The sequence below is a fragment of the Puma concolor genome, chromosome B2 (assembly GCF_028749965.1).
Source record: "Puma concolor isolate L17-30 chromosome B2, mPumCon1.1.hap2, whole genome shotgun sequence".
Taxonomy (NCBI): Eukaryota; Metazoa; Chordata; class Mammalia; order Carnivora; family Felidae; genus Puma; species Puma concolor.
This window is the reverse complement of record NC_141671.1, coordinates 2,676,391-2,742,487: the sequence shown is the minus strand read 5'-3', so window position 1 is coordinate 2,742,487 and position 66,097 is coordinate 2,676,391. Positions and strand designations below refer to the sequence as shown.

Here is a 66,097-nt window from a genome sequence, read left to right as displayed (position 1 = left end):
GACACATGGATAACAACTGACAAATGTGTGCGGGAGAGTGAATGTATTCTAAAAATATGTCGGAGAGAATGAACAAGGCTTAGGTTCAGTGTTAGGATGAAAATGGAGGGAAGAATCAAGAATACTTAAGGGGAGGGGTGCTGGAGTGGCTCAGTTGGTTAAGTGTCCGACTCTTTGTTTTGGCTCAGCTCATGATCCCATGGTTCATGAGATCAAGCCCTGCATTGGGTTCTGTGCTGATGGCATGGAGCCTACTTGGAATTCTCCTGCTCTCCCCCTCTTCCCCTTCCTAGCTAATGCTTTATCTCTTTCAATCAAAATAAATAATTTAATTAAAAAAATAATAGTTCAGGGGGTTCTCACTGAGGTTACTGAGAGTTTGGTATTGAGATTCTGAAATCCTAACCTGTAGAAAAGCGTTGTTTTCAGTACATGAAACATCAGAAATTTTAGAGTTCACAAATAATCCACAAGTATATAGCCAAGATTCCATTTGCTTTAGGATGGAACTCAAGAGGGGGTGTAAACTGTGGATGTGGATTGCAGATTTATTGACAAAGATTTCTAGATAGACGGTAGTTCAAGCCATGGAAATGGCAATGTATCTCAGGAACAGTGTAGAGACAGAAGAGAAGAAAGGATAGAATGTTAGGAAATCAAAACATTGAAGTTTGTGCCCAGGTAGAAAGAAATGAGAATCAAGGGACCACGAAATACAGGAAAAGATAGAAGCCAATGGACAGCAGTTTCATGAAGGAGGGGACGTGCTTAACGCCATACTACACCAAGTAAGACAACGGTGAGCTCATCTGCTTTGTGCAATGGAAGAACAGTAAAGGTTTTACAGAAAACCGCTTCAACAGAATGGTAGGGGGAGAAGGAACAAAGAACATTTGGAAGTGATGATAGAAGGAGAAAAAGCATCAATACTCTGTGTCCGGTCACAAAAAGATGAAATTAATGGAAGAGGACAGCTAGAAGTAAATGGGGCAAAGAGACGGTCTTAAGTCCAATTTTATTTTTCTCATAGGATAGAGGAGCATATGTTTAGATGATGAACAAACAGATAGTGGGATATAAAAGTTGAAGAACGAAAAGAGATCACAGGGTAAAATGGTCTCATAAAGTTGGAAGGTAATAGAGTTGATTACACCATTGGAAAATAATTTTCTTCAGTGACTCAGTAACAAAGAAAGGAAATGACTAACATGAGGGGGAAAGGCTCAGGAATTTCCTCTTCTAAGTAGGAAAAGATGACAGTTCTGAAAACAAGGGGGGGACTCTAAAGACTGGCCCTGGGGATATAATGTACAGTATGGGAGCTACAGGAAATAACACTATCGTGTATACTTGGAAATTGCTAAGAGAAGAGATCTTAGGAGTTCTCCTCACAAGAAAAAAAGGCCACTATGTGCAGGAACAGATGTTACCCAGACTTCTTGTGGTGATCATTCCACAATATATACCAGGATCGAATCATTACATTGTATGCCTCAAACTAAAAGTACGTTGTATGAAAATTGTACCTCAACTTGAAAAAGGAATTTAAAGACTAACAAAAAGTAGTGTAACCAATGGTATTAAATAGTATTGGTAAATAGAAGTTAGGAAAAGACAGTTGTTTCACTCCTAGTCAATTTGGTGGGAAAAGATTGACTACCTGCTCATCTCCAGAGCCTCCCTTCCTCTTTGGCTGCCTCTGGGGAGCCAAACTCTATATACTTCGACTGAGGCTAATGAGTTACATTGGGCAGGACCCTCCTGAGGCCACTAAAAATACACACATCCTCAGTCCCTAGAGCACGTACTTTGACTTTGGTGGCTTACAAAAAAACATCCCTCAGATATAATATTAGCCCTTTCATTCATGGGCAGATTCCAAAGTGTGTTTAGCTGCAGGCCCCACCGTCCACGCTCAACTACACCTCCTCGCATGTGCCAAAACACTCTACAATGAGTGGACAATCTTCCAGGTAAACCCTGGGGATGACAGAACCTGTGCTAACAGTAATGATGGAGAGAAGTGTTACTACCTTGAACAGAGCCTGAGCAGTGAGTAATTGTGTCTGCCCTTGCCTCTCAGATTCACCATTTTCAAGGTTTGTCCTGTTGAAAGTTGCCATATTGTAAATTCACGAATCTGTTTTTATTCTAAGGGTTCTGTTCTACCTATTGTATCCCCTAACACTTCCTACAGATCCACAACCACACACCACTGGGAAGTGTCTAAGTGTCCTAGCTTTCACGGGGACAGTGGTCATATACTTTCATCTGCAGGACCTTCACTTTCCCATCCATATGCCAATCTCTTCACTTCATACAACTGTAGTGGTTCTTCAAAGACCAGTGGCTGCTTCCAAAAGTTAGGTGGATGTCTGTAATCTTTGTTATTCTTCCTTGGAAAGAGAGGCCATGCTCTTACTCTAACACTCATTCAAATGTTACTAAGAAGATGTGAGATTCTTTCCTTTGCTGCTGATTCCTTACACCCGGGAAGTTGATGGTGCTGCCTGCAGAACTGGTGTCTGTGGGTGAGTTGCTCTTTCCTGACAGTAACTTCTAGATGGAGGAGCAATGTGACCTCCAGGTTAGCTGATTACCACTTCACTGGAGAGTGAAAGACTGTAAGTGTTTTCTCTTCCAGCTCAAACCAAATGCTCGGTGGCAGATCCCACAAGCATGGAATCTGTGTTTATGTTTCCGATCTGTGAGTGTAACAGACAGGTCTATAGGACAATTGCCTTCATTGGATATTCATGCCAGATACGGGGAGTCAGTGTTTCCTACCACTGTAGGCTTCTGCTGTAGGAATAAGAGAATACGAGAACTTGAAATCAGATAGAAGTCATACCTGCATCTTGTCTTAGCCTTGCATGCAGGTATTTATTTATAATAAGGAACTGTTATCATTTCACAGGCATATGTATATTATACTATTGCAATTCGGTTGAATTGTGACCATTGCAAACCTCCCCTACCAGAAAAGTGGTTGAAACCCTAAAGCTCAGTTCAGGTTAATGGGACTTTATGTGAAAACAATTTTCTGCAAACATATTCAAGTTCAGATGAGGTTACACTCAATCAGGGCGTGCTCTAACACAAAGTGACTGGTATTTCTATAAGAAGGACAGAGTAGACAGGTGAAGGAGAATGCCATCTGCCTACAGAGGCAGTAGTTGAAATCCTGCAGCCACAACTCAAGGAAATCCCAAAACTGCCAGCAAACAAGCCACCAGAGACTAGAAGGGTCCAAAGATGTATATTCTCCCCGACAGGTTTCAGATGTCCCGCCAATATCTTCGTGTTGGACTTGTGTCCTCCTGACATATGAGACAGTTCATTCCTGCTGTCCTGAGGACAGACCTGGTTAGTGGAGCTTGGTTATCAAGACTAGGAAAATAATACAGCATATGGAAATTCATGTGAAAATGTCTATGTCAACTTAATTCTTCCCTTCTAGGCACAATGCATTTTACACGCTTCTTAGCAGAATCTATGGTTTCTTGGTTCCGATCACTTTCTCTGCATCACTGAGAAGAACAAAATCATTGAGAATCAAGTTCTTGGCTGAGTGATGAGCTGTTTTGTTGATCTCCCAGAAATAACAGCCTATTGTAAACCCTGTGGGAGCCTTCTGGGCACCACGATGGCCTGCAGAAGTCCCTTCTCTCACCCTTACAGCACATGGATAGAGGGAAGAAGCAGAGGTAAGCCCCAAAAACATGTGACAAATTCTACTGACTAGTGCCCTTTGTATGATTCTGGATATTTGGGACCAAGGCCTGATCATGTGGAAGATATAGATGTTAAGAGCCATGCTGTTGCTACAGACAAGCAAGGACTGAGGAGGCTTCTTCAGTAGGAGACAATGGATCTATTGGAACATAAATCTCCCAGGGTTCGACAAAGAGCTACAATCATCATATCTCCTATTTCCTATTGAAAGCTAGAAACATCATGTCATTTATTTGAAGGGGACAGTTGGGGTGGGAGAGTAGTCTTGAGAATCTCAAAGCTTATTACTGGTAGACTTATACTTATGACCCTGGTATTCTGTTTCTTACTTGATTGCATTTTTAAACTTATTTTCTCAAATTCATTATACCCTTCAGCAACACAGCAACAAGAGCCAAAGAAGCAGTGAAAGGATTTAGGAATAAAAGGATAAATGGACCAAGAATCCTAAAGGAAGCATAATAGAGAGGTGACCAGAGCTCCTCTAGGCTCATCATTGATTTTGCTATTAGAAAAGTTACTTTTAAAAATATAGAGTTCTGCAAGTTTCCATACAACATAGCATTTGGGGAAAAATCCTAGAATTTGAATAATCAAGGCTATCTACTTGTTGTTCCGGATTTCCTTTGCTTTGCTAAGGTCTCTGAGTGTCTATAAACCCTAGACTCATTTTCAATAATGTGTTCAAGTTCATAATCTTCTTGACTATTCTGATTCATTCAACAAAGACTGTTTGTGACTCTAGTAAATGCCAGATTCTTTTCCATCACTTTATGAGTTATAACTCTTCTCCAGGTTGTATTTATTATTAAGCTTGCCTCACGGTGCGAAGGGTGAAGGGAGTTTATTTCTAAGAGCAAGCCCAATGATTTTGGTAAAAAACAGAATGATTCCTACGAGGTTGACCTTTATAGGAAGTACAGACTGAGATGCTGATAAAATATTTCTCCACTATACTAAAAAAGTTTGAAAGGGAGTTGTAATGTGAGACAAAAGAAAATGAAACATTGGATTGATGATTTCCTGACATTTTACTGAAATTGCTGTCAGTGATAATTAGTCAGGTTTAGTCATCCTGCAAAGTGAACGCTGGGCACGATGAATTCTTCAATCATTTCCAATAGATGCTTCCCAATCATAACCACGATTTCAGGCTCCATCCCCAGAGTTCATTAGTTTATGCATCAAAATGTATTGTTCCCCTTGTATAAAATTGCTAATGGTAAATTTCTCTATGCACTTTCAGAAAACACATTTTTTCTCCCCACAAATTAGAAGTAGGGGAGCGCGACGCACGTATTTCAATTCTTGATGGCAAACAAACATAGAGGGAAGGGACAGTGCAAATTTGCACCTTACTCAGAACGACTAGATTAATTTTTTTGAGAAACAACAGTTACCTTCAGTGTTCATGCATTCACAAAAAGACAGTGTCCCTGCTGGTCAAGAACCCAGGTTGTGGAGTCAGTCTGAAGCCTGGTGACTTCCCCTGGGAAACTTACTGAACCTCCTTCACACTCACTTCACTCATCTAGTCAACAGAGATCAGGAACGTGCCAACCTCAGAAGTCATTGGGAGAAAGTGCACCCACGTCTAGGCCAGTGTCCGAAACACAGAAGATGCTCCCGTTTAGTGGCTGTTTATCGCCCCGTCGCTCCCCAACAAGGAAGGGTGTGTGCAAACTCTCAGGCCTCTACCCAGACTCCACGCGCCCACTGTGGGAAAACAGGGCTGGACTGAAGCTGCAAGAGAAAACTCCTGCTAACTGTGCAGACTGAGTGCCATGGAAAGAGCGAATGGCAGCACCTCCTCAGGATTCCTCCTCCTGGGCTTCTCCGACAGGCCTCAGCTGGAGACGCCTCTCTTTGTGGTCATCCTGATGGGCTACGTCCTGAGCTGTCTAGGCAATGGCACCATTATACTCCTGTCGCTGCGGGACCCTCGCCTGCACACCCCCATGTATTGCTTCCTCTCCAACCTCTCTTTCATGGACCTGTGTCTGACCACCTGCACCGTCCCTCAGACTCTGGCCAACCTCAAGGGGCGGGACAAGACTATCACCTATGGCGGCTGCGTGACCCAGCTCCTCATTGCCCTGGGGCTCGGGGGCGTGGAGTGTGTGCTCTTGTCGGTCATGGCCTATGACCGCTACGCCGCCGTGTGCCGCCCACTGCACTACCTGACCATCATGCACCCGCAGCTCTGCCTGCACCTGGTGCTAACTGCTTGGCTCACAGGGTTCGGCAACTCGGTGCTACAGACGGCCCTGACCATGACCCTGCCCCTGTGCGGGAGAAACCAGGTGGACCATTTCTTCTGTGAAGTGCCCGTGATGCTCAAGCTGGCCTGTGCTGACACCTCTTTCAACGAGGCTGAACTCTTTGCAGTCAGTGTCTTCTTCCTCGTGGTGCCTCTGTCACTCATCTTAGTGTCCTATGGCCACATCACCAGGGCCGTCCTGAAGATCAAGTCGGCCCGGGGCAGGCGGAAGGCCTTCGGAACCTGCGGTTCCCACCTGATGGTGGTGGTCATCTTCTTTGGCACACTCATCTCCATGTACCTCCAGCCTCCCTCCAGCTACTCGCAGGATGTCAACAAAAGCATTGCGCTCTTCTACACTCTGGTGACTCCCCTACTGAATCCCCTCATTTACACTCTGAGGAACAAGGAGGTCAAGGGGGCGCTGAGGCGACTGGTGAGAGGAACCACAGACTCCAGAGGGAGCTAATACAGGGTTTGCAGATTCTGGGTGACTACAACCCAGTTGTCACTGAAGTCAACAAATCCTTATAAAGCACCTCCTCTGTCTAGGGCATTGTTCCACTGACTTCGACTGTGATCAGCAATCATAATACTCAGCCCTGTCTCCATGGAGCTCAATATTCTAGTGGGGAGAATATGGGTTCAATAAAAGAATCTAAAAATAACTATGATGTATCCTCTATTGGAATGTATACAATAATGAGAATCAACAAATAATAGCTACATACATCAGCATGAATGCCTCTTGCAAACACACTGCTGAGTGAAGGAAGCCAGCTGCAAAACAGTTCATACTGTTCGAATTGAATGGTATAAAATTTACTTTTAACTCATGTGAAATTCAGAAGCAGGCACAATGAATCCGTGGTATTGGAAGCCAGAATGGTGCTTGCCCAGAAGAGTCACGACTGGAAGGAGAAGTGGGGGAGGAGAATTCGGGGTTCTGCTTATATTCTGATGATGGATCTGAGCGCGGTTGATAGAAAGTGTACAACATGGGAAATGTCATCAGACTTTACCCTGAAGCTACTTCCACTCTCGTGTGCATGATGTACTTCGAATCACTTAATTTTAATCAGTTTGAAGCAAGCCTGATATGATCAGAATACTATGATACTAAACAATCACATAAAGATATGTGTTCCTTTCACATGTGATTGGCTTTGTATTGCAAATGAGCTATGTTACTTCTTTCCGGTGTACTGAACCAGTAGACTATATAGTGCTTATGATCTAAATAATATTTAGTCTAGTAGAATGAACCTTACCTAACTTTCCTTCGAAGACCTCAAAAGAAGATCATTTGTACAGTGAGTTCTGGTTCTCTTCTTCCTTCTAAGTTGATTTGCAATTGTTTTATGGTGCCCATTTCATTTATTTCTGCTCTGATCTTTGTGATTTCTTTCCTTCTGCCAACTTGGAGCTTATTTTGGTCTTTTCCTAGTTATTGGAGGAGTAAAGCTAGGTCGTTGATTTAAGAATATTTTGTCTTGGGGCGCCTGGGTGGCTCAGTCGGTTAAGCGGCCGACTTCGGCTCAGGTCATGATCTCGCGGTCCGTGAGTTCGAGCCCCGCGTCAGGCTCTGTGCTGACAGCTCAGAGCCTGGAGCCTGTTTCAGATTCTGTGTCTCCCTCTCTCTGACCCTCCCCCGTTCATGCTTTGTCTCTCTCTGTCTCAAAAATAAATAAACGTTAAAAAAAAAAAAATTAAAAAAAAAAAAAGAATATTTTGTCTTACTGTAGTGCTTTAAATGCTGTAAACTTTCCCTTTAGCATTGCTTTAGCAGCATCCTATAATTTAGTAAGTAGTGTTTTCGTTTTTTCAAGATGTTTCTTGATTTCCCTTTGACGTCTTGTTTGACCCATTAGTTTCGGGGAGGTATGTTATTTAATTTTTACATCTTTGCAAAATTGAGCTTTCTTTTTTTTTTTTTTTTTTTTTGGCTTTTCATTGTTGTCAATGTTCATTTTCATCGGAGTGTGATCAAAAAAGACACTTGCAAGAGGGCAATTTTCCCCAATTTGCACAGACTTGTTATATAAATTATCTTATGGTCTATCCTACAGAATGCTCCTGGTGTGCTTGGTAAGAATATGCATTGTGTTGCTGTTGGATGAAAGTTCCATATATGTGTATTGAATGTTTTTAATTATGGCTCAAGTCCAATATTTCCTTGTTGACTTTCAGTCAGAATGATTTGTCCATTTTTAATATTAGAATATTGAAGTCCCTACTGTTATTATATAGTTGTCTATTTCTCTCTTCATAACTGTTAGCATTTGCCTAATACATTTGGGTGCTCCCATGTTGGTTGCCATATATTTACCCTTGTTATAACTTCTTGATGAATTGACCCCCTTATAAACTGAAGTTTTTATCCCTTGTTTTCATTTTTAGCTTAAAGCCTATTTTGTCTGATACAAATATAGTTACCTCTTCCCTCATAAATATTTATAAAACAGCTAGCACCAACCCTTCTCAAACTCTTCAAAGAAATTGAAGAGACAAAACACTCCCAAACACATTTCACAAGATTAGCATTAACCTTATGTAAAACATAGATAAATCATAGAAAGAAAAAAAGAAGGAAACCTATAGACCAGTATCTCTGCAAAATATAGATGCAAAATTTTTCAACAAAATATTGATAAATCGAATTCAGCAGCACATTTAAAGTTTCAAACACCATGATCAGAGGGATGTAGTAGGGATACAGGACAAACCAACATACACAAATAAGTCAATGCAATACATCACATGAGTAGAGTGGAATAAAAAACTTATGTTTTTCTCAATAGATGCAGTAAGACATTTGAGAAAACATGATATATTTTCATGGTAAACACTCTCAACAAATTAGTTGTAGATGGAATGTGCTTCAACATAAGAAAGGCCATTTATGACAAACTCGTGGTAACATACTCAGTGGCAAAAGGTTGAAAGCTTTTCCTCTAAGATCAGAACAAGACAAGGATGCCCACCCTCATTACTCTTACAGAAGATAGTACGGGAAGTCCAGTCATTTGCTGAAGAGACTCTCTTTTGTCTACTGGATATCTTTCCTGGTAGGTTGAAGATTAATAGGCCATTGATTTGTGGGTCCATTTCTGGAATCTCGAGTCTGGCCCATTGATGTATACATCTGTGTTGGTGCCAGTACCATACTGTCTTAATGATAACAGCGTTGTAATACAGTTTGAAGTTTGGAATCGTGCTGCCTCCAGCTATAGATATCTCTTTCAACATTACGTTGGCTATTTGGCATCTTTTCTGGTTTCACACATTTTGGAATTGTTTGTTCTAGCTCTGTGAAGAATGCTGGTGTAATTTTGATAGGGATAGCATTGAATGTGTAGATTGCTTTGGGTAGTATCTACAGTTTAACAGTATTTGCTCTAGTAATCCACAAGAATGGAATGTTTTTCCATTTCTTTGTGTCTTCTGTAATTTCTTTCCTAAGCTTTCCATAGGTTTCAGTGGATTCAATAAAGCAGGAAAGAATATCCAGTGGAAAAAAAGACAGTCTCTTCAGCACATGGTGTTGGGAGAACTGGACAGTGACATGCAGAAGAATGAACCTGGACCACTTTCTTACACCATACACAAAAAATAAACTCAAAATGGATGAAAGACCTAAATGTGAGACAGGAAACCATCAAAATGTTAGAGGAGAAAACAGACAACAACCTCTTTAACCTAGGCTGCAGCAACTTCTTACCAGACATGTCTCCAGAAGCAAGGGAAACAAAAGTAAACATGAACTATTGGGACCTCATCAAATAAAAAGCCTTTGCACAGCGAAGGGAAAAAAAATCAACAAATCTAAAAGGCAACCATCGGAATGGGTGGAGGTATTTGCAAACAACATACGAGATAAAGGGTTAGTATCCAAAATCTTTAAAGAACTTGTCAAATTCAACACCTAAAAATCAAGTCATCCAGCTAAGAAATGGGCAAAAGACATGAACAGACACTTCTCAAAAAAAAGACACAGATGGCTAAAAGACACATGTGATATGCTCATTGTCTGGGAAATACAAATGAAAACCACAATGAGACACCACCTCACACCTGTCAGAGTGGCTAAAATGAACAAGTCAGGAAACAACAGATTTGGCAAGGATGTGGAGAAAAGGGAACCCTCTTGCACTGCTGGTGCAAATGAAAACTGTTGTACCGACTCTGGAAAACACTGTGGAGATTTCTCAAAAAATTAGGAATAGAATTACCCTATGACCCAGTAATAGCACTACTAGGAATTTATCCACAGGATGCAAGTGTGTTAATTTGTAGGGGCATATGTACCCCAACGTTTATACAATAGCCAATTTATGGAAACAGCCCAAATGGCCATAAACATTTGCATGAAGTAAGAAGATGAATGAATGGATAAAGAAATTGTGGTGTTTACACCTGTCAGAATGGCTAACATTAACAACTCAGGCAAAAACAGATGTTGGCCAGGAGGTGGAGAAAGAGGAACTCTTTTGCATTGTTGGTGGCAATGCAAGCTGGTGCAGCCACTCTGGAAAACAGTAAGGAGGTTCCAAAAAATACTAAAAATAGAACTACCCTATGACCCAGCAATTGCACTACTAGGCATTTATCCACAGGATACAGGTGTGCTGTTTCAAAGGGACACGTGCACCCCCAGGTTTAGAGCAGCACTATCAACAATAGCCAAAGTATGGAAAGGTCCCTAATGTCCATCGATGGATGAATGGGTAAAGAAAATGTGGTATATATTACCACATCCTCCATATACAATGGAGTATCACTTGGCAATCGAAAGGAATGAAATATTGCCGTTTGCAACTACATGGATTTAACTGGAGGGTATTATGCTAAGTGAAATAAATCAGTCAAGAAAGACAAAAATCATATGATTTCACTCATATGAGGACTTTAAGAGACAAAGCAGATGAACATAAGGGAAGGTAAACAAAAATAATATAAAAACGGGGGGGGGACAAAATAGATAAGACTCATAAATATGGAGAACAAACTGAGGGTTGCTGGAGGGGTTGTGGGAGGGGGGATGGGCTAAATGGGTAAGTGGCATTAAGGAATCTACTCCTGAAATCATTGTTTCACTATATGCTAACTAGTTTGGATGTAAAGTTAAAAAAAAATTAAATTAAAAAAAAAGCAACTGTGATACACACACCACACACACACACACACACACACACACACACACACACAATGGAATAGTACTCAGCAATAAAAAGAATTAAGTCTTGCCATTTCCAAAAACATGAAAAGATTTTTTTTATCCCACATTCACAATAGCATCAAAAACGATAAAATACGTAGGATTAAATTTAACCAAGGAGGCAAAATAGCTCTACATTTAGAACTGCATAAGTTGATGGAACAAATTGAAGAGAATTAAGGTATCCTGTGTTCGTGAATTGGGCATTGAGGAGGGCACTTGTTGGGATGAGCACTGGGTGTTGCAATGTAAGCGATGAATCATGGGAATCTACCCCTGAAACCAAGAGCACACTGTATGTTAGCCAACTTGACAATAAATTATATTTAAAAATATTAAGATTGAAAAATTTTCACAGTATTCAAAATCATCTCTAGATTCAATGCAATCCCTATCAAAATTTGAATGGCATATTTCACAGATAGAATAAGAAACAATCCTGAAATGTGTATGGAGCCACAAAAGTCCCAATTGCCAAAGCCATTCCAACAAAGAAGAACAAAGCTGGAGGCAGCCTACTTCCTGATTCAAACCACATTATAAATATCTAGGAATCAAAACAGCGTGTTACTAGATCAAGAAACGGACACATACACCAAAGGAACACAATTAAGAGCACAGAAATAAACCCATCCACATACAGACAACTAATATTTGAAAAAGAGTCAAGAATTTTCACAGTGACTTCTAAATTTCTTAGCTTATTGTGTCTATAGGGGTATAGTTTGTTCCATGGAGCTCTTTAGTGGTACCAGATTCTACCAACAGCCATTACTCCCACCACCTCTTGGAAAGAGTTTTTTTTTCTCCATTCAATGTGATCTGCAGGGATACTGTTACCACATACACTAGGATGTATTTGTATTTCAGAACATATTGGAAATACATCATGTATGAGCCTGGCACTTCTAAGTAGGATAAGCTCAAGGAAACATATTTTCTTGTAGTAATCATCTTCAAAAAAGGGTTCAGAGATTGGCCCACAGGTGATTGGATATGGAGCACATTTTGTGCACGAGCATGTCCGTGGGTGTATGTGTTTAATAATATATTAATATATATACTGCTTCTACCTAAATGAAAACCAAAATGTAACACGTTGTGGCAGACTATGAGGAGAATCATTCTGTGGGAATAGAGATGGTTTTTCTAAGAGGGAGGGTGAAACCTGGGAGAGGCTGATTTCAAGCTAGAAAGAACACATTCTTAGTCAACATGCTTCCTTTAAATACATTAAAACTGAGTTCTCATTAGAGATAAGTTACTAAAGAAGCTTTCCAAAGAGAGTCTGTCAAAACCATTTCATGTTTCCAAGTGCTTGAAATGACGACTTACAAATGTGAGAAAGCATTATGTGTGACCTGCTACCACAGATTCAGGGGGACGGGGCCCTGTCAAAGGCTTTGACGACTGATCAAGACAGGCCATTGATCATGGAGATCCCAAATAACCCAATCAGTAGAAACACCCACGATGCTTCTCTAAGACTCAACACACAAGTACACCTGAACAGCCTCATCCTGAAAAGGGGTTGAAACCATTCTCAGAAAAGGTTCACGAATCAGAAGAACTTACACTTCCTAGAGACCTCATAGATTTCATTCACTCCAGTGGTTAAAATAAATCCACCCAACAATGTAAATCAATAGAATTAAATTTTTTAAACGGAGCAAGTGTGGGAACCCAGGGAGGCCCCCCAACGTGGACCTCAACAGCATATTGATCACCGTGAATAGAAGGTACTGGGGAAAGAGCAGGTGTGAGGACATCACACCCTCCTCTGTCCCCCTGGAAGCAGGAAATATCTCCCGAATGAAAGTCTCCTCCCAGGTCTAAGAAGGAAAAACAACCAGTTATCACCACAGGTAGGGACCTTAGAACTGAGAAGGCTGTAGAAATAAACCTGCTACTTTTTACTAACCCACTACCTCAGCCCACATTCCACTTCGCATTCCCTGCTAACTGCAGCTCCAAACACTGGTTTTCTTTCTCCTGTCAATTCCACGCTCATCTATTGTCTCTCTGTAAACAGGGTAAAAACCACCTGGTTGTTCATTTCTTTGGGTCTTAATGTCCAGATTGGGCCTCCGTGTGGTGGTAATAAAACTTTGGGTGTTTTCTCCAGTTACTCTGTCTCATGTCAACTTAATTCCAAAACAGCAGGAAGGGCCATGGGGAAAGAAGGAAATTTCTCCTCCCAGAAGCCAGTGTCCTGTCTCTGAGGCCACCTAGGGGAGCCCTTCCCCTGACCCCACTGATCTCCAGGAGTTCACCCTCTCCTTTCTGCAAGGACAGCCAGCCCCCCTTGTCCCTGCAAACCACATGTCTACACACGGTGGTTCCCAGTCTGCACCATCACAGCTTAAACATGACACAACACCACAGCAGTGAAAGAGAGCTCTCACCCGTGTCACAAAACAAGCATCCAAAAAGCAGTCACCTGCAAAGGTAGGGTTGCCAGTGGTCCGTGACCTGTTCCTGCCTCCTCCATGAGCCTGGTCAGAGCGGGACTCTGGCAAACAGTAGTGGCAAAATATGCAGACTAGGAGGTACAGGAGGGACTTACAGGGGTGATTGCGCTCTGATGACTGATCCAGGAGTGAGTTTAGCAGGATGCGGAGGGTGTGTCCAGAGTGCAGTCACCTACACTGCACACCCTGCCGTTATGCTAACATGTGACAATTCTAAGGCCAGGACAGGGCTATGAAGGTAGGGATGCATGAACTGAGAATGTCCCTTCCCTTCTCTGGGCTCACTGGTGCCACAGTGGATGGCCTAGGGGAGGGGTTAAAAAGGTGATGGAGATTAAAGAGAGCACCTGTGATGATGGAAATGTTGAATCACTATATTGCACAGGAAAGTACTATAAAGTACTTTATAAAGTACCGTTAAAGTATAAAGTAATATAATATAATGCTGTAAGTTAACTCTAATGGAATGACAATAAAAATTAAATTATTTATATTATTTTTATTTTTATAATACATAAATTATATTTATTTTAATTATTAAATTATTAAAAATTAAATTATTTTTAATTAAAAAATAAAATAATAAATATTAATTTCAAACAAGAACACTTGAAAAACAAAGAATTGTGTTCAAAACGAAAACAGTGTCAGAATGGCAACATTACACCACAGAATGATATGTGACCAGCTTTATCAGGATGGATGTTTGCAAGCTTTCTCTCAGCTAAAGTTTGTTTTTCCTACAGTTGCCCTCCTACTTCTGGGAAAAAGCTGTGACCCAGTGAGGCTCCAAATGTTGTAATAGAGCCGTGATCAAATTGCAAGAATAAGCAATAGGCTCCAGCAATTGCTGGAGAATGCTACAATATTTATTATAGTGTACTGGTGGTTTCCATTCTTATTTTGCTATGTTTTTAGGGTGTGTGTGTCTTTGTCCTTTGCAATTAGAAATGTAATAGTGTTCCCAAATGAGGGTGAAATAGGAAAATCCTTTGAAACTTTTTAAAATATTAATAGGATGCAGATGGCCTTGGAATACTAAATCAGCATTTCTGGAGGCTGTAATGCATGCATGAACTTAGAGTTTGAGCACCCACTTGCATAAAAGAATGAATTAAGGAATTTCCCTTGAGAGTTATCAGGGGAAATATGGAGGACACAAAAACCTGAAAGACCCTGGCATTCAAAGTCTTCTGGCAAATGGTCTTCCCCTCAGTCATCTAGGGTCATATTCCTACAGAACACTTTCTTCATTGCTCCAATCATATCCCTATTCCGCAGAGTATATATGACAGGGTTGACCATGGGGGTGACAATGGTGTAGAAGAGAGAAATGAACTTGCCCTGATCCTGGGAGTAGTTGCTGCTGGGCTGAAGGTAAATGTAGATGCCTGTGCCATAGAACAGGGAGACCACTGTGAGGTGGGACCCACATGTCCCAAACGCTTTCCTCTGCCCTGAAGCTGACTTTATTCTTAACACTGTCTTGACAATCCGACCATAGGAGAATGTGATTAATGCCACAGGTATGAGGAGAATGATCACACTGACAGAGAAGAGCTCAGACTCATTCACAGTGGTGTCAACACAGGCAAGCTTGAGCAGTGGGGGATCTCACAAAAGAAGTGATCTATTTTATTTCTCCCACAAAGTGGTACAAGAAAGATGAGCACTGTCTGCAATGAGGAGTTGGCAAAACCAATGAACCACGATGCAGAAGCCATCAGGGCACAGAGACGGGGGTGCATGATCACTGTGTAGTGCAGGGGCATGCAGACGGCTGCATAGCGGTCAAATGCCATCACCCCCAACAGAATGCATTCTGTGCATCCCAATCCTAGAGAGACGAACAGCTGAACTACACAGCCAGTGAAGGAGACAGACTTGTCTGCTCCCCTGAGATGAACCAGCAGCTGAGGAACAGTGCTGGTCGTGTAACACAGGTCCAGAAAGCTTAGGTTGGACAGGAAAAAGTACATGGGAGTCTGCAGGTGTGGGTCCAGGCGGGACAATGCAATGATGCTTGTGTTTCCCAGCAGGGTGAGAAGATAGAAGATGAGAAGAACCACAAAGAGGACTCTCTCCAGCTGAGGCCGGTCAGAGAAACCCAGCAGGATAAAGCCAGTGAAAGAACTTCCATTTTTCAGGTCCATCCTTTCTTAACACATGTTTCCTGTCAACAGCAAGTATTTAGCCATTTTTAAGAGAAATCTTCAAAAAGGAGAAAAAGGTGGCAGGGGGTTGAATCGATCATATGAAAACACACGGTCATGGACTTTATCAGTAATAATTTGAATAATGATATACTCATGGAAATTGACATAGCTTATACCAATACAGTTCACATTACAATAAAAAGTAAATCATTACTATTTAATGTAAGAAAAATCAAAGTATGGACCTTGTGTTTGCATCAGTCATTGGAATATAAGGGTCTTTCAGTCCACACTTACTATAACTTAAAGTACTATAAAAATATATGTATGTTGCAGATTTAAGTTATGTAAAAATGTATAAGGGAGAAGGAGAGATGTTATTATAAACATGTGTCTCATGATTCTACACAACTGGATGTGCACACACAACACATGCATTAAAATATAATATGGTGACACCTGAGTGGCTCAGTGGGTAAGCACCTGACTCTTGGTTTCAGCTGGGGCCATGGCCTCATGCGTCGTGGGTTCAAGCCCTGTGTTGGACTCTTCACTGACAGCACTGAGCCTTCATGGGATTCCGTGTCTCTCCCTCTCACTCTGCACCTCCCCTGCTCCCTCATTGTCTCTCTCTCAAAATACATAAATACACATTTAAAAATACATGCATATATATGACCACTTACTGTGGAAAAAACATGCCGATATAGGAACTTATGACCTAGGATGTACTTATATGAAGAATTCAATTACATTCAAAATGTCACAACTATTTCTACATAACCATTTTGGCAGTATTGCCTCTCTAGCTAATGTATTATATTTGGGAAAGCCACATAGGTTTTTTTTGTACATAGTAAAACAAACACTCAACCTGAGAGAACCCAAGAACAGTACCGTTCAATTACATTGCTTAACTTTGGCCTGAAACGTGCTTCAAATTATCATACCAATTTAACAGGAACTCTGAAAATTCATTGGCCATGCAGAGCCAGCTGGAATCTGAACTCTAAAATCCATTGACCAACACTTACTCTTCCTTCTGCAGATTTCCATCTCACACATTACCCATTAAATTTCATAAAATTCCTGAAAGAGGTAGGATTATTCCTTATCGACATCCTAATCAGAATAAACATTTTAAAAATTTACCCAACCATGTAAGTATGTACAACCTGTAATGTTTTACATCACTCCCATGATAAAATAAATAAAGAGATAAACACACAGAGATAAAAACAGATACATTCTCAAAGCAATGATGGGTCAAAGAAGTATAATGCAAAACTTATAGCAGTATAAGGAAAGATATAAAGAAACCAATATTTTGGTATTATACAAAATCTCAGACATCTGTCCACATTACGACAATTATCAGCTTTCTGGGAGCTACCTTGCAGAGTTAGTGACACTGGACCAAACACATTGCCAGGTTCGAGGCTGGGTGATGACGATTTTCTACCCACGCTTACTACTGAAGAAGATGAATAGTTATACACTGACCAAAGAGGCACCAGAAAGTGAGTCCTTCAGTTGTATCATATTCAAATGGTTGGGCATACCGTGCATTTTTAATTCTTCTAAGACTTTACAATCTGAATCAGGTTTGGGGGAGGACCCATTGATGTGTGAAAGAAACAAGTACAAAATGGGCATGAAATATTCAAAATATTTGAAGAGACGATAATGTATTTCACACTTTTTTATACCTCCTTTGAGTTCATATAAACATATGATCAGTGGTCTCCACATAAAAAATCTGTGCAGAAAAATTTTCTTCATAGAAATAATTATACAGTTATTTGTGACAGGCTAAGTGTGCAACAACAGGATGTGTTCTCTGACTAACACCTGCTCAGAAGAACAAATAACAAACCATGCTTGAGTCTCACGCACAAACACACACATATCGATATATTTACCTGAAATAAATTGCCCACAAACTTTTTAATGTGCCTAATTAAGAAAGCACTACCAAGGTGAAGAAAGGCAAAACTAAAATGTAAATTCATCCCAAGAAAACACCGATATGCTACTGTACCTTGAGAATAAAATCACGATATATGTTAACAATATTATGTCAATCAGGACAAAGAAGACAGTTGAGAAAAGATAAAATCCTGGTGAGATGAACATGTACATATGATTTGCTGCTTTCCAGGGTCATGTGTGTGTGTGTGTGTGTGTGTGTGTGTGTGTGTGTGTGTATGTGTGTATAAAAAATTATGTAATGGCTACGTGACAGGTACAAAAATGATTATGATTTTCAGCTGAAAAATAAAATACCAGACAAATGAGATGTGCACTGAAGCAGACACAAGAATGTCATCGTCCCTATATGGAACAATTGCCCCCAGTGTGTTGCTGGAGAGCACGTGGGGAGGGAACTACAACACTCATATCATAGTCTACCATGTTACTGCTATTGTTTTTCTCATCACAATTCAGGAAAATTATTATCCTTTAGTGACACCAGACATAGGAAAGATCAGGCTGCAAAATGCGTTCTTCCATCGAGTCTCACGAGTATGTTCTGCTGATCTGGGTCACTCTGTTCCTTCCTCGTCCCCTTCTTCACATCCACACCTCTTAAACCTTGTGCACCACACAGAGGCAGTCTTCCAAGAGAAAGGATATGTGTCCACTGAGGTTAATGGGAAATTTCATTTCATTTCCTTCTCACCACGTTTAAAAAGATGTTGTAATTGGGGGCACCCAGGTGGCTAAGTCGGTTAAGCGCCCACGTCAACTCAAGTCACGATCTTTCAGTTCATGGGTTCAAACCCCATTGTGGGCTCCATGATGACAGCTTGGAGCCTGAAGCCTGCTTCAGATTCGGTGTCTCCTTCTCTCTCTGCCCCTCCCCTGCTCACACTCAGTCTTTCTATCTCTCAAAACCAAATAAACATTTTTAAAATTTGAAGAATGGTGTAATTAGACAAAGAACTATCATTTTGTTTGGTAGCATGAAACAAATAAATGCAGTAAGATGCATTGATTCATCTGAGACAAACTATATAAATAAAACTGGCTGGAAATAGTGAACATGTCCTTCCTGGGCACAGGAGCAAAGTACGTGTCCCTAGCAACTATCATGATATGACATGGTACAGGAAAGCCCAGTGATAGATTACACCTATATTATTAATTTCCATATGAAAGATAAATACTTGAAAAAACTACACATTACAGATGGAGAGAAAGAAATGTTATTAGTGAAAAGAAAAATTAACAGAAGCTACAAAGACACTGCCAATCTATGTAATAATTCACATCAGAAAAGTATATAATTCAAATGACATCTCAGAAGAACACAATGTTACAATAATAACTAAGAGAAATGCATCAAATGTGAGAGGTTAAATGCTTAGTACTGACACACATACGGTGATGGAGTAGGAATTGCCAATTACCATAATAGCTCAATGCTGACATACAATTCTAAGTTTTAGTGGAAGAATACATATGTCCACAAAACTAGATACTAGTCTATGCACACTACACATCTTAAAGGAAAAGATCTCAGGATAATGTCTCTATTTAAGACATTTCAAATATATAACATTCACTGATATATTTGGCATACACATGCTGCCCTATCTGGTTCCTGAATGAATCCTGAAAAATTGCAGGCAAGATTTCCGCAGCCTTAGTGCTACAAATGAATAGCTGTTGCTTTCTTGATGTTTCTGTCTCATGGGTCTGAGCTGACCTCAGACATATGAGAGCAGGCCCCCAATGATGATGGGGGATGAGAAAATGAGGGGAATGCAGCCATCACTACATAGGAAATGACAGATGTGATGAACACAGACAGGGCTGTAGGACAGGTTCTACAGAAGAAGACGATGAAGTACGATTTCCATTGCATGTTGTTTATTCAGGGAATGCTCTCGGGATAAATGGGGTGAGGGAAGGAAAACAGCAGAGAATGTTGCTAAGCAAGGATGTGGTCTCCAGTGGAACAGAGCAGGAGCCTGATCCCATGAGATGTTGGACAGAACTCTCCAGTAGAACAATCCATCTGTGATGGTAGAAATACTCTGTCTTCACTGTCCAATACTATGCCCACTCTTCACCAGTCATAGTTGAGCATTTAAATGTCCTAGCTGAGACATTGAATTTTATATTTTATTTAATTTAATGAATTTATATGTAAGCAGCTAACGTGGCTACTTACTAAAGTATTGGACAGCACAGCTCTGGAGCATGAATTGCAGTCCTGTCTTGGCATTGGCACCTTTTGTCCATCCCATAGTCTGTCACTGGCTGTGAGCTGCCCCCACCAGTTCCCCAGACCACCTGGCAATGTGGCTCCCTTTCAGCTGAGGGAAATTTTCTCATGAAAGGAATGGCCGTGAACTCTGGAGCCCAAACTCATACCAAGTAGGGTTTGGATTAGAGCCCCTGTATGTAAAGAGCGTCTGGGCAGGTCACCAACAGTGTTCATACAAGAGTCCACTCATGATCGTGTCCAAGGATAGAAGGACAGGACCTGGTCTACTTTACACATCACCTCAGTGCTTTCACACACACACAGGAACACACACACGCACTCACACACACACACATACACACAAACACACGGACACAAGTTGTCATTTGACAATGTGGTCTCAAGTGGCAATGATAAATGAGTGAACATTCAACTATCTTCATAACTTTGTCTCTTTCATATTGGTATTTGTATTCCCATGAGTGATCATCATACCTTGTTAACAATAAAGTCAACATAAAGATGCATTGAGATAATATTCACAATATGGAATTTCCCTGTTGTAATTTTCAACATACCTTTTAAAATCTCCATGCATATTTTAGATATTTTGGTAACCCATAAGGGAGTAAATGAGCATTTAGAAAATATAAATACTCATAATGAGTTTTTGCATAGGGGACAAATATTATCCCATTTCACACATAGTAAGGAACCAAAGAGAAAGCATGGGAGCATGTAATCTAATACTTGTACACTTATGCAGAAAGGGCACATTTTATTATCACTAAACGTGAATATTTAATAATTTTCCACACGTGCATCCGGAGGTATAATGAATGTACTGAAATAGAATGAAAAGTCTAGGAATGACTTGGTGGCATTTCTAATGAACAATTAAATTTAGTTATATTATTTGACAACTCTCATAGTCGGTTCCTTTAGACAACTGACCATACATGCAAACCATTTAGCATTTTGGTTCCAAGAACATTTGCATCTGAAGATAAACTATTTGCCAATTCCTAGAGCAACACAAAGACTTCGTTCCATTTTACTCACCTTCTCTCACCTCCTCTGTTGGATATAAGCTATTTCCCTACCTCATTCCAAGTTATTGTCTAAATTCTGTTCTAGGAATAGGAACGCAGACATGTAGAATCAGTGCCTGCAGGTAACGCAAAGGTTGACTCTACCAGCACTGGGGCATCCGTACATTTTTCTGAAGCAAAAGGACACTTTCGCAGGATGACTTCACAGACCCTCATGCGGTACCAAAGATCTGCACTTTGCCTCTCAGAGGTAGAAGGTGAAGGCAGTCCCAAACTCTCACTATGGTTTCCCGAATACAATGACCTGCCTGTGTGACTCTGAGACCCTTACGAGCAGGCAAGAGGGTGCCGTGACTCTGAGATATGGCTGGGCTGGCACACAGAACCAAGTCCCTTCTTCCGCTGATGTCTCCTGGGAAAGGATGCCCCACACTCTTAATGAGCCCTGTCACTGAGCTGCCCAGACATGGCAATCCTGAGGGACAATGACTGTGGGGGACAATGCCAGAGGAGACCAATCTGACTCTTTTTTTAGTTCACATATCTCACAGAGGACAAGTAACTCCCTAGACCTCCCAGCTACCTTAGCTCCCATCTGTGAATGACCTACATGTTTTAGAAGACTTCAGATGTTTTTCTCACCATTGTCCAAAATATTTACATATAAATATATAAGGAAGAATCCATTCAGTTACTTCATTTTAAATGTAAATATATGAATAAATTTTGTATTTAATTTCATTCATTGACAACTTGTATGGAATCACACAGCTAATAATTAGGCACATTTTAATCTTTAGCATGAATGTAAAGGAAAGCCACCAAATTCTATGAAACTTCTAATGCTGTTGTGGGGAAAAAAACTCAATTTCTCTACACCACTGTTCCATTTATATCTATAGGTTTTAATGATGTTCTCAAAGAATTTAAAAATTTATGTCTTTTTACTAAAATGGATGTGATTTCCTTAAATTCAGCTAGTCTTGCTGTTAAAATCAAATTGATTTTGAATTATCAGGAGAGTTATAAATAATTACTGAGAAAAATGGAAGGAAGTTGATGGGTACTTTATGGCTGTTTCTCAAAGATCTATAACTTCCAGTTTCCTTTGTCATGTGTTGCCTAAAGAGATAAACCACCTCCTGCTAAAAACATTCTTACATTTAAGGGCGCCTGGGGGGTCAGTCGCTTAAGCTTCCGGCTTTGCCTCAGGTCATGATCTCCTGGTTCCTGTGGGTTCGTGCCCCTTGTCAGGCTCTGTGCTGACAGCTCAGAGCCTGGAGCCTGCTTCGGATTCTGTGTCTCCCTCTCTCTCTCTGCCTCTCCCTGCTCATGCTCTGTCTCTCTCTTGCTCTCTCAAAAATAAATAAACACACAAACAAAAATTTTAAAAAGGCATTCTTACATTTGAATTTTCTACGTTATTCCCATACCAGCTAGACCCCATCCTGAGGGTTATGGGGAAAACTGGCAAAGACAATACCCCCCGGTGTCACACCTGCTATTATGCTTTTCATCCCAGGCCTCACTCACTGCTGCCAGTCATACATGCTCAAATCACTGTGATAACAGTGTGGCATTATCGAGTGATGCTGACCCACACTGACATTCCTAGATGCGATATGACCTAGGGGAATGCTCGGTCACCTGTCCGAAGACACGTATATAAGAACGGTCAGCAGCACCATTGTTTCTATCAAGCAGAACTTGCAACCATCCTAATGCCCCACAACCATACTGGGTGAACTGTGGTGTGTTCATACAAAAGTGTGTGCTCTACAACAATATGAATGAAACCACCGTTAAACATATTGAAATAACGCTGTTCACACAAAGGTGCTGAGCAAATGATGCAAGTTACAAAGAAATCCATCCCTCCGCATAAAAAAACAGGTAGAAAGAACGGCTGTTGATGGACTCACATATGGGTGATAAGACTGTAGTCACAGTAAAAAACTGTAATTAAATCTAAAAATGGTAACAAAGGGTTGCTTATAACAAGTCACCATAAACGCCAAGAGACAGTCTGCAGTTGGGGACAGGCCTGTCGAGGTTCCGTGCGAGGTTCTAATTTACAAGGGAGGCGACAGCATGAGCATTCCCTTGTTAATTATTCTTTAAACTGAACATATTTTACATAACAGTGTGGTGCCCAATTTATAACTATGACCATAAGACAGCAGGAAACAAGGAGGCTAATAAGAGTAAGATATATATGATCTCAGGTAGTTTTTATTTTTTTTTTATTTTTTTTTAATTTTTTTTTTCAACGTTTATTTATTTTTGGGACAGAGAGAGACAGAGCATGAACGGGGGAGGGGCAGAGAGAGAGGGAGACACAGAATCGGAAACAGGCTCCAGGATCTGAGCCATCAGCCCAGAGCCTGACGCGGGGCTCGAACTCCCGGACTGCGAGATCGTGACCTGGCTGAAGTCGGACGCTTAACCGACTGCGCCACCCAGGCGCCCCATCTCAGGTAGTTTTTAAATGGATGAAATGAGAATGATAAAATCACATTTAGAAAGGCTAAGCTTAGGCAAAAAAGAAACATTATAAGGAATTTCTAAGCAATCAGAAATGTGCACCAAAAGAATGCTAATTGAACTATGATTTTACAGAAAAACAACGTGATAGAGAAAGGAAGGAGCAGGAAGCTTCTCCAGCAGGGACCTGACACCATCCCCTCTGTGAAGCTAAAATCGTCGGCACAGGCCTTCATCAGAAACATGCAAATTGTCACCAGTTTAATAAATTCTCAAACGGGCCATTTCTAGTCTCTGAATTGTCCCGGCCATCTGACCCTCTTCCTCACCATCATCCTCCATCTGAGGGAAGTAGCGGGAACAGTCCAACCTTCCTAAGGGAGACACGACCGTCCTGCACTGCTACCCTGCGTTTGATTGCCGTGGTCACCACTGGATACATGGGTAAAGAGCTTAAGTGGGGACAGTGAAGAGGGAAAGTCTCAAAAAGAGGGAAAGAGACAGAAGACAAATACAGACAGACAAATATCAGAAGCTGAAATAGACAGGAAACACATACAGAGATTCGCATTAAACACAGAACAGAAACCTCACTAAAAGTGAAAACAGAAGGAAAATGGCAGGGAAAACAACACATTGATGGGCAAGACAGTCTCAAAGTTCAAAAAGCTCAGAAAAGGTTGAAGTAATCACAAGTGTGGTAACAAAGGGCCAGACTGCAAAGCAGTCATTTGGTGCCATGGTTCCACACTGAGAAGGAGTTCGTTCCTGAAGGGACTGTCACCCCCAAAGACGTCTCACACAACAGGTGGGACGTGTGCACCCACATGTCCACCCAGAGTCAGCGGTAACGACACCTGCTGGCTCCCTGTTTGGCACACACACAGCCCCGCACCCTCTCTTGCAGAAGGAGAGACTCTGGAGGCCCTGGGGAAGCAGTGCTCCCAGGCTGGCTCTGCACACTCCATTGCTCCCATGGGGTTCTGGGGGGCAGATCCTCCCAAACCAGTTCATCTTCACGGGAATCTCCTGGAATCTAAACCAACTGGGTCCATGACACTAACAAGGAAGGAACTGTGAGCACTAGAGGCCCAGACATGTGGAAAGAAGCCATAGGTCACTTGCTACGTTGCTGTCATCCAGCACATCCCCTCCACACCCAAAACACACAGTCACGTCCACGCGCACATCATGTGCATTGAGAAGATTCCAGCGTTTGGTTCACTATGTCTTAGAATATTTAACCAATGAACAAATTGCTGTTCAGGCTACTAAATATACAAGAAAAATTAAAACAGTATGAACCAATTTCTATCTTCGCATATTAGAATTATTTTAACGTTGGCCATTTGGGGACCAATGCTACAATTATTGTGTAATTAAACTCTGAACAAAATTAATAACTTCAAATGGATAATTATAAATATAATGCTTGTGATCACAGTTAGGAAATCTTAGTTCAGTAAGCTGACTAAATCATTAAGAACAGTTGATCACGGCCTTTTGGTAACCTGCAGTCTTCACCTGGTAGGAGGGGTGGGCTTATTAAAAGCAATTTTCAAAAATACTCCATAGTGCCATGGAAAGAGCATATTTGGAAGTCTGTATGTGTAGGTTCACATCGTGGCCCCACCATTTAAAATTCTGTCATTTCAACTAAGAACTTAAACTCTCAGTTCCAGAGTGTGCTGGGCTGTAAAGTAAGGATAATATCTCTCGGTGCTATGGGACATAAATAAGAGTATATGAAAAGGCATGAAAAATTATAAAGTGCTGTGTAAATACAAAGAACTACTACCAGTTCTGGATAAATTCACATCTAATCTCAGTCCATTTTCCCCATCACCATCCATCGAACCTTGCTATCAGCCACTCTTTGCTAAAATGGCCTTCATGCAGCTTTTATGGAACTATCAGCCTAATAGTCTCACATATCAGTGACCATTGCTTTCTCATTCTTCTACAGCCCAACGTCCTTTAACTTTAATTCTGTCTTTACCCATTTCCCCTTTAAAAGTAATCACACTTCAACTGAACCACCAGAGATCATTGTGCCACTGTATCAAGATCCTAGCCCTCTATCCAAGAACAATCTCATACTTCCCAGGGCCCATCCTGACATATCTACTTGGATGTTTTCAGTAATATGGTCCCCACTCAGGGTAGCTGTACACATTCCTTGGGGCTTCCATGAAAAGTACCAATACTGGGGACTTAAAACAAGACACTTATTCTCTCATGGCTCTCGAGGCCAGTCCAAAATCGGGTGTCATCTGGGACACCCTCTCGTTGAAGCTTCTAAAGGATGATGTGTTCTATGCCTTTCTTAGAGCTTCGGATGTTGCCAGAAATCCTTGACATCCTTGGTGTAGACTGAACATTGTTCCAGCTCGGCCTCTATGGCCACCTGGTCTTCTCCCTGTGCCTGTGTCTCTGTCTCTGTTTTCCCTTCTTATTCTCAGGAAATAGGCCATTCTGGATGAAAGCCACCTTATTCATGTATGGCCTCATCTGAATTTGATCACATCTGCAAAGACTCTATTTTCAAATAAAGTCACCTTCATATGCACCAGGTATTAGATTATGATCATATCTTGGCGGGGGGCGGGCACAATTCAACACACACAGGAGTTTTTTCTCTTGATTCTCCACTCCTAGAAAGGGACCAACTGACCTCTCAGTCACCACCTCTGGCATCCTTGATCATACCGTGGATCCCTGATAATTCCCCTAGAGTCACTTATCATGTGCTGTCCTGTCTTATGCTGCCATCAAGATCCATGAGCTGATCCAGATTTAAAGGCAGAATTCGTGATGTACTAAATTGTGTACTTGAAAATTGCCAAGAGAATAGATGTTAAAAGTTAAATACATGGCGGTTAAAGAACATCCTACAAAAGAATGAATGGGTCAGCCAGGAAATTAAGGAAGAAATTTAAACATTCATGGAAGCAAATGAAAATGAAATCACGACAGTCCAAATCCTTTGGGATGCAGCAAAGGCAGTCCTAAGGAGAAATACATTGCAATCCAGGCTTATTTCAAGAAGCAAGAAAGCTCCCAAAAGCAGAACCGAATATCACACTGAAAGGAGCTAGAAAAACATTAGCAAATAAAGTCCAAAGCCAGCAGGAGAAAAGAAATTATAAATATTAGAGCAGACATAAACAATATAGAATTTTAAAAAATGGTAGAAGAAATCAAGGAATCTAAGAGCTGGTCTGGTTTTTTTCTTTTCTTTTCTTTTCTTTTTTTTTTTGGAAGAATAGACAAAATTGAGAAACTTTTAGCCAAATATCTCAAAAAGAAAAGAGAGAGGACCCCAATTGATAAAATCATGAATGAAAAAGGAGAGATCACAATCAACCCCATAGAATACAAACAATTATTAGAGAATACTATGAAAAAATTTTGGCCAGCAAACAGGACAATCTGAAAGAAATCGACAAATTTCTAGACATTTACACATGCCAAAATTCAAACAGGGAGAAATAAAAAATTTGAACAGACCCATAATCCATGAAGAAATTGAATCATTTATCAAAAATCTCCCAACAAATAAGAGTCCTGGGCCAGATGGCGTTCCTGGGGAATTCTACCAGACATTTAAAGCAGAGTTCATACCCATCCTTCTCAAGCTGTTCCAAAAAATAGAACTGGAAGAAAAGCTCCCAGACTCATTGGATGAGGCCACAATGACCTTGATTCCCAAAGCAGACAGACACGCCACTAAAAAGAAGAATTACAGGCCAATCTCCCTGGTGAACGTGGATGCAAAAATTCTCAAGAAGATACTAGGCAGTTGAATTCAACAGTACATTAAAAGAATTATTCACCATAATCAAGTGGGATTTATTCCTGGGCTGCAGGGCTGGGTCAATATTCATGAATCAATCAACGTGATACTTCACATTGATAGAAGAAAGGATAAGAACCAGGTGATCCTGTCAACAGATGCAGAAAAGTCATCTGACAAAATAGAATATCTTTTCTAAAGAAAAAGCCTCAAGAAAGTCGAGATAGAAGGAACATACCTTAGTATCATAAAGCCATATATGATAGGCCCACAGTTCATATCATCTTCAATGGGGAAAAACTAACAGCTTTCCCCGCTATGATCAGGAACACGACAGGGATATCCACTCTCACCACTGTTGTTTAACATAGTGTTGGAAGTCTGAGCCTCAGCCATCAGACAACAAAATGAAATAAAAGGAAAACAAATTGACAAAGAAGGAATCAAACTTTTACTTTTCACAGATGACATGATGGTCTACATGGAAAACTTGAAATCTCCATGAAAAAACTGCAAGAACTGATCCATGAATTTATGAAGTCACAGGATGTGAAAACAATGTGCAGAAATTGGTTCCATTGCTATATTCCAATAATGAAGCAACAGAAAGAGATATCAAGGAATCGATCCCGTTTACAAATGCACCAAAACCCACAAAATACCTAGGAACAAACCTAACCAAAGAGGTAAAAGATATGTATGCAAAAAATTAGCGAAAGCTTATGAAAGCCATTGAAGAAGACACAGAGAAATGGAAAAACATTGAATGCACATGAACTGGAAGAAGAGCTAATATTAACATGTCTATAATGTCCAAAGCAACCAATATAGGCAATGCAATCCCCATCAAAGCAGCACCAGCATTCTTCGTAGAGCTAGAACAATCCTAAAATTTGTATGGAACCATAAAGACACCAAATAGCCAAAGTAATGTTGAAAAAGAAAACCAAAGCAGGAGGCATCACAATCCGGGACCTAGTCTTTGTTACAGAGCTCTAATCATCAAGACAGTATGGTATTGGCATAAAACAGACACATGCTCCAGTGGAATACAATACGTAACCCAGAAATGGACTCACAGATATACAGCCAAAATTTTTCAACAAGCAGGAAAGACTATCCAATGGGAAAAAGACAGTCTCTTTAGTAAATGGCGCTGGAAGAACTGGACAGCCAAGCAGAAAAAATGACATTGGGCCACTGTCTTAGACCATACACAAACATGAATTCAAAATGAATGAAAGGCCTAAATGTGAGACAGGAAACCATCAAAACCCCAGAGGAGAAAGCAGGCAGCAACTTCTTCGACCTTGGCCACAGCAACTTCTTACTTGACATGTCTCCAAAGGCAAGGAATATAAAAGCAAAAGAGAACTAGTGGGACTCATCAAGATAAAAAGTTTCAGCACAGCAAAGGAGACAATTAACAAAACTAAAAGGAAACCGATGAAATGGTAGAAGATATTTGCAAATGACATATCAGATAAAGGGTTGTATCCATAATCTATGAAGAAGAACTTGCCAAACTCAACACCAGAAAAACAAAGAGTCCAGTGAGGAAATGGAAAGGAGATATGAATAGACACTTTTCCGAAGAAGACATCCAGATGGCCAACAGACATGTGAAGAGATGTTCCCCATCAGGGAGCAAATCAAATACAAATCAAAACCACGGTGAGATAAACCACACCGGTCAGAATGGCTAAAATGAACAACTCAGGAACCAACAGCTGTTGGCGAGGATGTGGAGAAAGGGAAACTTCTTGAACCATTGTTAGGAATTCATACAGTTCAGCCACTCTGGAAAACAGCATGGAGGTTCCTCAAAAAATTAAAAATAGGTTTACCCTACAACCCAGCAATAAAGCTACTAGGAATTTACCCAAAGGATACAGGAGGGCTGATTTGTAGGGGCACATATACTCTGATGTTTAGAGCAGTGCTATTAACAAGAGCCAAATTATGGAAAGGGCCTGAGTATCCATCAACTGATGAATGGATAAAGAAGATGTGATAGAGGTACACAATGGAAGACATCCCAGCAAGAAAAACAGAATGGAATCTTTTCATTTGCAACAACGTGGATGGAACTGGAAGGTAGCATGCTAAGGAAAACAAGCCAGTCAGAGAAAGACAGATGTCACATCATTTCGTGCCTATGTGGAATTTGAGAAACTTAACACAAGACCACAGGGAAGGGAAGGAAAACTAAGTTATAAACAGAGAGGGAGGCAAACCATAAAAGACTCTTAAATACAGAGAGCAAATTGAGGTTGAGGGAGGTGGGAGGTTGAGGGGGTGGGGAAAATGGGTGATGAGCATTGAGGAGGGCACTTGGGATGACCACTGGGTTTTGTATGAAAGGGATGAATTACAGGAATCTATTCCTGAAGCCAAGATTATACTGTATGTTAGCTAACTTGACAATAAACTTTTAAAAATCTAATACATGTTATGTGAAAATTGTATGTCATTTAAAAAATGAATCCGAAGAATACCCAAAATATGTTAGCCAATAATATGAAATGGCTTTGGTAAATGGAAGTTAAGAAGAGACAATTGTTTCATTCCTAGTCAATTTGGCGGGGAAAGATTGACTACCTGCTCATCTCACACCTCCAGAGTCTTCCGTCCTCTTTGGCTGCCTCTGGGGAGCCAAACTCTGAATACTGGGACTGAGACAAATAGTTACATGGGGCAGGCCCCTCCTGGGGCTCTAAAAATACACACATCCTCGGTCCCTAGAGCACATACTTTGACTTTGGTGCTTATAAAAATATCCCTCAGATATAACATGAGCCCTTTTATTCATGGGCAGATTCCAAAGAATTCATAAATTCCAACTTCTGTTTACCTCCGGGCTCCATTGTCCACTCTAAACTACACCTCTTCGCTTGTGCCAAAACACTCTGCAATGAGTGGACAATCTTTCTGGGTAAACCCTGGGCATGACAGAACTTATGCTAACAGTAATGATGGAGAGAAGCATTATTACCTTGAACAGAGCCTGAACAAAGTCGTCCCTTGTGACTTCCCTTCCCTTCAATTGTGACTTCCCTTGCCTTTCAGATTCACCATTTTCAAAGACTATCCTGTCCAAGGTTGCCATACGGTAAATACACGAATCTGTCTTTATTCTAAGGGCTCTCTTCTACCTATTGTATCCCCTAACGCTTTCCTACAGATCCACAACCACACACCACTGGGCAGTGTCTGAGTGTCCTAGCTTTCACAGGGACAGCGGTCATGTACTTTGATCTGCAGGACCTTCACTTTCCCATCCATATGCCAATCTCTTCACTTCTTACAACTGTAGTGGTTCTTCAAAGACCATTGGCTGCTTCCAAAAGTTAGGTGGATATCTGTAATCTTTCTTATTCTTCCTTGAAAGGAGAGGCCACATTCTTACCTAAACATCCATTCAAATGTTCCTACAATGACATGACCTTGTCCCCTTTACTCCTGATTGCTTAGACCCAAAAAGGTGTGGCACGACCTGCAGAACTTGTGTCTATGGATGAGGCTGCTCTTCTTTAGACCAAGTTCTAGAAGGAAGTGAAATCTGAACTCCCAATTAGCCAATTACCACTTCACTGGAGAAGGAAAGACTGTAAGTATTTTCTCTTCCAGCTCAACCCAAGTGCTCAGGGGCAGGTCTTTCCAGCATGCAATCTGTGTTTGTCTTTTATCTGTAAGCATAACAAATGGGAGTCAGGAGAATAGCCTTTTTTGGCAATCAAGCCAGATAAGGGGAATCTGGTCTTTCTTATTGCCGAGGGTTTCTGCTATCTAGACAACAATAAGAATAAAAGAAATCCCAACATTCTCAATAAGAATCTTAGCAATTACCATGACCACAATGTACCTCATTTATGAACTTGGAACAGGATAGAAATAATACCTGCATCTTGGTCTCACTACTGCATGCAGGAATTTGTGTATAATAAAGAATTTTGAAATCTGCTCAGATAATCACATTAACTATTACTATGGGGTTGAATGCTGTGTGAAATCCTAATGCCCACTTCAAGTTAATGAGAATTTATGTGAAAATAGGGTTTTGCCAGGGGAGGGAGGGTGTGCCTAGGTGGCTCATTTCGTTGAGCAACCAGCTGTTCATTTCAGCTCAGGTCATGATCTCTCAGTTTGTGAGTTCAAGCCCTGCACTGGGCTCTGTGATGATGTTGCAGAGCCTGCTTGGTATTTTCTCTCTCCCCCTCTCACTCTGACCCTGCCTGGCTCACACAGACATGCAATCTTCTTCTTTCTTAAAAACAAAAGAAAGCAGCAGGAAGAGTAAAGGGGATGGAAATGTAGGAGGACTCTGGGCTCTTCTCCCTAAAACACAGTTGTATTAATGTCTGATTACTTGAAATAACCAGGAAATGGATCTCCATTTCAGCTTGCTTTGGTCATTTCTTTGGGTCTCAATTTCCAGATTGGGCCTCCCTGTGCAGGTAATAAAACTCTGGGTGTTTTCTCCAGTTACTCTGTCTCATATCAGTTTGATTCCAAAACAGGTGGAAAAGCCCTGGGGAAAAAGGAAATTTCTCCTCCCCAAAACCAGGTCCTGTTCTAAGGCCACCTCAGGAACACCTGCCCCTGATCCTCTGATCTCCAGTCATTCACCCTCCCCTTTCCACTTTGACACCCAGCCTCCCTTCCCAGGAAACCACAGGTCCATACATGGTGTTCCCAGTCTACACCATAAAGGCTCAAACATGCCACAACACCACTGTGGTGAAAGAGAGCTCTCACTCGTGTCACAAAACAAGCATCCAAAAAGCAGTCACCTGCAAAGGAGGGGTTGCCAGGGGTCTGTGACCTCTTCCTGCCTCCTCCGTGAGCCTGGTCAGAGCGGGACTCTGGCAAACAGTAGCTGCGAAACGTGCAGACTAGGAGGTACAGGAGGGTCTCACAGGGGTGACAGTCCTAAGGCCAGGACAGGGCTAGGAATTAGGGATGCATGAACTGAGAATCTCCCTTCCCTTCTCTGGGCTCACTGGTGCCACAGTGGATGGTCTGGGGGGAGGGATTAAACAGGTGATGGAGATTAAAGAGAGTACATGTGATGATGAAATGTGGAATCACTGTATTGTACACCAGAAAGTAATGTTAATACTGTAGTTAACTCTAATGGAATGACAATAAAAATTTAATTAAACACTAAAATCATAAAAATCAATTCTAACGAAAAAATTTTTTTGAAAAACAAAGAACTGTGTTTCAAGACGAAAACAGTATCACAAGGGCGACATTACACCACGGCTTGATAGCTGAATTGCTCTATCAGGATAGATGTTGGCATATTTTCTCTCACCTAAGTTTGATTTCCCACAGTTGTCCTCCTACTCTGGGAAAAAGCTGTGATCCAGTCAGGCCACAGACGTTGTAATAGAGCCATGATCTGACTGTGAGAAGAAGAAACAGCCTCCAGAAATTGCTAGAATTTTCTACAATATTGATATTTATTAGCGTGTTCTGGTCATTTTTATTCTTATATTGGTATGCTTTCATGGTGTGTGTGTCACTGTCCTTTGCAATTAGAAATGGGATAGTGTTCCCAAATGGGGGTGAACTAAGAAAATCCTCTGAAACTTTTTACAATATTAATATGATGCAGATGGTGTAGGTACACTACCTCAGCATCTCTGGAGGCTGCCATGCGTCCATGAACTTAGAGTTTGAATACTCACTTGCATAAAGAATGAATTAAGAAAGTTCCCTTGAGAGTTGTCAGGGGAAATGTTGAGGACACAGAAACCATAAAGACTCTGTATTCAATGCCTTTCATGAAAGGGTCTTCCCCTCAGTCATCTGGAGTCATAGCCCCTACACAACACCTTTCTCACTGCTCCCATCACATTCTTGTTCCGCAGGGTATATATGAAGGGGTTGACCATGGAGGTGACGATGGTGTAGAAGAGAGAAATGAACTTGCCCAGATCTTGGGAGTAGTTGTTGCTGGGCTGGAGGTAAGCATAGATGGCCGTGCCATAGAACAGGGAGACCACCGTGAGGTGGGACCCACATGTCCCAAACACTTTCCTCTGTCCAGTGGCTGACTTTATTCTTAACACTGCCCTGATGATTCGACCATAGGAGAACGTGATTAATGCCACAGGTATGAGGAGAATGATCACACCAACAAAGAAGAGCTCAGACTCATTCACAGTAGTGTCAACACAGGAAAGCTTCAGCAATGGGGGGACCTCACAAAAGAAGTGGACTACTTTATTTCTCCCACAAAGTGGTACAAGGAAGATGAGCACCGTCTGCAACAAGGCGTTGGCAAAACCAATGAATCACAATGCAGAAGCCATCAGGGCACAGAGACGGGGGTGCATGATCACTGTGTAGTGCAGGGGCCTGCAGATGGCTGCATAGCGGTCAAATGCCATCACCCCTAACAGAATGCATTCTGTGCAACCCAACCCTAGAGCGATGAACAGCTGAGCTACACAGGCACCAAAGGAGATAGACTTGTCTGGTCCCCTGAGATGAACCAGCAGCTGAGGAACAGTGCTGGTCGTGTAACACAGGTCCAGAAAGCTTAGGTTGGACAGGAAAAAGTACATGGGAGTCTGCAGGTGTGGGTCCAGGTGGGACAATGCAATGATGCTTGTGTTTCCCAGCAGGGTGAGCAGATAGAAGATGAGAAGAACCACAAAGAGGACTCGCTCCAGCTGAGGCTGGTCAGAGAAACCCAGCAGGATAAAGCCAGTGAAAGAACTTCCATTTTTCTGGTCCATTCCTTCTTACCACATGTTTCCTGTCAAGACCAAGTATTTAGCAATTTTTAAAAGAAATCTTCAAAAAGAAAACAACTTGGTAGGGGGTTGAAATGATCTTATGAAAAGACAAGGGCATGGAATTTATCAGCAATAACGTGAATAAATGCTGTACTCCCTGAAATTGACGTAGCTTATATCAATATAGTTCCACATTATCGCCAAAAGTTAATTATTAATATTTAATATGAGAAAAGTGAAATAATGGACATTTTGTTTGCATCAGTCAAAAGAATATAAGGTGTATCAGTCTGCACTTACTGAACTTGAAGTACTGTAAAAATGTGTGTACATTCCAGACTTAAAGTTCTATAAAATGTATAAGGAAAAGAGGAAGAGCTCAGAAAGAATCAGAAAGAGATGCAGAGAGAAGGAGAGATGTTAATACAAATATGTGTCTCCTGATTCTACACAACTGGATTTGCACACACCTCACATGTAATAAAATATAACAACAGGGGCACGTAAGTGGTTCAGTGGGTTAAGCATCCGACTCGATTTCACCTGGGGCCATGATCTCATGCAGCATGGAATTGATCCCTATGTCAGATTCTTTGATGACAGCAATGAGTCTGCTTGAGATTCCACCTCTCTCTGTCTCTCTGCACCTTCCCTGCTCCCCTCCTCTCTCTCTCCCTCTAAAATATAATAAACATTAAGATAAAATAAACATTAATAAACATTAAATAAAGAATAAAATAAACATTAAAATATATAAAATAAACATATATATGTATATCTACATACATATATATGTATGTATATATAACTTAATGTGTACAAGCATTCTGACATATGAAATTATTACCTAGGATGTACTTATATGAAGAATTCAATTACATTCAAAATCTCACCACTATTTCTGCATAAACATTTTGGCAGTATTGCCTCTCTAACTAATGTATTATATTTGGGAAAGACACAGTTTGGGGGGGATTTTTTTGGTATTTGTAAAACAATAAACAATCAGAGAGAACCCAAAAAACCACTGTTCAATTACAGTGATCAACTTTTCCTGAAAAATGCTCAAATGACCATACCAAGTTAACAGGAACTCGGAAAATTCATCGGCCATGCAGAGCCAGCTGGAATCTGAACTCTAAAATCCAGTGACCGACACTTTCCTCTTCCTTCTGCAGATTTCCATTGCACATATTACCAATTAGAGTTCTTAAAATTCCTGAAACAGTTAGGATTATTCCTCACTGACATCTTAATCAGAATAAACATTTTAGAAAGTTATCTGACCATTTAATTATGTACAACCTGACATGTATTACATCACTCCCTATGATAAAATAAAGAGATAAACACACAGAGATAAAGACAGTTACGTTCTCAAAGCAATGACGGGTCAAAGAGCTATAATGCAAAACTTAAAGTAGTATAAGGAAAGGCATAAAGAAACCAATATTTTGGTATTATACAATATCAGACATCTGTCCACATTACGTCAATGATCACCTTTCTGGGAGCTACCTTGCAGAGTTAGTGACACTGGACCAAACACATTGCCATGTACGAGGCTGGGTGATGACCATTTTCACCAATGCTTACTGTAACTGAAGAAGATGAATAGTTATACACTGACCAAAGAGGCATCAGAAACTGAGTCCTTCAGTTGTATCATATTCAAATGGCTGGGCATACCATGCATTTTTAATTCTTCTAAGACTTTAAAATCTGAATCAGGTTCAATGGGGAGGACCCATTGGTGTGTGAAAGAAACAGGTACAAAATGGGCATAAAATATTCATAATATTTGAAGAGAGGATATGGTATTTCAAGCTATTTTTACCTCCTATGATTTTGTATAAACTTATGATCTGTGGTCTCCCCCAAAAAAATCTATTCAGAAAAATTTTCTTAATAGAAATTGACAGTCTAAGTGTGCAAAACAGGACATGTCCTCTGACTAACACCTGCTCAGAAGAACAAATAAAAAAAACCCTGCTTCAGTCTCATGCACACACACACACACACACATATCAATACATTTACCTGAAATAAATTGCCCAGAAACATTTTAATGTGCCTGCTTAAGGAAGCACTACCAAAGTGAGGAAATACAAAAATAAAATGTAAACTCATCCCAAGAAAACACTGATATACTACTGCACCTTTAGAATAAAATCATGATATATGTTAACAATATTATGTCAATCAGGACAAAGAAGACAGTTGAGAAAAGATAAAATCCTGGTGAGATGAACTTGTACATATGATTTGCTGCTTTCCAGGATCATGTGTGTGTGTGTGTGTGTGTGTGTGTGTGTGTGTGTGTGTGTGTGTAAAAGAATACGTAATAGCTATCTATCTGACAGGGACAAAAATGATTATGATTTCCAGTTGAAAAATAAAATATCAGACAAAGGAGATGCTCACTGAAGAAGACACAAGAATGTCATCGTCCCTGAGTGGTACAATTGCTCCAAGTGTCGTGCTGGAGAGCACACAGGGAGGGAACTACAGCACTCATATCATAGTCTACCATCTTACTGCTATTGTTGTTCTCAATAAATTCAGGAAAACTATTATCCTTTAGTAACTCCAGACATGGGAAAGATCAGACTGGGAAGCGCTTTCTCCCATCGATACTCAGGAGTATGTTCTGGTCATCTGGGTCACTCTGTTCCTTCCTCCTCTCCTTTTCCATATCCACCCCTCTTTTTTTTTTTTTTTTATAAATTTTTTTTTTTCAACGTTTATTTATTTTTGGGACAGAGAGAGACAGAGCATGAACGGGGGAGGGGCAGAGAGAGAGGGAGACACAGAATCGGAAACAGGCTCCAGGCTCTGAGCCATCAGCCCAGAGCCCGACGCGGGGCTCGAACTCACGGACCGCGAGATCGTGACCTGGCTGAAGTCGGACGCTTAACCGACTGCGCCACCCAGGCGCCCCAATATCCACCCCTCTTAAAGCTTGTGCACCACACAGAGCAATCTTCCAAGAGAAGGGACATGTGTCCACTGAGTTTAATGGAAAATTGCATTTCATTTCCTTCTTACCACATTGAAAGACTGGTGAAATTAGACTAGGAACCATCATCTATGATTGGTGCCATCAAATGACTGATTGCAGTAAGAGGGATGGATTCATCTGGAAAACTACGTAATTGAAACTGGCTGGAAATATTGAACACGTCCTTCCTGGGCACAGGAGCAACGTATGGGTCCCTAGCAACTATCATGATATGACACGATACAGGAAAGTCCAGTGATAGATTACACTTATTATGACTTTGCATACAAGAGATAAATACTTGAAAAAAGCACAGAGTATATATGGGGAGAAAGAAATGTTATTAGTGAAAATAAAATTAAACAGAACTACAAAACAAAGACATCGCCATTCTATGTAATAATTCACATCAAAAAAGTGTATTATTCAAATGACATCTCAGAAGAACACAATGTTCCAATAGTTAACTGAACTGCCTCAAATGTGAGAGGTTAAATGCTTAGTACTGACACACATAAGGTGATAGAGTAGGAATTTCCAATTACCGTAATAGCTCAATGCTGACATAAAATTCTAAGTTTTAGTGGAAGAATACATATGTCCACAAGACTATATACTAGTCTATGCACACTACACATCTTAAAGGAAAAGATCTCAGGATAATGTCTCCATTTAAGACATTTCAAGTATAAAACATTCACTGATATATTTGACATGAACAAGCTGCCCTGTCTGGTTCCTGAATGAATCCTGAAAAAGCAGGGGCAAGGTTTCCACAGCGTTAGTGCTATGACTGAATCACTGTTGTTTTCTTGATGCTCTGTCTCATGGGTCTGAGCTGACCTCAGACATATGAGAACAGGCCCCTGATGATGAGGGAGGAGGAGCAAATGAGGGGATACAGCCATCACTACATAGGAAATGACAGATGTGATGAACACTGACAGGGCTGTAGGGCAGGTTCTGTGGAAGAAGACGATGAAGTAGGATTTCCATGGCGTGTTGTTTATTCAGGGAATGCTCTCGGGATAAACGGGGTGAGGGAAGGAAAACAGCAGAGAATATTGCTAAGCAAGGATGTGGTCTCCAGTGGAACAGAGCAGGAGCCTGATCCCATGAGAAGCTGGCCAGAACTCTCCAGAAGAACCACCCATCTGTGATGGTAGAAATACTCTGTCCTCACTGTCCAATACTATGCCCACCCTTTACCTGTCATACCTGAGCACTGAAAATGTCCTAGCTAAGAAATTGAATTTTACGTTTTATTTAATTTTAATGAATTTAAATTTAAAAAACTTATGTGTCTACTTACTAAACTATTGGGCAGCACAGCTCTGGAGCATGGATTGTATCAGATTCAGGCCTGCCTTGGTCTTGGCACCTTTTGTACCTCCCATAGTCTGTCACTGGCTGTGAGCTGCCTCCATCATGTCCCCCAGACCGCCTGTCAATGTGGCACCCTTTCAACTGAGGGTAATTCTCTCAAGAAGGGAATGGCTCTGAAACTTGGAGCCCACCCTGATAAGAAATAGGGTTTGGATTGCAGCCCCAGCAGGTAAAGAGCATCTGGGCAGGTCACCAACAGCGTTCATACAAGAGTCCATTCATGATCGTGTGCAAGGACAGAAAGAAGGGACCTAGAGTACTTTAAACATCACCTCAGTGCAATCACACACGCACACACATACACACCACGACACTTCTCTAATTCATCTACATGTAAACGTTTAGGTTTGTTATTCCTTTTTTCTTCTCAAAATGGTGTTTTTAAAATTTATTTTCAGAGAGGGAGAGAGAGAGAGAGGGAGCGCAAGCAGGGGAGGGGCAGAGAGAGGAATAGAGAGAATCTCAAGCAGGCTCTGCACTGTCAGCACAGAGACAGGTGTGGGTCTCGAACCCACAAGCCATGAGATCATGGCCTGGCTGAAGTCAAGAGTCAGATGCCTAACTGATTGAGCCACCAGGCTGCCCATTCAAATCGGTATTAGAACTCATTTGAAGGATCACCACTTCTTGTGAAAATAAAGTCAAAATAATTTTCCTTGACAAAATATACATAAAATGGAACTTCCCTGTTGTAATTTTCAATATCAGTTTTTAAAATTCCATGAACACTTTAGATATTTGGGGAGAAAATACATATTTAATAATGATAGCCACTGACAATAAGTTTTAAGCATAGAGAAGAAATATTATCTAAATTCACACACAATAAGGAACCAAAGGGAAAGTATGAAGGCATATAGTGTCATACTCCATATTCTAATACTGAAGGCCATATGTTATTCCCAGAAACCAGGCATATTTAATTATTTTCCACATGTACACAGAGAGTGCAATGCATGTACTACATTAATCAAAAGTCTAGGAATTACCTGGTGGCATCAGTAAAGAACAATTACACTCAGTTCTTATATTTCATGAACTTTCAGGGTCTGTTACGTTACACAATTCACCATGTAAGCATACAGATAAACCACTTTGTTTTGTGAACAATTGCAACTGAAAATAAAGTAATCTATTCCCAGAACAACACAGAGACTTAGTGCCATTTTACTCACCTTTACTCACCTTCTCAGTGGGATCTAAGCCACTTTCCCACCTCATTCCAAGTTACTGCCTAATTACAGCTCTGGGGATAGGAACACGGACATGTAGGATCAGTGTCTCCAGGAAATGCAAAGGCTGACTATACCAGAACTGGGTCATCCATGCATTTTTCTTAAGCAAAAGGACACTATCTCAGGATGACTTCACAGATCCTCATGTCACACCAGAGATCTGCCCTTTGCCTCTGGGAGGTAGAAGATGAAGGCAGTCACAAACTCTCAGTATCGTTTCCTGAGTACGGTGACCTGCCGGTGTGACACTGAGACCCTTATGAGCAGGCGAGAGGGTGCCGTGACTCTGAGCTGGGGCTGGGCTGGCACACAGAACCAAGTCCCTTCCCCTGCTGACGTCTCTGGGGAATGGATGCCCCACGCTCTCAATGAGCCCTTGTCACTGAGCTGCCCAGACATGGCAATCCTCAGGGACAATGACTGTGGAGGACAAGGCCAGAGGAGACATAATCTGTCTCTTCTAAGGTTCACAGATCTGACAGAGGACAAGTAACCGCCTAGACCACCCCAGCTACACTAGCTTTCATCTGTGCTTACCTAGATGTTTTACAAAGCAGTTAAGATTGTCTTCACAATTGCCAAATATTTACATATACATCTATAAGGAGGAACCATTCAGTTACTTAATTTTAAATGTGAATGAATTCTGGATGGGGTACGGGGCGCTGACCTGGACTGGGTTGTGGAGCAGGATTCTTCCAGACATCAGGGTTAGAATCCCAGTGGAGCACCTGGGAGGTGCCAGTTCCGCAGAGCAGGACACCCCGGGGCACTCGCACCCCCGCGACACTGAGAGGATGGCCTCAACACAGTGACTTGTGACAACCGGTCCCAGGAGCAGAGACTGGGGTGGCACCATTGTTCTCCCCATCACCATATGGCGGGGCTTCAGGGATGGGACAGCAGGGCCACAGGGGACTGGGACCCCATACGCCAAACCCTGACCACACCCCACCTGCTAACTGCAGATCCACAGGAGCAGCATTGACACTGACCGAACCGACGGCCCCTCCCCCAGGCCAGCGCTGGCATCAGTTCCATGGCGCCATCAGATATCGGTCTAGCGCTTTTGCATTTTCTGATTTGATTGATGGAAAATTCTTATGATACACGTATTATTTTTTTTCCTTTTCTTCCTCTTCTTTCTTCCCTTCTCGATCCTAGTTGTTAGTTTCTTTAAACAGACATTTTTAATCTATTATGTTTATACCTCTTGTGTATCACCTTTTAATGTTCCTCTCTCTCTGGATTAAGCTACAAAGTTTCTCTGATTCCCTCCTGGGTCAATTCTTTCCCGTTTTTTCCTTTACTTTTTCCCCTCCCCTGTCATTTCTCTCTTCGTGTGGGATAAGGTTTCTTCCACCTCCACACCCCCCTTTTAAGTTTTTCCAGGGTTACTTTAATGAACACATCAAAGCACACCTGGTGGAAGGTCTAAACCACCACTACAACTAGGGACATAAAGGAACCAAACTCACAACAGAGAGCAAGCAACACCCTCAAAACACCCCCTGAAGTGCCAGACCCTGGACAGCATGATGACCCCTTTATACAATAGTAGTGCTCGCTGGTACAGGACACATAACAAATTGTTAAAATACATAAAGGACAGAAAACTAGCCAAAATGACAAAAAGGAAGAATTCTCCTCAAAAGAAATTCCAGGAAAAATGACACCTAGAGAATTGCTCACAGCAGATATAAACAATATGTCTGGTCAAGAGTTTAACATAATAATCGTAAGTTTAATCTCCAGGCTTGAAAAGCATAGGAGAGAGCAGAGAATCTATTGCTGCAGACATCAGGGAACTAAGAAAGAGTTATGATGAGTCAAGAAATGTTGTAAATGACTGTAAAATAAACTAGAGGCAGTGACAGCAAGGAAGGAGGAAGCAGAGGGGAAAATTAGTGAAACAGAAGTTAAAGTAATGGAAAAGAGGAAGCCGCAAAAAACAGGTAAGAAAATAGTAGCCCATGAGGGGATCATTAGAGAAATAAGCGATTCAAAGAAACGTAGTAATAGTCCATGTCATCAGAGTTCCAGAGGAAGAGGAAGATGTTGAGAAAGGGGCAGAAGGTTTATCTGAACAAATTATAGCTGAGAACTTCCCTCATCTGGGGAAGGAAGCAGCCATCCACATCCAGGAGGCACAGAGAACTCCCTTCAGATTCAACGGGAATAGGCCTTCTCCATGGCATATCAAAGTGAAATAATACCGTAATCTCAATGCTAGGAAACTTGAAATCAACTTCAAGAAAAAGTTTGGAAAGCCTCCTAACGTATGGTGGTTAAAGAACATCCTACTAACGAATGAATGGCTCAACCAGGCAACTAAAGAAGAAATTTAAAAAATGCATGGAAGCAAATGAAAATGAAAACATGACCGTCCAACCCGTTTGGAGTGGCAATGATGTGGATGGAGCTAGAATGTATTACGCTCAGTGAAATAAAACAGAAAGAGACAAGTACCATATGATTTCACTCAGAAGTGGAATTGAAGAGAGAAAACAGATGAACATATGGGAAGCATTGGGGGAAGAGAATAAAGGGAGACAAACACAAGAGACTCTTAACCATAGAGAACAAACTGAGCATTGATGGAGGGAAGGTGGATGGGGAGGGGCTAGAGAGATGATGAGTATCAGGAGAGCATTTGTTGTGATGAGCACTGGGTGTTCTATGTAAGTGATGAATCACTGAATTCTGCTGAAACTAATATTGCACTGTATGTTAACTAACTAAAATTTAAATTAAAAGAAAATATGTGATATGTATATACAATGGGATATTATTTAGCCATAAAAAAGGACATTTTGCCATCTGCTGCACGATCGGTGAATCTTGAATGCACTACGCCAAATGAAATAAACAAACAGAGAAATAGAGACAAATATTGAATATTCTCACTTCTCTAAGGAACGTTAAAAAAAACAGAGCTCATAGATACAGAGAACAGACTTAATGGACTGGTCGTTACCAAGGAAGGAGGGTGGGAATGAGCATCATGGGTAAAAGGGATCAAAATCTATCAACATTCAGTTACAAAATAAATGCCATAAGGATATAATGTACATTGTGGTGACAATAGTTAATAATATTGTATTGCATTATTTGAAAGTTGCTAAGAGAGTAAATGTGAAAATTTCCATCACAAAAATAATTTATTAGGTGTTTATGGTGATGATGTTAATTATATTTATTGTGGTGATCATTTTGCAATCTACACAATTATCAAATCATATTGTACCCCTGAAACTAATATAATGTAATGCTAGTTTTATCTCAATTAAAAAGCAAGAAAATTATTGTTTTTAATTTCATTTAATTAATTAATTAATTAATTTAGTTTTATTTTAGAAAGAGACAGAATGCAAGTGGGGGAGAAGGGCAGAAGGAGAAAGAGAGAGACAATTTTAAGAAGGTTCCATGATGAAAATGGAGCCCAATGCAGGGCTTGATCCAAGAACCCTGGGGACCCATGACCTGAGTTCAAATCAAGAGTGGTACACTCAACCATCTGAACCACCCAGTCACTCCAACAAGAGAATATTTTTTTAAGTTTATTTATTTGTTTTGAGAGAGACAGAGAGCACAAGTAGGGGAGGGGCAGAGAAACAGGGAGAGAGAGAGAATCCCAAGCAGGCTCCATGCTGTCAACACAGAGCCCAACATGGGACTCAGCTGTGAGATCATGACCTGAGCCTAAATCAAGAGTTGGACGCTTAACTGGCTGTGCCACGCAGGCACCCTGAGAATTATTTTCAAAAAGGCTGTCAGACACAGTGTGTGTATATACCACATCTTCTTTCTCTGTTCATCAGTCAATGGACAATTGTGTTCTTTCCATAATTTGGCTATTATTGATAGTACTGCTTTAAACATTGGGGTTGATGTGCCCCTTTGAGTCAGCATTTTTGTGTTCTTTAGATAAATACCTATTAGTGCAATTTCTGGGTCATAGGGTAGTTCTATTTTTAATTTTTTGAGGAAACTCCATCCTGTTTTGCAGAGTGGCTGCACCAGTTTGCATTCCCACCAGCAGTGCAAAAGCCTCTGCCTTTCTCTGCATCCTCACCAACATGTGTTTCTGTTGTTTCCTGACTTGATAATTTCAGCCACTCTGACAGGTGTGAGGTTGTATCTCATTGTGGTTTTGATTTGCATTTCCCTGATGATGAATGATGTTGATTATTTTTTGATGTGTCTGTTGGCCATCTGGATGTCTTCTTGGGGAAAGTGTCTATTCATGTCTTCTGCCCATTTCTTCACTGGATTATTTAGGGTTTGTGGGGGGTTAGTGAGTTTGATAAGTTCTTTATGGGTTTGGGATACTAACCTTTTCTCTGAATGCCATTTGCAAATATCTTCTCCCATTTCATATGCTGCCTCTGAGTTTTGTTGATTGTGTCCTTCACTGTGCAGCAGCTTTTTATCTTGATGAAGTCCCAATAGTTCATTTTTGCTTTTGTTAACTTTTATCTTATGTGTTGTTCCAAAGCTATGTCTAGCAGAGTCTACTTGAAGTTTTTAATTTGAAAAGAAGCTATTTAAACATCTCACCAGGGTATAACCCTTATTCTTAAGGTGAATCATAGTGAGAAGACACTTTTGAATTTTTTTTAAGTTTATTTATTTATCTTGAAAGAGAGTGAACATGAGCAGGGAAGGGGACAGAGAGAGAAGTTGACAGAGAGAGACAATCCCAAGCAAGCTCCTCACTGTCAGCCCAGAGCCCAACACGAGGCTCAATCTCACAAACCGTGAGATGCTGACCTGAGCCCAAATCAAGACTCCAACGTTTAACTGACTGAGCCACTCAGGCACCTCAAGACGATTTTGAATTTATCTCTAAGTGACAATCACTTGTAACTATGCACAAGCCCCACAATGCTTGTGTGTGTACAAAGATCTATGAACACACAGCAACATACACACAGCCTTCATATTAGTTATCATTCTGACTTTTAACAACCCCTTAAATAAAATTTGTATTTCAAAAGTGAGGACATTTACACCCATCCTGATACATTCAGACACTTGTGTTACAATCTTAGTTCTACATTACTCAGCCCTAAAAAGGAATGACATCTTTCTTAAAAATGAATTTGTTAATCTAAATATAGTTGGACATGTGATGTGACATTAGTTTCAGGTGTACAACATTGATTCAGCTACCCTGTATGCTGTGCTGTGGTCTGAACTGTAGCCGCCATCTGTGACCATACAACATGATTACAATATCATTGACTATAATTTCTGTAGTGTACCTTTTATTCCTGTGATTCACAAAAGAATAAGATCTGGAGGCACATGGGTGGCTCAGTTGGTTGAGCATCCGACTCTTGGCTTCTGCTGTGGTCATGATCCCATGGCTCGGGGGTTCATGCCCCACATTAGGCTCTGCGCTGACAGCACAGATCCTACTTGGGATCCTCTCTCTCCCTCTCTCTGTCCATTCCATGCTCATGTTCTCCCTCTCTGAAAATAAATAAACTTACCAAAAAATTAAAAAAAAATAATGTCTTTGTCTGACTTCTTTCACTTAACATAATGCCCTCCAGTTCCATCCACGTTGTTGCAAATGGCAAGATTTCATTCTTTCTCATTGCCAAGTATATTCCATCGTATATATAAATCACATCTTCCTTATCCATCTGTCACTTGATGGACATTTGGGAATTTTCCATAATTTAGCTATTGAAAGTACTGCGATAAACATTAGGGTGCATGTGTTCCTATGCATCAACACTCCTGTGTTCTTTGGATAAATACCTGGTAGTGCTATGGTTGGGTCGTAGGGTAGTTCTATTTTTAATTTTTTGAGAAATCTCCACACTATCTTCCAGAGTGGCTGCACCGGTTTGCATTCCCACCAACAGTGCAAGACCGTTCCCATTTGTCCACATCCTCTCCAACTACTCTTTTTGCCTGAGTTCTTAATTTTAGCCACTCTGAATGGTGTGAGGTGGTATCTCAGTGTGGTTTTGATTTGTATTTCCCTGATGATGAGTGATGTTGAGCATTTTTGTTATGAGTCTGTTGGCATCTGGATGTCTTTGTAAAAGTGTCTATCCATATGTTTTGCCCATGTCTTCACTGGATTATTTGTGTTTGGGGTGTTGAGTGTTGAAAGTTCTTTATAGGTTTTGGATACTAACTGTTTATCCTATAGGTCATTTGCAAACATCTTCTCCCATTCTGTTCCTTGTCTTGTAGTTTTGTTGTTTTCTTTGCAGTGCAGAAACTTTTTACCTTGATGAGGTCCCAGTAGTTCATTTTTGCTTTTAATTCCCTTGCTTTTGGAGACAGGTTGAGCAAGAAATTGCTGTGGCTGAGGTCAAAGAGGTTGTTGCCTACTTTCTCCTCTAGGGTTTTGATTGTTTCCTGTCTCACAGTTAGGTCTTTCATCCATTTTGAGTTTATTTTTTGGATGGTGTAAGAAAGTGCTCTAGTTTCATTCTTCTGCGTGTTGCTGTCTACTTCTGCCAGCACCATTTGCTAAAGAGACTGTCTTTTTTCCATAGGATGCTCTATCCTGCTTTGTCAAAATTAGTTGGCCATACATTTGTAAGTCCAATTCTGGATTCTCTCTACTGTGCCACTGTTCTATGTGTCTGTTTTTGTGCCACTACCCTACTGTCTGGATGATTACAGCTTTGTAGTAGAGGCTAAAGTCAGGAATCGTGATGCCTTCCCCATTGGTTTCCTTTTTCAACATAACTTTGGCTATTCGGGGTGTTTCGTGTTTCCGTACAAATTTTAGGATTGTTTGTTCCTGTTCTGAGAAGAATGTCGTGCAATTTTGATTGGGATTGCATTGAATGTGTAGATTGGCTTGGGTTGTGCTGACATTTTAACAATATTTGTTGTTCCAATCCATGGGCATGGATGTTGTTCCATTCCTTCTTGTATCCTTCATATTCTTTCATAAGTTTTCTATAGTTTTCAGCATACAACTATTTTACATCTTTGGTTAAGTTTATTCCTAGGTATTTTATGGTTCCTGATGCAATTGTAAATGGGATTGATTTCTTGATTTCTCCTTCTGCTGCCTCACTATTGGTGTATAGAAATGCAACTGATTTCTGTACATTGATTTCATATCCTGAAACTGCTAAAGTCGTGGGTCAGCTCTAGCAGGTTTTTGATGGAGTCTTTCAGGTTTTCCATGTAGAGTATCATGTCCTCTGTGAAAAGTGAAAGTTTGACATCTTCTTTGCTAGTTTGGATGCCGTTTATTTCTTTTGTTGTCTGATTCCTGAGGCTAGGACTACCAACACTATGTGAAACAACAGTGGTAAGAGTGGACATCCCTGTCGTGTTCCTGATCTCAGGGGGAAAGCTCTCGTTTTTCCCCATTAAGGACGATATTAGCTGTGGGCTTTTCATATATGGCTTTTATGATGTTAAGTTATGCTCCTTCTTATCCCCACTTTCTTGAGGGTATTTATTAAGAAAGAATGCTGTATTTTGTCAAATGGTTTTTCTGCATCATTTGACAGGATCATATGTTTCTTATCCTAGCTTCTTGATGTGATGTATCACAGTGATTGACTTGCAAATATTGAACCAGCCCTGCAGCCCAGGAATGAATCCCACTTGATCATGGTGAATAATTCTTTTAATATACTGTTGAACTCGATTTGCTAGTATCTTGTTGAGAATTTTTGCATCCCTGTAATTCTCCTTTTTAATGGGGTCTCTGTCTGGCTTGGGAACCAAGGTCATGCTGGTTTCATAGAGTCAGTCTGGGAGCTTTCCTTCTATTTCTATTTTTTTGGAACCACCTGAGAAGGATAGTTATTAACTATGCTTTAAATGTCTGGTAGAATTCCCTAGGGAAGCCATCTGGCCCAGGACTCTTATTTGTTGGGAGATTTTTGATAACTGCGTCAATTTCCTCACTGATTATGGGTCTGTTCAAATTTTCTATTTCTTCCTGTATGAGTTTTGGTAGTGTGTTGGTCCATTTCTTCCAGGTTGTTGACATATACTTTTTCATAGTATTCTCTAATAATTGTCTGTATTTCTGTGGTGATAGTTGTGATCTCTCCTCTTTCAATCATCATTTTATCTCTTTGGGTTCTCTCTCTGTTTTCTGTTTGAGCACTCTAGCTAGGCATTTATCATTTTGTTTATTTCTTCCAAAGTAACTCTTAGACTCATTGACCTGTTCTACTGTGTTTAGTTGGATTCCATGTTGTTTATTTCTTCTCTAATCTTTCTTATTTCTCTTCTGTAATCTTTGGGATTTCTTTGCTCTTCTCTTTCTACTTCCCTTAGGTGTGCAGTTAGGTTTTATATTTGGGATTTTTCTTGTTTCTTGAGATAGGCCTGGATTGCAATGAATTTTCCTCTAGGACAGCCTTTGCTGCATTCCAAATGGGTTGGACTGTCATGTTTTCATTTTCATTTGCTTCCATGTATTTTTTTAAATTTCTTCTTTAGTTGCCTGGTTGACCCATTAATTCTTTAGTAGGATGTGCTTTAACCTCCCTACACTTGGAAGCTTTCCAAATTTTTTCTTGTGGTTGATTTCAAGTTTCCTAGCTTTTAGATTATGGTATTATCTCATTCTTTTACATTTATTGAGGGCCGTTTTGTGAGCCAGCATGTGATCTATCTTGGAGAATGTTCCATGTGAACTCAAGAAGAATGTGTGTTCTGCTGCTTTTGGATGAAAACTTCTGAATATATCTGTCCAGTCTATCAGGCCTTTAACTTCTTCGTTGATTGTTTCCTTCTTGAGTTTCTGCCTACATGATTTCTCCATTGTTGTTAGTGGAGTGTTAAAATTTCCTGTAATTACCATATTCTTACCAATAAGTTCATGTATGTTTATCATTAATGGGTTTATACATTCGGGTTCTTTCATGTTGGTGGCTTAAACATTTACAAATGTTAGCTCTTCTTTTTGGATAGACCCCATAATTATGATATAATGCCTGTCTTCACTTCTTGTTTCAGTCTTTAGTTTAAAACCTAGTTTGTCTGATATAAGGATGGCTACTCCAGCATTCTTTTGACTTCCAGTAGCATGACAGATGGTTCTCCATCCCCTGACTTTCAAGCTGAAGGTGTCCTCAGGTCTAAAATTGACCTCTTGTAGACAACATATAGATGGGTCTCGTTTTTTATCCATTCTGATATCCTATGCATTTTGATTGGGGCATTTAGTCTGTGTACATTCAGAGTTATTATTGAAAGCTATGGATTTAGTGTCATTGTGTTATCTGCAGGTTTCATGTTTCTGGAGATGTCTCTAGTCCTTTGTAGTCTTTGCAGTGTTCTGCTCACAGAATGCCCTTCAGGATCTCTTGCAGGGTTTGTTTAGTGGTCATGAACTCCTTCAGTTTTTGTTTGTGTGGGAAAACCTTTATCGTTTGTTCCATTCTGAGTGACAGGCTCCCTTGCTGGATAAAGGATTCTTGGCTGCATGTTTTTCCTATTCAGCACATTGAATATTTCCTCCCACTCCCTTCTGGCCTGCCAAGTTTCAGTGGACAGGGTCAGGTGTGTACTACCCTTATGCATCTACCCTTGCAGGCTAAGGCCCATTTGTCCCTAGCTGCTTTCAGAAGTCTCTATCTTTGTGTTTTGCCATTTTCAATATGATATGCCATGGAGAAGGCCCACTCCTGTTGAATCTGAAGGGAGTTCTCTGTGCCTCCTGGATGTGGATGGCTGCTTCCTTCCCCAGATGAGGGAAGTTCTCAGCTATAATTTGTTCAGATAAACCTTCTGCCCCTTTCTCAACCTCTTCCTCTTCCTCTGGAACTCTGATGACATGGACTATTACTACGTTTCTTTGAATCGCTTATTTCTCTAATGATCCCCTCATGGGCTACTATTTTCTTACCTGTTTTTTGCGGCTTCCTCTTTTCCATTACTTTAACTTCTGTTTCACTAATTTTCCCCTCTGCTTCCTCCTTCCTTGCTGTCACTGCCTCTAGTTTATTTTACAGTCATTTACAACATTTCTTGACTCATCATAACTCTTTCTTAGTTCCCTGATGTCTGCAGCAATAGATTCTCTGCTCTCTCCTATGCTTTTCAAGCCTGGAGATTAAACTTACGATTATTATGTTAAACTCTTGACCAGACATATTGTTTATATCTGCTGTGAGCAATTCTCTAGGTGTCATTTTTCCTGGAATTTCTTTTGAGGAGAATTCTTCCTTTTTGTCATTTTGGCTAGTTTTCTGTCCTTTATGTATTTTAACAATTTGTTATGTGTCCTGTACCAGCGAGCACTACTATTGTATAAAGGGGTCATCATGCTGTCCAGGGTCTGGCACTTCAGGGGGTGTTTTGAGGGTGTTGCTTGCTCTCTGTTGTGAGTTTGGTTCCTTTATGTCCCTAGTTGTAGTGGTGGTTTAGACCTTCCACCAGGTGTGCTTTGATGTGTTCATTAAAGTAACCCTGGAAAAACTTAAAAGGGGGGTGTGGAGGTGGAAGAAACCTTATCCCACACGAAGAGAGAAATGACAGGGGAGGGGAAAAAGTAAAGGAAAAAACGGGAAAGAATTGACCCAGGAGGGAATCAGAGAAACTTTGTAGCTTAATCCAGAGAGAGAGGAACATTAAAAGGTGATACACAAGAGGTATAAACATAATAGATTAAAAATGTCTGTTTAAAGAAACTAACAACTAGGATCGAGAAGGGAAGAAAGAAGAGGAAGAAAAGGAAAAAAAATAATACGTGTATCATAAGAATTTTCCATCAATCAAATCAGAAAATGCAAAAGCGCTAGACCGATATCTGATGGCGCCATGGAACTGATGCCAGCGCTGGCCTGGGGGAGGGGCCGTCGGTTCGGTCAGTGTCAATGCTGCTCCTGTGGATCTGCAGTTAGCAGGTGGGGTGTGGTCAGGGTTTGGCGTATGGGGTCCCAGTCCCCTGTGGCCCTGCTGTCCCATCCCTGAAGCCCCGCCATATGGTGATGGGGAGAACAATGGTGCCACCCCAGTCTCTGCTCCTGGGACCGGTTGTCACAAGTCACTGTGTTGAGGCCATCCTCTCAGTGTCGCGGGGGTGCGAGTGCCCCGGGGTGTCCTGCTCTGCGGAACTGGCACCTCCCAGGTGCTCCACTGGGATTCTAACCCTGATGTCTGGAAGAATCCTGCTCCACAACCCAGTCCAGGTCAGCGCCCCGTACCCCATCCAGAATTCATTCACATTTAAAATTAAGTAACTGAATGGTTCCTCCTTATAGATGTATATGTAAATATTTGGCAATTGTGAAGACAATCTTAACTGCTTTGTAAAACATCTAGGTAAGCACAGATGAAAGCTAGTGTAGCTGGGGTGGTCTAGGCGGTTACTTGTCCTCTGTCAGATCTGTGAACCTTAGAAGAGACAGATTATGTCTCCTCTGGCCTTGTCCTCCACAGTCATTGTCCCTGAGGATTGCCATGTCTGGGCAGCTCAGTGACAAGGGCTCATTGAGAGCGTGGGGCATCCATTCCCCAGAGACGTCAGCAGGGGAAGGGACTTGGTTCTGTGTGCCAGCCCAGCCCCAGCTCAGAGTCACGGCACCCTCTCGCCTGCTCATAAGGGTCTCAGTGTCACACCGGCAGGTCACCGTACTCAGGAAACGATACTGAGAGTTTGTGACTGCCTTCATCTTCTACCTCCCAGAGGCAAAGGGCAGATCTCTGGTGTGACATGAGGATCTGTGAAGTCATCCTGAGATAGTGTCCTTTTGCTTAAGAAAAATGCATGGATGACCCAGTTCTGGTATAGTCAGCCTTTGCATTTCCTGGAGACACTGATCCTACATGTCCGTGTTCCTATCCCCAGAGCTGTAATTAGGCAGTAACTTGGAATGAGGTGGGAAAGTGGCTTAGATCCCACTGAGAAGGTGAGTAAAGGTGAGTAAAATGGCACTAAGTCTCTGTGTTGTTCTGGGAATAGATTACTTTATTTTCAGTTGCAATTGTTCACAAAACAAAGTGGTTTATCTGTATGCTTACATGGTGAATTGTGTAACGTAACAGACCCTGAAAGTTCATGAAATATAAGAACTGAGTGTAATTGTTCTTTACTGATGCCACCAGGTAATTCCTAGACTTTTGATTAATGTAGTACATGCATTGCACTCTCTGTGTACATGTGGAAAATAATTAAATATGCCTGGTTTCTGGGAATAACATATGGCCTTCAGTATTAGAATATGGAGTATGACACTATATGCCTTCATACTTTCCCTTTGGTTCCTTATTGTGTGTGAATTTAGATAATATTTCTTCTCTATGCTTAAAACTTATTGTCAGTGGCTATCATTATTAAATATGTATTTTCTCCCCAAATATCTAAAGTGTTCATGGAATTTTAAAAACTGATATTGAAAATTACAACAGGGAAGTTCCATTTTATGTATATTTTGTCAAGGAAAATTATTTTGACTTTATTTTCACAAGAAGTGGTGATCCTTCAAATGAGTTCTAATACCGATTTGAATGGGCAGCCTGGTGGCTCAATCAGTTAGGCATCTGACTCTTGACTTCAGCCAGGCCATGATCTCATGGCTTGTGGGTTCGAGACCCACACCTGTCTCTGTGCTGACAGTGCAGAGCCTGCTTGAGATTCTCTCTATTCCTCTCTCTGCCCCTCCCCTGCTTGCGCTCCCTCTCTCTCTCTCTCCCTCTCTGAAAATAAATTTTAAAAACACCATTTTGAGAAGAAAAAAGGAATAACAAACCTAAACGTTTACATGTAGATGAATTAGAGAAGTGTCGTGGTGTGTATGTGTGTGCGTGTGTGATTGCACTGAGGTGATGTTTAAAGTACTCTAGGTCCCTTCTTTCTGTCCTTGCACACGATCATGAATGGACTCTTGTATGAACGCTGTTGGTGACCTGCCCAGATGCTCTTTACCTGCTGGGGCTGCAATCCAAACCCTATTTCTTATCAGGGTGGGCTCCAAGTTTCAGAGCCATTCCCTTCTTGAGAGAATTACCCTCAGTTGAAAGGGTGCCACATTGACAGGCGGTCTGGGGGACATGATGGAGGCAGCTCACAGCCAGTGACAGACTATGGGAGGTACAAAAGGTGCCAAGACCAAGGCAGGCCTGAATCTGATACAATCCATGCTCCAGAGCTGTGCTGCCCAATAGTTTAGTAAGTAGACACATAAGTTTTTTAAATTTAAATTCATTAAAATTAAATAAAACGTAAAATTCAATTTCTTAGCTAGGACATTTTCAGTGCTCAGGTATGACAGGTAAAGGGTGGGCATAGTATTGGACAGTGAGGACAGAGTATTTCTACCATCACAGATGGGTGGTTCTTCTGGAGAGTTCTGGCCAGCTTCTCATGGGATCAGGCTCCTGCTCTGTTCCACTGGAGACCACATCCTTGCTTAGCAATATTCTCTGCTGTTTTCCTTCCCTCACCCCGTTTATCCCGAGAGCATTCCCTGAATAAACAACACGCCATGGAAATCCTACTTCATCGTCTTCTTCCACAGAACCTGCCCTACAGCCCTGTCAGTGTTCATCACATCTGTCATTTCCTATGTAGTGATGGCTGTATCCCCTCATTTGCTCCTCCTCCCTCATCATCAGGGGCCTGTTCTCATATGTCTGAGGTCAGCTCAGACCCATGAGACAGAGCATCAAGAAAACAACAGTGATTCAGTCATAGCACTAACGCTGTGGAAACCTTGCCCCTGCTTTTTCAGGATTCATTCAGGAACCAGACAGGGCAGCTTGTTCATGTCAAATATATCAGTGAATGTTTTATACTTGAAATGTCTTAAATGGAGACATTATCCTGAGATCTTTTCCTTTAAGATGTGTAGTGTGCATAGACTAGTATATAGTCTTGTGGACATATGTATTCTTCCACTAAAACTTAGAATTTTATGTCAGCATTGAGCTATTACGGTAATTGGAAATTCCTACTCTATCACCTTATGTGTGTCAGTACTAAGCATTTAACCTCTCACATTTGAGGCAGTTCAGTTAACTATTGGAACATTGTGTTCTTCTGAGATGTCATTTGAATAATACACTTTTTTGATGTGAATTATTACATAGAATGGCGATGTCTTTGTTTTGTAGTTCTGTTTAATTTTATTTTCACTAATAACATTTCTTTCTCCCCATATATACTCTGTGCTTTTTTCAAGTATTTATCTCTTGTATGCAAAGTCATAATAAGTGTAATCTATCACTGGACTTTCCTGTATCGTGTCATATCATGATAGTTGCTAGGGACCCATACGTTGCTCCTGTGCCCAGGAAGGACGTGTTCAATATTTCCAGCCAGTTTCAATTACGTAGTTTTCCAGATGAATCCATCCCTCTTACTGCAATCAGTCATTTGATGGCACCAATCATAGATGATGGTTCCTAGTCTAATTTCACCAGTCTTTCAATGTGGTAAGAAGGAAATGAAATGCAATTTTCCATTAAACTCAGTGGACACATGTCCCTTCTCTTGGAAGATTGCTCTGTGTGGTACACAAGCTTTAAGAGGGGTGGATATGGAAAAGGAGAGGAGGAAGGAACAGAGTGACCCAGATGACCAGAAAATACTCCTGAGTATCGATGGGAGAAAGCGCTTCCCAGCCTGATCTTTCCCATGTCTGGAGTTACTAAAGGATAATAGTTTTCCTGAATTTTATTGAGAACAACAATAGCAGTAAGATGGTAGACTATGATATGGGTGCTGTAGTTCCCTCCCTGTGTGCTCTCCAGCACGACACTTGGAGCAATTGTACCACTCAGGGACGATGACATTCTTGTGTCTTCTTCAGTGAGCATCTCCTTTGTCTGATATTTTATTTTTCAACTGAAAACCATAATCATTTTTGTACCTGTCAGATACATAACCATTATGTATTCTTTTACACACACACACACACACACACACACACACACACACACACACACGATCCTGGAAAGCAGCAAATCATATGTACAAGTTCATCTCACCAGGATTTTATGTTTTCTCAACTTTCTTCTTTGTCCTGATTGACATAATATTGTTAACATATATGATTTTATTCTAAAGTTGCGGTAGTATATCAGTGTTTTCTTGTGATGACTTTACATTTTATTTTTGCCCTTCTTCACTTTGGTAGTGCTTCCTTTATCAGGCACATTAAAAGTTTGTGGGCAATCTATTTCAGGTAAATATATCGATATGTGTGCGTGTGTGCATGAGACTCAAGCATGGTTTGGTTTCATTTGTTCTTCTCAGCAGGTGTTAGTCAGAGGACAAGTCCTGTTGTTGCACACTTAGCCTGTCACAAATCACTTTATAATTGTTTCCATTAAGAAAATTTTTCTGCATAGTTTTTTTGTGTGGAGACCACTGATCATATGTTTATACGAAATCAAAGGAGGTATAAAATAGTGTGAAATACCAACCCTCTCTTCAAATGTTATGAATATTTTATGCCGTTTTGCACCTGTTTCTTTCACACACCAATGGGTCCTCCCCATTGAACCTGATTCAGATTTTAAAGTCTTAGAAGAATTAAAAATGCATGGTATGCCCAGCCATTTGAATATGATACAACCGAAGGACTCATTTTCTGATGCCTCTTAGGTCAGAACTATTCATCTTCTTCAGTTACAGTAAGCATTGGATGAAAATGGTCAACACCCAGGCTCGTACCTGGGAATGTGTTTGGTCCAGTGTCACTAACTCTGCAAGGTAGTTCCCAGAAAGGTGATGATTGACGTAATGTGGACAGATGTCTGAGATTTTGTATAATACCAAAATATTGGTTTCTCTATATCTTTCCTTATACTACTATAAGTGTTGCATCGACAGGAAGCTTTGTCAATTTAAACTCATCAAATTTGGATAAACTCTAAACCCAGTTATCTGCTGCCTGCGCAGATAAGTGGGCGTCGGCAGAGGCCGCTGGTCCAGGCGGGAGCATCTGTCCGGCTGAGCCATGGCCTGGGCCCGGGAAGGGCACCTCCCCGCAGCTGCAATCCAAAGGCCCAAAGATTCCCAGGATGCTAGGAGGTGCCAGCACGGTGAGGACTAAGATGTGAGGGTGTATGCACCTGTCCCTGGGGAGCCCAACCTCCTGTAGGAAGCCCGCTGAGCCCAGCCTGGCAGGACCCCGGGCAGAAGCCACGTGTTCCATGTGCTAGAAGAAAGGGGACCCCGGCAGCCCGCGTGTGCGCTCAGCCTGCATGGTGGCTGCAGCCGGCCATCCTGGTCTCACCTACAGGACACGTCCCGTCGCCCCTCTGCCGTCACCCGTGTCCAGGGTCAGCCGAGAAGGGTGACAGACACTGCCCAACTCCTTCCCATCCACCAGGAGCAAGGAGAAGGGGCGGGCAGAGCCCTTTGTGTGAGAAGCACAACCAGGTCCTGACCTTGCTCCATGAGGAGGACCCGGAGGTGACCCACGTGGGAGCTGGCAAGGCCCCGGGGCAGGCTGCCCCTCGCCGCAGGCCAAGGCTCTTGGGTCCCTGAAAAGCAGGTGGCTGATATGTCAGAGATTAATAAGCATTCAAAGCAAAACACCCTCAGAGCGGAGAAGGAAGGTGCAAAGGAAGGCTGGAATTACCCTCTGAATTTGAGGGCCGGAAGCAACTTCTAGAACGTGGCCAAGAAGCAGTTCTTCCGAGGTTTGCCCAGGAAGAGAAGGACATTCAGTGGAAACACGGTGCAAACCTACCAGCATTTTCAAAGGACATCTGCAAGCACAAAGGTCCTCTGAGTAAAGTAGCAGAGGACAGTGTGCTGTCTGAACGGGACCGGCTGTCACCCATTCAACACTAATGACGTCTGTTTTGAATGAAGAGGAGGAGGCTGCAGGTTTCCTCCCCGAATCCTGCTTGGCAGAAAAGTGTCTAAAAATTGAGTGGACGCTCTCTGAACCCTGAGACAGCACACCCTCTGTTGAATGTCTCCAAGGACAAGAACCAGGTGAGATTTCTTTCAGAGAGAAAACAAAATGTTCCTTTTCTTCCAAAAAGATTTTCAGCCAACACTCTTGTCCTGGGTTTCCCGTCGTCCTGGGTTTCCCATGGTAGGGACCTTAGAGCTGAGAAAGCTGTAGAAAAAAACCTGCTATTTCTTTACTAACCCACTACCTCAGCCCACATTCCACTTCGCATTCCCTGCTAACTGCAGCTCCAAACCCCAGTTTTCTTTCTCCTGTCAATTCCACGCTCATCTATTGTCTCTCTATAAAAGGGGCAAAAACCACCTGGTACTTCATTTCTTTGGGTCTTAATGTCCAGATTGGGCCTCCGTGTGGTGGTAATAAAACTTTGGGTGTTTTCTCCAGTTACTCTATCTCATGTCAACTCAATTCTAAAACAGCAGGAAGAGCCATGGGGAAAGAAGGAAATGTCTCCTCCCAGAAGACACTGTCCTCTGTCTAAGGCCACCTAGGGGAGCCCTTCCCCTGACCCCACTGATCTCCAGTCATTCATCCTCTCCTTTCCGCATCTACACGCAGCCCCCCTTTCCCCTGCGAACCACGAGTCCACACACAGTGGTTCCCAGTCTGCACCATCAGGGCTCAAACATGCCACAACACCACTGCGGTGAAAGAAGGCTCTCACCCGTATCACAAAACAAGCATCCAAAAAGCAGTCATCTGTGAAGGGAGTCATTGGCAGGGGTCTGTGACCTTCCTGCCTCCTCCGTGAGCCTGGTCAGAGCAGGACTCTGGCAAACAGTAGCTGCGAAATGTGCAGACTAGGAGGTACAGGAGGGTCTCACGGGGGTGACTGCGCTCTGATGACTGATCCAGGAGTGAGTTTAGCAAGATGCAGAGGGCGTGTTCAGAGTGCTGTCACTCTACACTGCACACCCTGCCGTTATGCTAATGCGTGACTGTACTAAGGCCAGGACAGGGCTGCGAAGGTAGAAGGTACGGACACATGAACTCGGAATCTCCCCTCCCTTCTCTGGGCTCACTGGTGCCACAGGGGAGGTCCTGCGGGATGGGTAAAATAGGTGATGGAGATTAAAGAGAGTACATGTGATGATGGAAATGTGGAATCACTATATTGTACACCAGAAAGGAATATAACACTGTAGGTTAACTCTAATGGAATGACAATAAAAAATTAATTAAAAATAAAATAATAAAAAGCAATTCTATAGACAATTTTTTTGAAAAACAAAGAATTCTGTTTCAAAGGGAAAACATTATCACAATGGCGAAATTACACCAGTAATTTCAGTCAGACTGATATCTGACTAAATTTAACAGGATGGATGTTAGCAAGATTTCTATCAGCTAAACTTTTTTTCCTATAGTTGCCCTCCTACTTCTGGGGAAAAGCTGTGATCCAGTCAGGCTACGAATGTTGTAATAGAGCCATGATCAAACTGCAAGAGTAAGCAATAAGCTCCGGCAATTGCTAGAAAATGCTAAAATATTAATATTTATTACAGTGTTCTGGTCGTTTTTATTCTTATTTTGCTATGTATTATGGTGTGTGTAACTGTCATTTGCAATTAGCCATGGAAAAGTGTTCCCAAAGGTAGTGAAACAAGAAAATCCTGAGAAACATTTTGAATATTAATAGGATGCAGATGGTCTAGGAACACTAAATCAGCATCTCTGGAGACTGCAATGCGTCCATGAACTTAGAGTTTGAACACTCATTTGCATAAAAGAGTGAATTAAGGAAGTCCCCATGAGAGTTGTCAGGGGAAATGTGGAGGAGACAGAAATCTGAAAGACTGTGGCATTCAAAGTCTTTCATGACAGGGTCTTCCCCGCCCCCCCCCCCCCCTCCAGTCATCTAGAGTCATAGTCCTGACAGAACACCTTCTTCATTGCTCCTGTCACATCCTTGTTCCGCAGGGTATACACGAAGGGGTTGGCCATGGGGGTGACAATGGTGTAGAAGAGAGAAATGAACTTGCCCTGATCCTGGGAGTAGTTGCTGCTGGGCTGGACGTAAATGTAGATGGCTGTGCCATAGAACAGGGAGACAACTGTGAGGTGGGACCCACATGTCCCAAATGCTTTCCTCTGCCCTGAAGCTGACTTTATTCTTAACACTGCCCTGACTATCTGACCATAGGAGAACGTGATTAATGCCACAGGTATGAGGAGAATGATCACACTGACAAAGAAGATCTCATTCTCATTCTCAGTGGTGTCAACACAGGCAAGCTTGAGCAGTGGGGTGACCTCACAAAAGAAGTGATCTATTTTATTTCTTCCACAAAGTGGTACAAGGAAGATGAGCCCCGACTGCAAAGAGGAGTTGGCAAAACCAATGAACCACGATGCAGAAGCCATCAGGGCACAGAGACGGGGGTGCATGATCACTGTGTAGTGCAGGGGCCTGCAGATGGCTGCGTAGCGGTCAAATGCCATCACCCCTAACAGAATGCATTCTGTGCATCCCAAACCTAGAGAGACGAACAGCTGAGCTACACAGCCAGCAAAGGAGATAGACTTGTCTGCTCCCCTGAGATGAACCAGCAGCTGAGGAACAGTGCTGGTCGTGTAACATAGGTCCAGAAAGCTTAGGTTGGACAGGAAAAAGTACATGGGAGTCTGCAGGTGTGGGTCCAGGCGGGACAATGCAATGATGCTTGTGTTTCCCAGGAGGGTGAGCAGATAGAAGATCAGAAGAACCACAAAGAGGACTCGCTCCAGCTGAGGCCGGTCAGAGAAACCCAGCAGGATAAAGCCAGTGAAAGAACTTCCATTTTTTTGGTCCATTCTTTCTTACCACATGTTTCCTGTCAAGATCAAGCATTTAGTAATTTTTAAGAGAAATCTTCAAAAAAATCAAAAGTTGGCAGGGGGTGTGTTTATCATGTTTAAGACCAGTCATGGCATTTTATAAGTAACTATTTGAATAAATGGTGTACTCATTACATTGATCAATTAGTTCCACTTTCGTTCCACATTACCATAAAAGTAAATCATTAATGAGGAGAGGAGCCAAGATGGCAGAACAGCATGGAAGTATTTTGTGTGTCTCATATCCATGAAATACAGCCAGACCAACACTGAACCATCCTACACTCCTAGAAAACTGACTGGAGGATTAACACAAAAATCTGCACAACCTGAACCACAGAATTCAGCAGGTACGTGACATGGAGAAGTGAACTTGGGGAACGAGAAGGCGCAGGAAGGGAGGTGCTTTTGTGAGCAGAGAGAGGATGGAGACTGTGGGGGGCGGGGCAGAGAATACGGGAAAAGCACCCCTCCCCAAAAGCAGCTGGAGGAAAGTGGAAAATTGGATACAGCCGCAGGGACTAAACTAAAAAGGGAGAAAGGAGAAAGGAGAGGGTTTAATTTGAATTAAGACTGTAAACAAGGGGAGCACAAAGGCTGCAACTCTGCAGCTCAATACCTGGCAGTGCTCTGGTGGGAAAGGTGAATCCCCAGGAACAGAGTGGGGTCCGGGAGGTTCTCAGGCCACATGGGGAAAAGCGGTTCCACTGCTGGAAGGACATTTGGTAGAGACTGTTGAAGCCACCTGGTCCCAGCAGACCCCGGAAGGCAGCCAACTTCACTGGTTCTGGGGCAAGGTTGTTGAAGGTAAAGCCTGGTGCCAGATGTGTGTTGTGATTTTCCATAGTCCCTGAAACACTGAGGCTACACTGTCTCGCGATCTTTCTTTGGGGCAGGCTGGTACCTGGCCACAGTCTCGGGGCTCCAGCAACAGCAGAGTCCAGCGGCATTCCTGGGTGCAGCTGACATTCGGCCATTGCTCATTTGGCCATTGCTCAGTCAGACCCTCCCACAGAGGGGCTGAATGGGTCAAGGCCGCAGTCCTTCAGAAGTAAGGGGCTGGGGAAGACAGCCACATCTGAGACAAAACTCGGGAGAGAGGTGCTGCCTGGGGCCTGGTCACAGAGAGTAAAAAAGCAGGGAGTGGACGAGACCTGAAGACAGAGGACTGGTGTGTGATTGCTGCTCTGGGAGAACAGACTGGGTAGCTGGATGGCGCCATTTTCACCATTCCTGCGCATGCGCATATGCACCTACGAGCACCGCAACAATCCACCCCAGTAGGCTAGCAGCACCATCTAGTGGAGAGCGGAGCTGTTACACCAAGCCCTGCCCAACTGGGCGAACTTTGATCTTCAAGAACAAAACCTCACCACCAGCTTAATTTAAACACTATAAAGAGCTATATGGACTGACCTGTAGGGGAAAACGAAGTAGTTTCAGTCCTACTTCAATCTCTTAGCAGGTCCATCTATTCAATTTTCTTTCTTTCTTTTTTATCCTCTTTTACACGTCTTTTTCTTGAATACAGAAAGAGAAAACATTCATTTTTATTTTCAATTTTTATTAAAAATATTTTTCTTCAATTGTCATTACTATATTTTTTACTTTTGTCTAAGTTTTTTCAAATTTTACCTTACTTCCATCATTTTATTTTAGACTACTTCAGTGTATTCACCTTTTCAAATTTTCAAATGATCTCCTTATTTTCTTTTTCCTTTTTTCCCTTTTTCATTTCTTTTTCTTGAATGCAGAAAGAGGAAAACTTCATTTTTACTTTCAATTTCTATTAAAATATTTTTCTTTAATTGTTTTGCCATGTTTGCTTTTATGTAAATTTTTCAAATTCTATTTTACTTCCATCATTTTATTTAGTCTAATACAGTGTATTCACTTTTTCAGATTTTCAAACAATTTCTTTTTTTTCCTTTTTCTTTTTTCCCTTTTTCATTTCATTTCTTTTTCTTGAATATAGAAACAGAAAAATTAATTTTTGTTTTTAATTTTTATTAAAAACATTTTTCTTTATTTTTTCCTACTATATTATTTACTTTTGTGTATATTTTTTCAAATTCTATTTTACCCCCATCATCTCATTTTAGTCTACTTCAGTGTATTCATTTTTTCAAAATCTCAAATGATTTCCTTTCCCCCTCTTTTTTCTCTCTAATCTGTCAAACCACTTTCAACACCCAGATCAAAACACACCTAGGATCTAGCATCATTTATTCAATTTGTGTGTGTTTTTAATTTTTTAACTTTAATACTTTTTTAGTTTTAATTTTTTTTAATTTTAATTTTTCTACCTCATTAATTCCTGTTCTCCCTTCCAAATGACAAAAATGAAGGTATACACCCCAAAAGAAACAGCACAAAGAAATGACAGGCAGGGATTTAACCAATGCAGATACAAGCAAGATGTCTGAACCACAATTTAGAATCATGATAACAAGAACCCTGGCTGGAGTCAAAAATAGATTAGAATCCCTTTGTACAGAGATAAAAAGGAATAAAATATAGCCAGAATGAAATTAAAAATGCTATGAGTGAGCTGCACTTACAGATGGATGCAGCGGCAGCAAGGATGGACGAAGCAGAACAGAGAGTCAGCCATATAGAGGACAAACTATAGAGAATAATGAAGCAGAAGAAAAGAGGGAGGTTAAGGCCAAAGAGCATGATTTAAGAATTAGACAAATCAGTGACCATTCAAAGGACCATCAGAATGATAGGGGTCCCAGAAGAGGAAGAGAGAGAAATAGGGGTCGAAAGGAGATGTGAGCAAATAATAGCGGAAAACTTTCCTAACCTGGGCAAAGACACAGATATAAAAATCCAGGAAGCCCAGAGGACCCCCATTAGATTCAACCAAAACCAACCATCAACAAGGCATATCATAGTCAAATTCACAAATTACTCAGGCAAGGAGAGAATCATGAAAGTAGCAAGGGAAAAAAAGTCCCTAACCTACAAGGGAAGACAGATCAGGTTTGCAGCAGACCTATCCACAGAAACTCGGCCGGCCAGAAAGGAGTGGCAGGATATATTCAGTGTGCAGAGTCAGAAAACTATGCAGCCAAGAATTCTTTATCCAGCAAGGCTGTCATTCAAAACAGAAGGAGAGATTAAAAGTTTCCCAGACAAACAAAAATTAAAGGAGTTTGTGACCACTAAACCAGCCCTGCAAGAAATTTTAAGGGGGACTCTCTGAGGCAAGAAACAATGAAAAATATAAATAAATAAATAAATAAATAAATACCCAAAGCAACAAAGATTAGAAAGGAGCAGAGAACACCACCAGAAACTCCAACTCTAATAAGCATCATAATGGCAATAAATTCATATCTTTCAGTACTCACTCTAAATGTCAATGGACTCAATGCTCCAATCAAAAAACACAGGGTAACAGAATGGATAAGAAAACAAGACCCAGCTATATCCTGTTTACAAGAGACACACTTTAGACCTAAAGACACCTTCAGATTGAAAATAAGGGGATGGAGAACCATCTGTCAAGCTAATGGTCAACAAAAGAAAGCCAGAGTAGCCATACTTATATCAGACAATCTAGACTTTAAAATAAAGACTCTATCAAGAGATGCAGAAGGGCATTATATTGTAATCATGGGGTCTATCCACCAAGAAGACCTAACAATTGTAAATATTTATGTGCCAAATGTGGGAGCACCCAAATATATAAAGCAGTTAATCACAAACATAAACAAACTCACCAATAGTAATAGTATAATAGGAGGAGACTTCAATACCCCACTCACAACAATGGGCAGATCATCTAAACAAAATACCAACAAGAAAACAATGGCTTTGAATGACACACTGGCCCAGATGGACTTAACAGATATATTCAGAACATTTCATCCTAAAGCAGCAGAATATACATTCTTCTTCAGTGCACATGGAACATTCTCCAGAATAGACCATATGCTGGGACACAAAGCAGCCCTAAGTAAGTACAAAAAGATAGAGATCATACCGTGCATATTTTCAGATGACAATGCTATGAAACTTGAAATCAACCACAAGAAAAAATTTGGAAAGGTAACAAATACTTGGAGACTGAACAACATCCTACTAAAGAATGAATGAGCTAACCAAGACGTGAAAGAGGAAATTAAAAAGTATAGGGAAGGCAATGAAAATGATAACAGCACAACCCAAAAACTCTGGGATGCAGCAAAGGCAGTCATAAGAGGAAAGTATACAGCAATCCAGGCCTTCCTAAAGAGGAAGAAAGATCTCAGATAAACAGCCTAACATTACGCCTTAAGGAGCTGGAAAAAGAACAGCAATGAAACCCCAAACCAGCAGAAGACAGGAAATAACAAAGATTAGAGCAGAAATTAATGCAATCGAAACCAAAAAAAAACCCACAGTAGAACAGATCAATGAAACCAGAAGCTCGTTCTTTGAAAGAATTAAAAAAATTGATAAACCACTAGGAAGTTTGATCAAAAAGAAAAAGGAAAGGGCCCAGATAAATACAATCAAAATGAAAGAGGAGAGATCAAAACCAACACAGCAAAAATAAAAACAACAATAAGAGAATATTATGAGCAATTATACACCAATAAAATGGGCAATCTGGAAGAAATGGACAAATTCCTAGAAACATATACACTACCAAAACTGAAAGAGGAAGCAGTAGAAAATTTGAACAGACCCATAACCAGTAAGGAAATCGAATTAGTAATCAAAAATCTGCCAAAAAAACAAGAGTCCAGGGCCAGATGGCTTTCCAGGGGAATTCCCAAATATTTAAGGAAGAGTGAACACCTATTCTCTTGAAACTGTCCCAAAAAAATAGAAATGGAAAGAAAACTTCCAAACTCTTGCTATGAAGCCAGCATTACCCTGATTCCAAAACCAGACAGAGACCCCACTAAAAAGGAAAACTATAGACCAATATCCCTGATGAACATGGATGCAAAGATCCTCAACAAGATATTAGCCAACCAGCTCCAACAATACATTAATAAAATGATTCACCACGACCAAGTGGGATTTATACTTGCGATGCAGGGCTGGTTCAATATCCACAGAACAATGAACATGAGTCATCACATCAATAAAAGAAAGGACAAGAACCATATGATCCTCTCAATACATGCAGAGAAAGCATTTGACAAACTACAGCAAACTTTCTTGATAACAACTCGCAAGAAAGTAGGGATAGAAGGAGCATACCTCGAGACCATAAAAGCCATATATGAATAACCCAGCGCTAATATCATCCTCAATGGGGAAAAACTGAGAGCTTTTCCAGTAAGGTCAGGAACAAGACAGGGATGTCCACTCTCGCCACTGTTATTCAACATGGTATTGGAAGTCTTAGCCTCTGCAATCAGACAACACAAAGAAATAAAAGGCATCCCAATCGACCAGGAGGAGGTCAAACTTTCACTCTTTGCAGATGACATGACACTCTATATGGAAAACCCAAAAGATGCCACCGAAAAGCTGCTAGAATTGATTCATGAATTCAGCAAAGTTGCAGGATATAAAATCAACACACAGAAATCAGTTGCATTCCTAAACACCAACAATGAGGCGACACAAAGAGAAATCAAGGAATCTATCCCAGTCACAGTTGTACAAAAAAACCATAATATATCTATGAATAAATCTACCAAAGAGGTGAAAAATCTATACACTGAAAACTATAGAAAGCTTATGAAGGAAATTGAAAAAGACACACGAAAAAATGGAAAAAGATTCCATGCTCCTGGATAGGAAGAACAAATATTGTTAAAACGTTGATACTACCCAAAGCAATCTACATATTCAATGCAATCCCTATCAAAATAGCACCAGCATTCTTCACAGAGCTGGAACAAATAATCCTAAAATTTGTATGGAACCAGAAAAGACTCCGAATAGCCAAAGCGATCTTGAAAAACAAGATCACAATCCCAGACTTCAAGCTCTACTACAAAGTTGTAATCATCAAGACAGTATGGTACTGGCACAAGAACAGACACTCAGATCAGTGGAACAGAATAGAGAACTCAGAAATGGATCCACTAACGTATGGCCAACTAATCTTTGACAAAGCAGGAAAGACTATCCAATGGAATAAAAACAGTCTCTTCAGCAAGTGGTGCTGGGAAAACTGGACGGTGACATGCAGAAGAATGAACCTGGACCACTTTCTTACACCATACACAAAAATAAACTCAAAATGGATGAAAGACCTCAATGTAAGACAGGAAGCCATCAAAATCCTTGAGGAGAAAGGAGACAAAAACCTCTTTGATCTTGGCCACAGCAACTTCTCACTCAACACATCTCTGGAGGCAATGGAAACAAAAGCAAAAATGAACTATTGGGACCTCATCAAAATAAAAAGCTTCTGTACAGTGAAGAAAACAAACAGCAAAACTAAAAGGCAAAAGGCTGAATGGGAGAAGATATTTGCAAAAGGCATATCAGCTAAAGGGTTAGTATCCAAAATCTACAAAGAATTTATCAAATTCAACACCCAAAAAACAAATAATCCAGTGAAGAAATGGGCAAAAGACACGAATAGACACTTCTTCAAAGAAGACATCCAGATGGCCAACCAACACATGAAAAAAATGCTCAACATCACTCATCATCAAGGAAATACAAAT

General features: G+C 41.2%; 2 protein-coding genes and 2 pseudogenes across 4 annotated transcripts; 1 reads left to right on the top strand and 3 right to left on the bottom strand.

Moving 5' to 3' along the window:
- Nucleotides 1-5,519: 5,519 nt before the first annotated feature.
- LOC112853591 (olfactory receptor 2B8-like) lies at nucleotides 5,520-14,262 on the top strand. Of its 3 annotated transcripts, none has more exons than XM_086706014.1 (2): nucleotides 5,520-6,433; nucleotides 14,235-14,262. In XM_086706014.1, exons 1-2 carry the CDS (start codon nucleotides 5,520-5,522, stop codon nucleotides 14,260-14,262), a joined length of 942 nt encoding a protein of 313 aa, XP_086562140.1. The 3 variants fall into 3 exon arrangements, with proteins under 3 accessions (XP_086562140.1, XP_086562139.1, XP_025772936.2); XM_086706013.1 differs by having other exon boundaries at nucleotides 5,520-6,436; nucleotides 14,238-14,262; XM_025917151.2 differs by lacking the exon at nucleotides 14,235-14,262 and having other exon boundaries at nucleotides 5,520-6,464.
- Nucleotides 14,263-14,400: 138 nt separating this feature from the next.
- On the bottom strand, nucleotides 14,401-15,858 carry LOC112853592 (olfactory receptor 2B8-like; annotated as a pseudogene).
- Nucleotides 15,859-33,201: 17,343 nt separating this feature from the next.
- LOC112853490 (olfactory receptor 2B8-like) lies at nucleotides 33,202-34,140 on the bottom strand (annotated as a pseudogene).
- Nucleotides 34,141-58,502: 24,362 nt separating this feature from the next.
- Nucleotides 58,503-59,441, bottom strand: LOC112853441 (olfactory receptor 2B8-like). The gene has a single exon (XM_086705925.1). The coding sequence runs from the start codon at nucleotides 59,439-59,441 to the stop codon at nucleotides 58,503-58,505; it is 939 nt and encodes a 312-aa protein (XP_086562051.1).
- Between the last annotated feature and the right edge of the window lie 6,656 nt (nucleotides 59,442-66,097).

What these genes read in the sequence shown, in the direction of transcription:
- LOC112853591 (XM_025917151.2), top strand. Translation starts at nt 5,520, where the DNA reads ATGGAAAGAGCGAATGGCAGCACCTCCTCAGGATTCCTCCTCCTGGGC.
- LOC112853441 (XM_086705925.1), bottom strand. Translation starts at nt 59,441, where the DNA reads ATGGACCAAAAAAATGGAAGTTCTTTCACTGGCTTTATCCTGCTGGGT.